The sequence below is a fragment of the Phaethon aethereus genome, assembly GCF_964289735.1.
Source record: "Phaethon aethereus genome assembly, chromosome: 1".
Taxonomy (NCBI): domain Eukaryota; kingdom Metazoa; phylum Chordata; class Aves; order Phaethontiformes; family Phaethontidae; genus Phaethon; species Phaethon aethereus.
This window is the reverse complement of record NC_138575.1, coordinates 126401129-126473217: the sequence shown is the minus strand read 5'-3', so window position 1 is coordinate 126473217 and position 72089 is coordinate 126401129. Positions and strand designations below refer to the sequence as shown.

Genomic DNA, 72089 nt, shown 5'->3' with positions numbered 1-72089 from the left:
TCACAGACTGATAAGTGACCTTCTGTGGGTGAAGTTAACCAACCAGAGATAAGCTGGCTCACCAGGGAGTTCAGTGAACCCACCAGCAAATGCAGTAGTCATCTTGTGTCTCCCAGGAGCCATTCCCATAGCAGGTGTAATTCTAAAATACAGAAATTAAAAGGGAAAAAAAAAAAGTGTTGAGGGTTTTTTTTTGCTTAATCAGTGATTTAAGAACAATGGCAATGCCTATTAGAGCTCATTCATCAGGAAAACAAGAGTCCTAAACATATTCCTCTTGTGTGTATTTTACCTTCTGAAGTATTGGAACTTCCTGCAATCTGTTTAGACAGCTTATTTCTGCAGTAATACCTTTTGTCCACCCGTATTGTTCAACCTCTAGAGTAAATGGGAACATGCATAGCACAGTTTCAGCTTGATGTTTGTTATGTGTACATGGGGATTCTCATGTACAGGGACGTGACTTCAAGCTTTTGGTCTTGCAGCATCATCAGAGTAATATAACAGCCAGTCCAGCTCTTCCACGCTTGACATGTCTTCAACTTCCCTGTTCTTTGCCACTGGTCCTCCAAAGTGCATGCTCTTTTCCCTTTGTGTTATAATTATCACTGTCATCGTCTTGTATTTTGATTTCCACGCTTTTTGTTTTGTCTCCTCATCAGCCTCTTATTTTTCTGGATTCCTGCACTACCCTGTCTGTTATTCTGTGTAAATTCTGCTTGGTTAGTGGTAATGAGGTCAGTATCGCCTGTGAACCTAAAGCTATTTGCCATCATGCTACATAGCATGGTTTGTCCCTTTCAGATCTGTTTGAAACTCATTCTTCCTTCCAGTATTGAATTGAACAGTTCTGAAAAGGGCGTGCATCCTTGCCTAGCCCTTTGTCAACCAGAGTCATGCTCCATCTTTCTTGAGTATTTCATGGCATTCATTAATTTCTCTGGATGTCTCCTTCTGGATGGTCAGATTCTTGCCAGTGTCTGGCATTCTCCAAAATTGTCATTTCACTGTTTGCCAAGAACGTAAGATCAGGAGAACTAAAGACAGTTGCAAAAACAAGACAAAGCCTCAAGGTTAGTGATGAAAGACATAAAGCTTTGGTGACTGTTTAGCACGGAACGTGTAGAAGTGTTGTTGAATGAAATGCAACATTGGAAACCCACATGGAATAGCCTAATGTGAGTCCTAGTTCTAGACATTCAGCTCTTTCTTTGGTTACAGTGTAACTGGGAAGAAGTTCGTAACTTGTTGCTGTATGAAATGCCCAGCCTGACTTTGTAACTGCCACTCCCAGAACACACGCTGAGGTCACTCTTGGACAAGGCGAAGCCCAAATGCCCTAAATGTTCAGCATCTCTCAGCGTCATCCGTTGCCTTCGAGCCAGCTATAACTTCGCTTCCAAGAGGTGGCTGACATCAGGCTCATGTCCCCTAACACACTGCGCAGCAGCTATCAGGACCTCTTCACTTAGGTAGTACCATCTGGAGAAGCACAAGGCCAGGAGGTACGAAAAATACCTGAGTTAGCATTAATTACAAAAACAGCAAGTTGGAGATGGGAGATGTGTGACTTGCCCCCTTACCCTTGAAAAAGGGCCTGTTCTCAGTGCAGTATGGAATGCAGAAGATCCGTTTCTGTTAAGAGCGATCTTTTTGTAAGTTTAAAGTTTTTGTGCCATGAACAGCAGTCAAGTTAACTTTATCAAGGGTTGCTTACAGTGATAAAATAATCTCAAAAGGCAGATTTCCTACCATTTAAAAATAAAATTATTCTGCTGAAAAAGGTACTTTTTCTTTTTTCTTGTAAATGAAAATTTGTAGCAGTGACTGCCATCTTTAAGAATAGAAGCTTTGGGTTTATGATTTTTTTTCAACTTGATGGTGTTTGCAGTGTTACTTCCCTAATGTTCATGGACTGCACTTTTGTAGGTGGTCCTACCACATACCTTAAGATGCTTCTACAGTTGCTTTTCCTCAACTCATTAAGCTCTGACCACAGAATACTTTTCTCATTGTTTGAACAACATACTTTTTGAGTACTTTTTGAGTATTAGTAGTTGGGTTTAAGTGTTGAAGTTGTATCTTAAGGCAAAAAAAAAAATGTATCTAGGTATATTGCCCTAAGTAACAAAATAAATGCCTTTATTTTTCAAGGGTTCTGATTATCAGTTTAGAAAACTATAGGATGTATAATAGATAACTTATGATTCTTCAGAGGAATGTAAGATTTCAACAATAGGTATCTGTGATGTAGCTCATCTAGAGCAGAATTCACACCCTTAGCAATTTCTGAAGTGGGAAAGACTTGAAGACTTGAAAAGACTTAAGACATAATAAAAAAAAAACCGCAACAAAGTAAAACAGTGCCACCTTGAATGACTTTGTGAGTGTGAACCTCTGATTTGTAAGAAAGTGCCGCCTTCTGGGAGCAGGCAGGAAGAAAAGAAATGCCACTTTTATGAGGACTGCTATGGGATTTGGGACCGTTCCAGGGGAAGATACTTTTGCCTTTTAAGTTTTCACTTCTTTGCCTGCTCAGGATTAGTGAAAGAAACAATGTCACCCTCCCACATTTCCCTTTGTGGTTGCTTCAAACCATCTTTCTCACAGACTTAAAAGTGATGTTTGAACTGAAGGTTTGGTGGCAGTACTGAGCTTTTGGGAAAGGAGCAGGACTGGACTACTGTATTGAAACAGAGTTAGCATGACCTGGTTTCTATCAATGGAGAAATGCCTCTTTTGAAGGCTTGGGTTTTTAAGACAAGTTTCACCTTAATACAGAATCCCTAAAATGAAATTGGGTAATAAGATCAATGCCTCAGCTTATTAAAGCAGAAGGCAAGCAGAGTTCCAGGATAGAAGCACCCTGTCCCTGGTAAGTAGAGTTTTTTTGTTTCTTCGAGAATATTCTTTTGCTTCATTAGCTGATGGAAGTTACTTGTTTCTTCACAGTTCTAGAGCCAGCTCAGAACTATAGGAAACATTTTGTGAAGAGACACAGGATATCAAGTGGTATTCTTGACTGCACTCACTTGCTCTTCTGCTTTCAGCCAATGTTTTTCTAAGACATAATGTTTAAAAATTCTCAGATCAAGTACAGTGCTATAAGAAAGATGTTTAAAAACACCTATTAAGAATTTAAGCGTTAAAATAAGCAAATAAATAACCATTTTCAGATAATATATGCACCGCCAAACTGGCATGTACAAAATTACCATAAAACGTGGCAAATGTTTTTCTGCTTACTGAGTGCCATTGGAAAATTAGATCTAAAAGATAAATTAATTCTTTTCCAAAGTAGTTCAGAGGTGTTTGAGGATCAGGATGGGAGAGAGGATACCTAAAATGATAGAGAAAATCCTGTTAGAAAGTTGTTAGAGAACCTAAAATACACTTGTTTCTTTCAAAGTCATGCTTTCGTTAGGAAAAAAGGCTGATAGCTGTAGCTATATAGCTATAGCAAAGCAAGGAATCCACTTCATTTGTAGGATGCTGATGCATAACCTAACTGAAGGCTGCAGAAAGCACTGGTTGCTAAGCATTGCAAAAGTGATTGACATAATCAAGAATTCCCAACTCCGATTATTTTACTGTATCTGATGCAATATAATGCCCTGTAGCATGACCAGTTAGCTTGGTTAGTTTCATTGAAACTCTGACTGAATCATTTTTACTGTGCTTAACTCATTTGCATTTGAAGTGTTCCTTGCATGGACAAAATGCTCAGATTGAAACTAGAAATATTGATTGGGGGTACATAAAACCAGTCCCCTAAAACAGCTATTCAGCATGCTGGTAACAATTGTGAAGAAAGTATGCAAACGCTTACAGAATCATGGGCAGTTAGCGCTGCTGAACATCAAGGTACTTCTCTATAAATGGTTATTCTATGCATCTGGGGTTCTTGCACGTCTGTACCTACTTAATGTAGCAAGACAAGACTCCCTCCTGCAGTGCTAGAAGGCTTTCCCCTACTGCTTCTGGAGGGGAAGCCAGGTAACAACTGGCCTCTGCCTTCACTTTCTGCAGAATGTAATGCCTTGAAGCCTTCACCCGAGGGATTCTGGGTAGGTGAGAGATACAGAAAGTTGATCTGAATTTAAAGGCATTTTTAAAAGGAGTGTTGTTTTTAAATGCATGATATAGATACATGTATAAGGAAAATAGCTTATAGGAAAACACAGTGTAGGCAGGTGAGCAAATACCTGTCTACACAGGCAGAAAACATGCAGATGGTTCTGGGTTTAAATTGCTTTGGCTTTCAATTTTGAGCTCCATCACAGAGCTCCTCTGTGAGCTCAGACAATTTGCTTTGACGTAGAACTTCGCAAGCACTGAGGTATCTGCACACCCAAGTAACTCCACCGTTTCAGTTTCTGTTCTGCAGTTGTTCGTCCATACAGAGGGGGAGAGGCACCCCTGGGCCTGTGGAGTACTGTGAGAGTCCGAGAGCAACTTGGATACCCTTAATGACTGAGCTGCATAATTACCAAAGACAGCACATGTATGAACAGCCCTGGGTGGGGGGAGGAGGGAGAGACATCTGTGACTGTTAAGTGCCTTTTTTATTTTCTAGCTACTTTGAAAAGTAACAAATGGGGACCAAATCAGCAGGCAGGCTTAGAGTAAGAACCCAGAATTGTATACAAGGAATGGCTTTTTTGGCATTACACCCTGCTGGGAATCCCCAGAGGTGCCATGAAGACACTACATCTGCACCAGTCTGATGCAATGTCTTTAACTTTTGCTAAGCTGAAGGTCCTGATTTGTTTTTTCTCTTTGTAGGTTTTTTTATGGTTCTTTCTCTCCTGTCAATTGTATATGGTGCCTTACGGTGCAACATCCTGGCTATTAAGATTAAGTATGATGATTATGATGTCAGCGTGAAGCCAGCCGCCTACCTCTGCATATTCATGTGGAGAAGCTTTGAGATTGCTACGCGAGTTACGGTGTTGGTTCTTTTCAGTTCAGTCCTTCAAATCTGGACTCTCCCCGTTGTGCTCATGAATTTCTTTGGTTTTTTCTTCTACCCGTGGATTCTCTTCTGGCAAAGCAAGTCCCCGTTTCCTGAGAACATAGAGAAGGCATTGAGCAGGGTTGGCACTACCATCGTCTTGTGCCTTCTCACCTTCCTATATGCTGGCATTAACATGTTCTGCTGGTCAGCAGTACAGGTGAAGCTCAATGATCCTGACTTAATTAACAAATCCCAAAATTGGTATCGACTGACTGTGTATTACATGCTGCGATTCATTGAGAATGCATTCCTCCTGCTGATGTGGTACATCTATAAAACCGATATCTACCTGTATGTCTGCGCCCCGTTGTTGGTCTTGCAGCTCCTGATAGGTTACTGCATGGCTGTCCTCTTCATGTTGGTGTTCTACCAGTTCTGCCACCCATGCAAAAAGCTTTTCTCATCCAGCATTTCTGAAGGTTTGCTGTCCTGTTTCAAGTTCCTCTGTTTTATTTGCAAGCCTCCCAAATCCACCATACTGATGGACAAAACAGAGGTGAAATCTGAAAATACTGATGAAGCATGGAGTAGTAGCAAGACAATAGATTCTCAAAAGGGGAATCCTCATCAAAGTGTTTCTTCCAATGCCTAGTACGACTGGAAGCAAGTAGGTGCCTTTGGAAGGTGGCAGATCACCTGCTGGGAACGTTGTGTATCTTGGACATTTTGTCTTGTGGATGGGATTTCTTTCTTGCGGGTGTAGCACTGCATGATGACTGACAAGCCTACCTTTGTGGAAAACTTAGTGTATGAGTATGTGTATCTGTGTGTGTTTGTGTATGGAGAGCAATCATTGTTTGTTGACTTCTATTTCAGAGGTTTTTGCACATAGGTTTATTATCACGTGCTTATTTTGAAATCATTATAGGAGAGATCCTTCAAAAACTGGCGTGATGCTCATCTTACTCAGGAAATCTGAGGATGGAAGGAAATGCTTTTATTTCAGATAGGATGTCATTATGGCATGCCACCCTAGCATGGAAACAGAGCATAGACCGTGACTATATATTGACTGTACCTGTGGTCTGCTTTGATTAAATCGCAGACTTTTTTGTACTCTAATCAGTGTAATAAGATAATACTTCTCTCTGTGGTATAAGAATTGGACTTCTACAATGCACTGTAGTCTAGGTTGCCAAGAAACAGCCAATTAGGCAGCACTAATACTGAACTGTGACTGTTACTGAGAATGGATGGAGGGGTTATTGGCTTTTCACTGTTTTACCATTCATATTTGCTGCTTGTTAATACGGGAATTAAATTTAACACATTAATTGTGATGTTCTGGAATAGCTAATTTTTCTGACATTATCATTTATCTAATACTTTGTTTGTGGTGTTCTGGTATTAGGGTGATGTTCACTTCATGTATCTTTAAATATGTAGAAGTTGGGCAGATAGAGTGAACTAGTCATGTAGGTGCTCTCCAGAGCACATTCCAAGGGAGTAATTCAACCCATCTTAAAGTGTCCTGCAAGGCAGGTGGTATGAATCATTCTCTGGAGACCTATTAGTGTTAACCAGATGTCTTGACAATTAGTTTTGATTATCCACCTCCCTTTTACATGGCTGAAGTTGAGAGATGAGCGCTACCCTGATTGTCGGGGGGTTGGTGGTACACCAAGCAGGCAACTCAGTCACTTGTTATGTGGAGTTAGAAGTCACTGAGTCCTTTTTGAGGCTGTGATATGTTCTGGTTAGTTTAATATTAGTTCAAAACCCTTTGACTTCTTTACCTCAGAAGTACCAAAGGCTTGAAATCTGAAAGAGGAAAAAGAAGTTGTTGACTTTTTCTTCTATGCACTGTATCACCACAAATAAAAGTGTTCCTGTATTTTGCAAGATGCTCAGAAAGCTTTAGCAGATGAACACACAAGAATTTAGTGGAAATACACAAAACCAACGAATTTTCAAAAATTAAGTGAAAGCTTTTTGCACTTTGTTTGCTTAGCACCTTGTATTTCTTTTGAATATTGCACATTATGGCTACAAATAATTCATGACCCAAAGCACCTCCTGGTGTCCCAAGCTCAGCATCCATCCTGTCACATGGAGGATGTGAAGTTCTGCAGCAGGGATCACATCAGCATCATTGTATTAGAAGTGTCTCAAGTTCGGGTCTGAGGTCATTGATAATTAAGTATGTCACATGCAATGCTGCGAAGAGCTAAGCTGTTTTTATTTTTTTCTTTACTGCACTGTAAATGAATGTCTTCAAACTTCAGTTTTATAATGGAGTTGTGTTTTATATTTCACTTAGTATGTGTCTGTGTGTGGTATGTGTGTGTAGATCTCATTAAATTATTGGTGGGTGTTAATGGGAATTTTTGGTCTAAGCTTGGCGTGGGAATGTACCTCACGTATCTGGGGAAGACACCAAACATCTCAGTTCTAATTTCTCTCTCTGAGGAGCATAGAATAGCGAAGTGACTCCTTAAAGATACTACACCATTTCTCTGTACTTCTCTGTGTAGTACAGTATAGTATTTCTCTGTACTTTCTAGATGTAGAAGAGTATTTCAGACTTTTTTTTTTTTTCAGCAGTGAGTTAAAGGAGCAAATGAGAACATAACCCTTGCTTCCAGACCTGCAGAGTCCAGCACACAGGGCCAAATTTTCTGTTGTTCTTAGCTAAAACTGAGTATCTGACTTTATAGTTGGATACGCATCAATAATTAAGGAATTATGGTTGTTGCCCATCAACGGATGTACCTAGGTCTGAAATGTTAGTCTGTGGGGAAAAAAAAAAAAAAGATGGCTTCATATGTAGAAGTATTTCATATCTAAAGAGAGCGCTCTCAAATCCTTAAAGCAGACTTTGGACACTGTAAGTGATGGTACAGTTGTGATTTTGCCATTTGGAAGCACCGGAAGCTTCACAAACCTCAGCCAGTTGCGCTACAGTGAAGTCAGCAGTTGGAGAGTTCCACAGCCAGGAGTCCGTTATGGATACATAGCGAGTACCGTTTACCTTCACATGCCAATGATGAAGACTACCATATATGCATCTTTTTAGAGAGTGTGCCATATTACTTCCTGGTTTTATACCAATGTCCTGAACTGCATGCATAGGGAACTGAATATTTAAATAACTGTTACGAGAGGGAGGGGAAAAAAAGATGATTTGTAGGATTATGTTACTGTGATATGGTTTTGCCTTAGTTGTGCAGACTAACCAAATACAGTTTAAACACTCCATCAACATAAGGGCCATTGCTTTTGCGGTGCCTCATGTCACCACAGCGTGGAGTGCAGATGAACTAACAGTGTTGCTGCTCCATGTATGTTTTGATCTAGCTGTGCTGCCGTTGCCGGTAGAAAGAAGGTATGAGAGGGATTCATAGAGACATAGACATTCTAAGACCAGTGTTTTAAAGGACAAGCTGATCTTTCTAAAGTGTACTATAATGCTAGGAGAGGCAGTTTTTCTCAGGATATTGGCAGTCTAGACAGTGTTGTTATCAGTACACCCAGTGGCTCCACTGAAAGGATAGTATTAGCTACAAGAGATGTATGTGTATGAATGACTGATCCCTTGCTGCAAGTTTACTGCTGTTTTACTCTCCTCTATGAATGTTACAGGTGTACATGTTCAATGGAAGGGTATCGGGCTGCTCTTAAAAACTGTACTCACTTGAGTGGTCCTGAGTCACACAAAGGATTGCTCAGTAAGGATTATTCACATGTATAAGAGTGTGCAAGATCTGATACGTAGATTTTCTTTTATACTTGTAAAACAAAACAAATTAAAATGTTGAAGCGCTCCCTTAAGTTGTGTTGGTATCAGTCCTTAGTCCTCGGCTTTCAGAAATCCAATGTAAAGCACACTCTCATCTGCTACGACGCAGTTGAAGAAATGTTTTCAAGCAGACAGAATAATAATCTGTGATTGATTTGGAAGTTCCTTACCTCCAACCAGTGGTGCTTCCAATGCTGTTTAGCTGGTTGGGGCCTCGGCAGAAAATTATGTAGGAGGTAGGCAGTTTAAGAGACCAGTGTTACACGGAACGAGATCAGTATACGTTATTTATTGTCAGGATGAGAATATTTAGTTGGTTTACATTGGGAATCAGAAAGGAATCATTACCTTGTAAAGGATCTTTTAACTTTTTTCTGCACGCTTGTTTCATGCTCATCTGGATTTACCATGTGGTTGTCTCTGACCTTGGGAATACTCAGTCCATGCTGAGCACTATTGTGGAGGCACATGAATGCATAAAAACTTTGTAACACATTTAAGTGTTTGTCAGTTTTTATATATATATATATATAAAAAAATTATATATGTGTGTTTTATAAATACAGGTGTAAATAGATACATTGTAACAAGTTGCTATGTGTGCATCTCACTTAAATGAGGAGCAGCGAGGAAGGATTTTGGAGGTCCTGGTGGCAATGGACACCACTATCTGCTAGTAAGAGCTGCGCTCCCTAAAACATAGAAAGTAATTAATCCTTTCTTACAGACATTATTTTTAGTCTGAAGGGATGATTTTTCAATGAGTGTCCAGCATATTTTTTTAATCAAATATAGATTAAAACCTCGATGAAAAAATTAATATTTAGGCACAATGTTGATAACTACTGTTTTCAACATGGTTTCTTAAAGAAAAGCTCATGTGACCACACTGTTTCTCTGTCAGCCCTGTTCTCCCCAGTACATATCAAACTCATTGGACACATTAAAACTAAATTTTTCTGAGGGCAGATATCTGAGGAAATAAAACAGGCTTATACAAGCTTTGTGAAGACTGTCAGCTTCCAGGAGGAAAAGATGGGAATTGATAAAATGATCCTACTGATAAGAAAGGTTTCAGCATGGGCTATCTGCTTTGACCTTCTTGCTGACCACTTCGCAAGCCAAGCAGTCAGCACACTTTAGGTGTTGTAAACCTGTGTGTCACTCAGCGATCCACAGAGCTGCTATCTCTTGCCCTTCGTGTGAGAGAGGACTGAAGAGATACAGAGGGAAAGAGGGGAGCATCATAAGGTCATGGGAGGTAATAGGAGTCACTTCAGTTTAAAGGATGCAGTGTGGACTCTACGGGACATTATACTTTCTGTGTTGTTCCACTGATTGCAGAACAACTTATTTAAAGTAAGTTTCTAACCATTCTAATAAAAGACAGGCTTTTGTTAGACTTGAAAAATGCATGACCACTAAAATGAACCCTTTTTTAAAAAGGTTGATTATTTGCAATCCAATCTGGTGACATTTGCAGCCTGGGTCAGAATTGGTGAATACATGGGGTTGGTAAATTGTAATTAATTTTTTAATTCTTTTTTAATAAAAATTGGGCGTTTTTTTTTAAATTCCCCAATAGTTCCTATATTTTTTTTCCCCGTAGCAGCTGATAATACCTAGTCTAAAACAGTAAACCATTTTCTATTACTTCCTGCCTATTTGAAGGGCTTTTGTACCAAAGAAAATGGGATTTGGAACTGAGATAGTTGCAAGCCAAACATCATAATGGATATTTATAATCCTGTATTTTAAAATGCAGTTGAGGTGACTGCCTCTAATCACTCAGGAGTCATGACAGAAACATGAATATATAGTAATTTGGCAGAGATGGTAAGTTTGATTCACTGGAGTCAGAAGACTTGAAAAGTAAGAGGTGTTAAGGATGATATAATTCTTACTGACCAAGGAAAATGATTGTAATAAAGCTGTTAGATCTCTTGGGATCACCCCAAAACTGAAGTCAAAATGAAAGGTAAGTGCTTCAGAATGATGATGTGACGTTTACTGAATCTCTGCCTTGAATGAAGGACAACTCCATACCCAGGAAAAGAAGAACAGTTTTATCCTTTTCTGGATTTCTCACAGTCATAAGGAAAATCTCTTGCCCCTGAAATAAAGTTTTACAGAAATAAGTGTCTGTATTCAGGTGTGAAAATTTTGCCATTCAGATGTGAATGCTGCTGTGTGTCAAGGCTTCTAATCACAGGCTAGCATTAATGGGTAAACACATCTAAGCAGGGGACAGATGCTAATTAGCTGGATGTTGCTTACCAAGATTCTTCTGGAATAACATCATAGTTGTAAGATTTTGGCCCTGAAGGTGAAAGCTGATGTAATGAACCAGAAACAGCCTCTTAAACGCATGTTCTGTGCCTTCACATTTGTAATTGTTTAAGTTCCTATTTTGACAGAGTAAACAAAGTGACAGGGAATAAATAAATGTTACAGATACTAACTTCTGAAAATTCTTTCATCAGGTATTCTTTTAATCTCATTAATGTGCCCTGTCAGTACGGAGCTTTAATCACCAACAGCTACTTTCAGGAAAATGATCAGGGTTGGATTCAGATGGAGAGCAATGCCGGAGGGAGACAAAGTGAAGATTAATTCATATCTGCCTTGTAGAGCGGGAGGTAAATACCAAAACAGCAGCACAGCACCTTACAGGCAAGGTACCAGCATTGCATTTTATTGTGTTTGTGTGGTTTTGCAGTTCTTGTAAATCTGTGTTGTAGTAAGATGTGTGCTAAACACAGCAGCTAGCAGAAGAGAGAGGTGCTTGCCATTGCGTTAGTTTTGCAGTTGGTGGCCCTCATAACACCAGTTATGTTCTTTAGAATACATGTCCTAGCTACTCCTCTTTCCTCACTGCTGCTTCATGGTGGTCGTTTTAAATAGAAATGGAGAAACGAGGCACAGTGAAACATTCAGCGGCATTTTCCGGTAGGGCTGTTCTTTAGAGCCAAAGCTGCACGGTCTGAAGAGGGCTGAACTCATGGAGCACGTCAACTCTTCATTGCCACATTGCAATTTTTATTAATAGTGGGCAGTAGAGTAACTCAAAAGCATGCAGGTGTCATTAAAAAAAAAAAAAAGATTTTCAAAAAGGAGTAGCATTGTCTTTGGACCTGCAAGGAAAGCAAGGGAGCCTTACAACCACAGAGTAATTAGGTGTTTCTTAAAATTTTTTTTTCCATTGTGTTTGTGGATTATTGTGGGCTTCCCCTTCTCCCCTTTCTTCTTATTTTTTAAGCAACAAGGAGAAAAAGACCAAATATGAGAAAAATAAATATTTTATGAAAATAATAAAATGCCCTTGCAAACCTACAGAAATGTGTGGGACAATTCAGAAACATGTGCACCTAGATTTATGCACTGGTGTTCTCTAAGGTGCATGGTGCAAGCCCCAGTAAGGAGTACAGGTACAGCCAGGCAGCCTCAGAAACTGAGAGGGTCTCCCTGATCTAGACATAGCCTAATTTTTTAAAAATTTATCTCTCTGTTGTTTTTCTGTTTTAATACCAGCATAGTCCTAATTCTTTACATTATGTTGCAGTACACACATTAGTTTTGATTCTGCATCTCAGCACAAATAGGTAATTTCCATGCTAATGGTCAGAACAGAAATATGACCACTGACATGCATTTTTCTTAGCTGATTCCACCTTCCATATGCGTGTAAAGAAAAACAATGACCTGTGCAATATATCAGAGAGTTTGTAACACCATGTGGTAGTTGGATGGTTCCTGCTTGGATCATGTTTTCTTCATCAGCTGACAAGATGTGACGCCCTGAAAAATCAGTGTCTCTTCTTTACAAAAAGATAAAATATAATTGATTGGAGAAATATGCTAAGTCTTATTCATGGTGATTTGGCTGTGTCGATCAGAAATGAACCAAGCTACTTTAGAGGAAAGTGAAAACATTGCAGGGGACACAGGTTATCAGGTGGGAACAGGCAAGGAATGTAGTAAGTGAAAAATTACTTCTGCCTCGCCGTGAAATATGAACCTCAGTAATGATGTTGATGTTGTGCCGTAAAGACTGACGGTAAAGAAAATTTAGGGAAGGCTAAAGAGTGCGGTACCATTAACTTATCAAATGACTCAACTGCCAATTACACCTGACTCTTCAGCATAATTCACCATTGGTACAAAATGAAATTGAAGTCCCCAAGGGCCCCAAGCAGGAATTCATTAGTGAACACCTATAAATCACTCATCCTATAGCAATCAAGGGCTTATGTGTTTGAGCTGCTATCTTAATAAACCATACATCAGTGTTCTTTCCAGGGTATAACAGCAAATGAGCAGTTGTCTCTTCAAGCAAGAAAAGAAAAAAAAAATTGGCAAGGGAAAGGGAAGATTTACTAACAGGACATCTAAAATGAGATCACAAACTGTTCATGGTGTTAAGTATACCACTCATTCACAAGAAATTCCTGTATGCTAGAAAACTAAATGCATTTTTAGCATGTGTAAGAGCATATTAGTATGGAAAAAAATATCCGCAAAGGATTGGAATATGATTTGGGAGACCCTCCCTGCCAGGTAGCAAAAGTCTCAGTGAGGTGGGGTTGTGTCCCAGAATACAAAAGTGTCGTAGGTCACTGTAATTAGCAGTCAAAAGCTCTCATGTTGATCAAGGTGGACACAGCTCCTTTAGCTTTGGCAGAAAACTATGCGAGAGAAGGGTGTCTAAACCCAACTGAGAAAGAACTGCGACATTTCCAGCCTATTGCTACTCCCGTGAAAGCCTGAGCAAACGGCAACAGCAGAATATCATTAAACCATCACAACTTATAGTAAAAGGTCATAAAACCAAGAAAGATAATGAATAAATAATAGTGTGGAAATTGTATTTCCCAATCTAATCCACTCATTTTAATTTTTTTTTAATGGTGGTTTCTCTGAAAGTGCTAAAAATGTATGACAAGAGGGAGAGATGTGTATATATAAAGTGCTGTAAACAGTCTTGCAACAGGAGGCTTCAGTAGCTATTAATCCAGTGGTAATTTAGCCTCGAAGAAAGTCATCCCAGTTCAAAGCCCAGGTTGTACATCATTTGTGTCTTCATTAAGTTTTCCAAAGAGATGGATGGATGCCTCCAAGCTTCTCTTGAGAGTACTTAAACCAGGTAGGGCTTTGCAAGCTACTTTCAGACAAGTGTCCAAGTTATCACAGCAAATCCAGAAGTAAAAAAACTTTACCATGACAAATGAGTGAAGGGAAATATATAAATGCGGTGATTATTTGGCTGGGGCAGTGTAATTCTATATTAAGAGGCAGTTTAGGTATGATTTAGCAGCATATAGGCTTCCTGCTGAGTCTTGGCACAGGGATGAACCACATTTTAGTAATCTAGCTGGAGAATATTTTTTAAGCAAAAGCTTTAAGCAGAAGCCTGTTCCTTGGTGCCACAGTTCATTGTGTCATGTTACCATAATTAGGCATGTGCATTAAGCATGACATCATTCCCCACTGATATTACTGAAAATAAAAATCCTCGGTATAAACAGGACTGAGCCAGAGGCTGTATCTGTCAGGTGTCTGGTCATGGACAGGCATCTGCTATCTGAATTGGGTCACCATGTCACCCCCATGCTGAGGACTGGGAGAGAGAAAAATCAGCAAAAAGCTTTCAAAGCACTCATCTGTATTTTATAAGATGAACTGCAGCAATGTAAAGTAATATAGACCTGTGTGGTTAGGGTGTAGGAACTATAGCATTCACACCTGGGTAGCTGTTCCTGTGCGTGATCAGGGATACTGGAATACCCTTCTGGCTGTGTAGTTATATTGATGCCATTTCTTCCACTGCTGTAACACAGACACTAAGACACACAGCCAGCCAACAGATAAAACTGTATCAGGGCATGGTGCAGGTTTAGCTTAGACCTAGGATTACAGACACTTCTGTGAAGTGATGGCTTTTTTGTGCATGTACATGCTCTCAGGCTGCCTCCCTGTATAATAATATCATAATATGCAGGCAGTCAAGTCATGGATCCGACTCTAGCCACTGTGCAAATGCAGTAAAAAGACAGACTCATTTTCAAAAATTGTTTTTCAAAGTCAAAGATGAGAGACAGGTGATGGATGTGGAGCCACAGGGAAATCCTAGCACAAAGCAGCTCGCCTCTAACACCAGAAGGCTTGTGATGAGTCAAGTCTGATAGATTTTCAGATCCATCAGGGAGCACATAGCTGCAAAAGTTCAGCAGTGGGCCATGTAAGTGGGAGCTGAGATCCTGAGGGAAACAGCAAAAAAGTGGTATTTTTAGTTAAAAGAAAAAAAAGCCATTGTCTGGAGACAGTAGGCCATGGTGGCCAGTGAATCAATGCTCTGCTGATACTTTGCCTAAGTTTCACACCAGTGACTTTCATGCTTGTTTCTGACTTATTATCACCTGAAATATTTCCCCATGGAAGTGCTAATCCCTGAACAGTAAATTAACATTTAATACAAAGTGTAAACTTGCATTTTCTGACAGTGGGCTTGCTTTCTTCCTCAGCTTTTATGGGTCTTTTAGAAAAATTTCATGGACTCCTCAGTGTCTTTAGAAGTACTGCATGTAGTAGCCTAATGAATGAAAATGTGCCCCAACAGACACCTCAGGAAAACCTGCCCCATCTCTTACCATTGCCCACCACCCTGCATTCTACGCCAGCATCCCTTGGGGAGCAGAAGGACAAGGTCTCTCCCCAGACAAAAGCATGGGGCGATTCACTGCCAGAACCAGTCCAGGGACCGCCGCAAAAGGCAATACGTGCAGACCCACACAGATCTTGCTCCCCAACGCCTGGCCCAGCCCACTAACCCCATCTGAGCAGATCTCTCCTCTCATGCGTTTTTAAAAGGAGTCCCTCTTCGCGCAGCACACGCTTGGTCATGAGCTACTGAAGCACGGCTACAGCGGGCACTGAGGCACCTCATTTATTTCTGTGATGTAAACGTGTGACAGGAGCGATACAGTTCTAGTGGCTCCTATCTGGAAGCGCGGAGGTGGGCTGACTGATCTCTGGAGGTCCCGTCCCAGACTGCGTCCGTGAGCTGCTCGTTAGAAATGGGATTTGACATCCCAGCACTGGAAGAGAGATGACAGGCAGGGGGGAGAAGCAGGAAAACAGACTCGGAACAGGGATGCGATAGAAAAGGGGACACGAGGGCAGGTGCATCGGCTGGGAGGGGAACGGGCACGTCTCCTCCGGCGGCCGCCCCGTGCCCCGGGAGCGCGGCGGGCCCGGCGCGGCGCCCAGCGGGGGGCACTGCCGAGCCGCGCTGCCCGCCGGGCCGCCCGGCCCGGGGCACGCCGCCGCTCCCCGGGCCTTTCCGTTTGTCGCGGCGGGCTGAAGGTTTTCTAGGCGATGCAGGATTAAGAGCGTAGGGAGAAAACTGCCCTCCCGCTCACATCCTTCGAGATGTTTTCTGGAGCGGAAAATTAGCAGAGAAGAGTTACAGAGGGCTGTCGCGGGCGTCTGTAACGGTGGCGGAGCTGAAGCCGTGGGAAGAGAAGCCCAGCTACACGGGGCGAAGCAAAGCAAATAGGTGACAGTTGTGTTCCAGCCCCAGAGCCAGACCATAAAGCCTGGTAGCCTGCCGAAAGGCTACAAGCTGGGCTCCTCTCCCTCAGTCCCCCACAAAGCCAGGCTATTTTGGCCTCTGCCTTTATGTGTGGGAGGTTATGCTATCCTCACCTTACTCCAGCTCTACCTGGAAACTACCACCAGCTTAATATAATATGATGTCTATCTGTACTCAAACAGGGTCCATGGCTGGTGGTGGCTCTTCCTTCCAATAACATAGCAGTGCGCAGCCATTCTGGCCTGTTTCATGCTAGTGCTGTTTGACTTTGAGCCAAGACTGATAGCATGAGAGTATGCTCCAGTAGCATGTGGATCATACATGGATTTTTTTGACTATAGCACGTAGGCCTCTCATGGTCATTGCAAAAGGCAGTGTGAGGAAGAACCGGAGCAGGGAGCTACATTGCAGGTTCATAGTGTAAAACAAAAACGTAGAAAGATCTGCCAGTCCTCACTGGAGTCTCACTGGCATTTTTTTTCCTGGCTCACATCTATATGCTATTCTGTCCTCATTTCAGCATGGAATCATTTATCCTGTATACAAAACAGAAAGAGCAGGAGTGTCATTCCCTTGAGTGAAGGCAAGTGGATACAGTGACAGCTTCAGGCTGCGTGGGACGTCAGTCCCTTCAGGAAAGATGCTTGACAAGTCTCTTGTCCTCTTCTTCCTCTTTGGTATAGAATCTAAGGAAGGCTGATAAACAAGGATTGCACAGCATTCAAAATAAAGATTTCAGCCTACAAAATAAAAGAGGCTAATCAAGGTCTCTCCTTGGCTTTCCTCCTGCTACGTGGGAAGGAGCTCAGCAACCTCAGCTCAGCAACATCCCCAGCGATGCAGCAGCTGGGTCTCTTTCACTCTGTTCTTCTTATCACTCTCTCTTTTGGGCTTTATACATACAGAATTTTACATTGTCCCTTTTAGGAGGCAGGTGTGAAACACCTGGGCCTATTGCAACTGTCTGGCATTAAATTTGTGCAGGAATACACAGAACACTATTGCATAGAGCAGGAGAGGAATGAAAGTAATTCCTAAGCAAGAGGGTAAAATTACTGCAAGGAAATGCAGAACCCCCGAGACATGCAAACTGTCATGCTGCAAAAGGATCACTGTTCACTGAATTTTTCAGCGCAAAGAAGGATGATAAATGCTGTGTAATCAGATAGCTTGAAAGAAATTTTAGAAACAGAATGAGATAGTGTTTAATTTTTTCCATATTCCAGTTTTACATACTCCTACGTAATTAATATACAGCTGCCAATGTTGCTTTTTCTTGTACAGGATGCATTTTTTAAATTAGACCAAAGCACAAAACATGCAAGTCTTTGTAACGTTACAACAATGACGTTTCCCTCATTCAGAAGGTGCAAGCACCAAAATTAAATCAGGGGTGATGCGTGGGTGGTTTCGGTACCAGTTCTACTCACACCTGTCACTTGCAGCAACCAGTCAAAGTTTGCTGTGCCTTGTCCCGTAACTTTTGCAATTAACGGGAAAACTCAAAAACATCAGGGAGCACCAGAACTGACCAGCTGTGGAAGGGCCCAGCACCTCTGCCCTTTCTTTTGAGTTCAGGCAGTGGGATCAGCTATGTGCATTTGATAATTGCTAGGCTGGGAGCAGCTGAAAAGTATTCTGTTTCATGGCCTGTATTCAGGCTGTTAAGAGGACGTCAGACTTTGCGACTGCTGTGACTGATCTAAGATCAGCCCCTGCTGGGTTTGTGGCCTGCCAGGAATCTCCTGAGCCAGTAAATTCATGTTTCCGTGGCTCTGGTGCCTGAGCAGCTTCCAGGCAGGGCAGGGCTGCCAAAGCTGGGAGCATCCTGGATGCCCACACTTGACAAACACTGAGAAGTCGTAAGTAACTTGGCCTGAACGAAGGGGAAGAAACGGGCAGCGAGAGCACCGCCATTTCTGGGCAGGGAGAAGGGGCTAGTCTTCACAGTAAGAATGGACATCCACAAATGCCCATTTGTCCACAAATGTCCACTGCCCCCTCCTTTCCTTCCCCAACCACTCTAGCTGGTTAGCCCCCAAAGGCTACTTCCATAAAATATGGGGGACCGGCCCCTCTGCTGACATCCATTTGGGACAGTCATCAAAGCGACTGACACCACTTGAGAGCCTGGCCCACCACAGAGCCTGTCAGATGAGGTTGCTGCAAACCCCATTGAACAGGTTTTGAAGACTTCACTTAGGCTTTCAGCTACTGAAGCTTGGGAGGCTTCTGTGAAGGAAGGTGGTTAAAGCACTGCCAGTCCTGCCTATGTGAGGAGGGGAAGGACTGCTCTTCGCCCCCGGGCTACGCTTGAGCTGTGACTTCTGTACGTCTCAAGGAGGAATAACAATGCAGAAGTCACCTGTACCATTCAGACGATAGCTGTGTTTGTCTGTTTGTTTTAGAAAAATGTCAAAATGTATGAGTTCGTTTCTGCAGCGGATCTTTGTTCAAGGCCCAGTTGTGACACCTTGTGGAGGCCATGTTCCAGGAGAAATTTAATGAAGGTGGTCGTATGTTGGAAGCAGCAGCAGGAAGAGAGCTGCTGGCCAGAACACAGGTATTCGCTCTGGCTCCCCTCATCCTCATTTTTACGTGGTGACCAAATGTCTCGCCACTGCCAGAATCAGGCCCTAAGGAAGCTTATTTCTAAGTGAGTCCAAAGTCAGGTAGACTTACCAAAAGCTACCATTTTGCACTCTTTATTGCAGGTTTGTGAATTGTGATACCACAGAGACAAAACATTCAGAAATCATTAAACTCCCTTAATTTTTATTTTTTTTTTAAACAAATACACTTGGAATAAATATCCTCTGGCCTGTAAGGTCTAAAATACCTTTGGGCAATTTCCCATATTTTTCTCTCTACAAAAGCAAAATGCTTACTTTGATTTTTTTCTTATCCAGTGACATCGTTCCTGGGGCTGGGGACTCTGTGAGAGTGCAAAACATGAAAAATAGCCTATTCAGTGACACATGTCCTCAGATTTGGCCTGAACAGAGAGGAATTAGCAAGGCTTGCATGTCCTCCAGACAAGACGAGTGTTAGATTAGATTTGGAAACTTCTGTGGACATTGAATTACTGGAAGAGAATTAATTCTAGTGATTATTTATCAAAAAGAGGATCAGCAGGAACGGCAACTCAGACCTGAGGTGATAAAAAGGGAAAAGGCTGGGAAGAGATAACTCTTCTGTGCATTCTGTATTGCATTTCAGCATTGAAAATTACATAAAGTGGCATTTTTTTAGCAGAAATCCTGACCAGTTATGTTGGTTATTTTATCCTCTGTATCACAATGAAAAAAATAGCCTGTTTCAACAGTTTATATACATTTGAATTATGAACAGTTATATGTAAAGATGGTAGAAACATGCTCAAAACAGAACTATGGACATGATTCAATGGTTAACTTATTTCCTAAATGAATGAGAAAGGAAACATGTTGCTGCAAGTTTCTGCTCTCACTTCCTTATGAGAGAAGAGGAGACATAGAGGCTGTCCCAGAAAGAACGGGGCCGTTGTGCACACTCGTCTCAGGCAATCATGGGTAACTGGGTGGAGAATGAAGGTCTGTCCATCTTTGTTGTTGTAAGTACAATTTTTATTGTGATTTGTGTCTAGTAAGAAGCTCTACAGAAAGCTGTACTGAGCAGATCTCACTGTGCCAGTGAAAGATGCATCTGGTTATTCAGAAACTAGGGCAGCAAGTGCAGTGAAATGCTTCAAGAGAATGATTTTTAAGGAGCTCTGACTGGTATCCCGATTGCTGTAAGCCTTTATTGTCAACTGAGAAATGATTGTGTGTTAACTTTTGTTTGCTTTGTTAGAAATATTTAAGTATCTGGGTATTTTGGATGCAACAGTGACTTAAAGAAAACAAATAACATTACATCTCACTTAACCATGCGCACTTCAACAGAGAGAGCAATTATAGCCACAAGCCTTTCTTGCATTTTTATGAACAAAAGTAGGTGTAAGTGAAAGCACAGTGTCTTGATGGTATAAAATTTGTATTTAGAGTCAGATTCCAGAATTTAGAGCAGAGATTCATGAATCCTTCATTCAGACAACTAGTATTTGAACTGAGTTGGTAGACAACTTGCATAGAATAGCTGTGGAAGTAGGTTAAATTCATTCTGAGCAAGATTTAAAAGTACTGAAAATCGTAGTCACATTTAAAAGTGATAAAGAGTAAGGCAGGGCAGTCCTCCTTGGAGAAAACTTAGGCAGACATTAGTATTTCAGTGTTTTCTTTTTTCACTTCACAGGGTGATACAAGAGCTATAGATATACAATTTTATATAGATATATATAAATACAAACATATACAGCACCAGAATGTAATACTAGTTAAGGGATTGTTGTCAAACATGGTTAGTATATATAAGTAGTGACAGGAAGAAAAAGAAGAGATTGAACTTCTGTATTTGTGGTGACTGAAATGTGAACATCTTTATTGAGAAAAGTATTTCTGCTGCTATGAAAAATCAATACTTACCTTTACATTGTAGATGTGTAGCTCTAGTTTAGGAACATAATCGTGGCACTTTAGTGCTTTGAAAAGGAGCAACTGTGTTTGCTCTCACCTTCAGTGAATTGAGGAAGTTGAAACTGCCAAGAGGTGAATTCTGGCATATTTTTTCCACCAGTACTGAAATATAGAAAGAATTAAGTAAGAGGCCCTTATTTTGTTCAAATCAGGGATTCGTTTCTAGAGTCTCAAAGCTATAACAAGGTCAGCTAATAGGGAAGGAAACTAAAAAAGTCACTGATAAAGAAACCAGCTAAAAGGACAGTTCACTTGAAGCCTTACCAAAGTGTTCTGCATCGTCCTCTACAGCTTTACTGCACAGGGACTAAGTGCAGGGTTATCCAGTGCTTGACAGAAACAGGACAGACACAATTTCTGTTGTTTTACGCCAACAAAACAGAAACATGGCAGTCTTGGCCACAGCCAATGCTGCCTTCACTGGCCCCAGCTAAAGAGCATGGATGGCTGCTAAATCTGCAACTCAACCCAGGCTGCTGGAGGGTGTCACAGTGTTTTTCAAAAGGTCCATGTTCCATATGGGTCAACACCAAGAAGAACTGTGAAAGACCATCAAGAATCATGCTAAAATTCTCGGTCTTCTGGGCATGCTGTCAGGCTACTGTACATGGGAGTGGCACACTCTCACTTTAAATATGTATCCTAAGCATTTAATCCTGAGATGACCATAGTTTTTTAATAAGGTTTTGGGGATTTCCTATATACTGTCTTACCATGATGGAAATCCCTTAATTTCCTTGTATTTATGCCACAAGGGTAAGACATTTTCAAGATCTAAACTAATCCCAAGTTTCTTACAGTGTCAGCTGGGCCAAAGAACTAGCAAAACATATGGGTTAGGAAGGGTGAGGGACTGTAATGTCACGGTTTCTGGCATGCTTAACCAGAGACTGGGTTTTCTCCCAGTTCTCAGACTTTCCTCTGTTTTCATGCACCACCTAGTAAATCTACTTAGACTGAGGGTGCACTGATACAGATTTGTTTCACTGTGGGATGTGAAATCAGCCAGCCAGCTCCAGAAGGGCAAATGGCCAGATTCACTATGATCTCTGTGGCCGGACAGGCTTGTAGCTGCCTTAGATTGCTTTGAGGGCTAGTAACTTCTCTCTCCCTAAAGCAACCTGCACAGTAGGTTATGCATGTGTGAGAGAATGCTGCAGTACACGTACTACGACACTCAGTTTTGGATAGTCTAAAGACTACCAAAGTGCCTGTGTTGAATATTTCCTGCTGGCTGATTTCAGACCTTCAGAGTCTCCTGCTCAATAGAAAACATTAGGTCTTAGGTGTACTTTAGGCCATCTATATTTAGAGCTCAAGCTTCCTTGTCCTTTGGCATGGCTTCTAAGTCTTCCTCTTACATAGGTTAATACGTCTGAGGAACCACCATTTGGAAGAGGCCCTAATCTTTGATGATGTTTGGAGATTCAGCTAGACTCACGGACTTAGATAAACACCTGTAATATGACAGTCCTAATAGAATCATAGAATCATTTAGGTTGGAAAAGGCCTTTAAGATCATCGAGTCTAACCATAAACCTAACACTGCCAAGTCCACCACTAAACCATGTCCCACATGTGCCACATCTACACATCTAAACCCTTTGAGCTTTGCAAAAGTTTCAGCTACCCATTGCTGCATTTTGGTTTACTGCCACTCCTGTACTCCTGTGTGCACACATCAGAGCCCATTTCCACCAGAAAAATTTCTATTGCCCGTGCTGAACCCTTCATACCCTGCAGTATGCCTCTGTGCAAACAGGAGCACAATGAACTAACTGACCGTTATCTGAACTGTGTAAATTCAGATATACAATCTCTCACAACAAACTGTAAAGTTTCTTGTTCATTTCTCTTTCAGCTTGTGTGGCTGGGGTTAAATGTCTTCCTCTTTTGGTGGTACTATCTTGCATACGATATTCCACCAAAATTCTTCTATACCAGAGTACTCCTTGGCGTAAGTACAAAACAAGTATTATCTTGGCATAGACTGAGCATATAGCATTTCCCCCCTAGTTTTATTTGACTGAAAAAGGATCAAGTGGCTGGAGCAGCAGGTTCATGTCAGGGTTAAAAGTCACCTGCAAATAGATAACTGAATGCAGGCAAATGTCCAGTGCTTCTGAATAGAAAGCTGGTAAGCAAAACAGAGAGATCCCATTCTAAAGATGTTTTCAGGTAACTTTTATGCTCCTGGTAATTAAAATGAATGTGCATTGTGGCTTAAGCAAAAGATGAATAAAATATTGCCATTGAAGTGTTGCGCAATCATTTCCCCATGCAATTCTTTTTCATAGCATGAATAGTTTACAAATCTATTAGCTTTGAAAAGCAATCATCATTCATATATTCATCAGACATGTGAATAGACAAGTAGTGAAGTGATCCTGGACCCTGGGCTATTCAATATAACCCAACTGGTTAATGCAGCGTTATGTGTCCTACCACAAACCTTCCAAAGCTACCATGGGTCATGACCAACTGACAGAGAAAATTTATTTGTTCACATATTTTAAAAGCCTGATCACAGATATAAGAATCAGTCTAAGCTTCAAATTACAGAACATGGTACTTTGTAAAAGCCATGGTTACTTCAGCAAAGCATGAAATCCCATTCTGCATATGGCTTCAGATCTATGGATGAAATTCTGTCCTTTGGAATCATGGTGCAGTTGCCTTTGAAATCACAGAGACCTGTGCTTGGATAACTAGATCTCAGTGTAACCTCAAGTCAGTTACTGTGATTTGAAACCTGAAAGGGTCCCAATCAATGCAAGGAGAGCAAACATTATCTTTGCCTTCCCTTCAGTGTATATGGATTAATACGGTCATTATTCCCTCCTTTCAAACAGTCTTTGTCAAAATCTGAAATCCTTCAGGATGTGAAGAGCAACGTTAAGGGAACATATTCCTAAAAGATGAGGCAACTAATTTCCCTAGACTGCCTTTACTGACAATAGAGAACATAAAACCACTTCCCTCATAAGCTGTCCTGTCTACCATAACCTTCTGGCCAACTCAAACCACAGCAGTGAGACTTTATAGCTTAGGGGCAGTAAACTACTAAACGGCTTAGACTTGCATCTGTGCTGGGCCATTGATTGCCAGACATCTGCCTGATTGCCAGGAAGTTTTGTGCAACCTTATTATTCAAAACTGGCAATAGAAGGTGTCTATCTGGAGGAATGTGTTCTGTCTGCATACGTGCCTCTGACTTGGCCAGAGCACAACTACTCTAAAATGTGAACATTGTTAATTAACTCTAGATCTCACACTCATGAAAAGTTGTGATATAATACATAAAGTAAATCTGTGCCTATTTTTGTCCTGGATAATGTCATAGGTAATTCATTTAATAATGGCATCTCTCCAATTATAGCATGCTTTGGCTCTGGCAAGGGCCCCTGCAGCTTGTCTGAATTTCAACTGTATGCTGATTCTTCTGCCAGTATGTCGAAACTTGCTCTCCTTCCTCAGAGGATCAAGTGCGGTAAGATGAGGAAAGAATTTCAAAATTTATGAAAGACAATAACCCAAGCAGCCTTGCAGATATACCAAGCAACTTTGTCCAAGTTCCCCAAATATACTGTACTTTGGGGATGTTCTCTTTTAAGAAGTAGATAAGCTTGGAGTTTTGCTATGAGCAAGACTGAGGTCAATACGCCAATGGTGTATCTAGAGCTCTGCTGAGAGGTTTAGCCCTGAATAAGCCTCCTTTGAGTCTTCCCTTTTTTCTTGCCTCCTGGACATCACGATGCCCTGGATGAAAAGTCCCTCTTCCGGCTGGCAGCAGCTGTAGGTGGTGCTTACACACATTTCCCTTGTTTGTCATTGATACAACACCCATTTATAGCAGGAGATATTAGCCCATGTCTTCTGTCTTTCCATGTTCAGTTCTTAAAGTAAATTATAGTCTTTCACAGGCTTTCAGAATGGGACTTTTTTCAGCTGGTTCATAAATTGCATTCTTTCTTGTCCAAGTTGCATTTCCATCTCAGGATGAAATAGTTCGCAGGCCTTTTGACCATTTCTAGATCCCAAATGCAAATGTTACGTACAGCACTGAGGAACCACCACTGAGAAAAGGACAATCGATTCTAGGTGGCAGCTGGGGAGGCTTCCTATGATAGCACTGACTGTATCACACTGCTGAAGTCTAGACCTCTGGCTGTTACAGCAGAAATAATGCAGACAACGTATGCCATGGTGCAGTGAAAAAGCAATATTCTCCTCAAGCTTGTGAACTGTCCTTCCAAATATAAAATGACTCCTCCTTTCTTTTTAGGCTCCTTAAGATACACATGGTCAATAACACTCGTTCACAGAAGTTGGTTTTCATCTGTAAATCTAGTATAAATTCTTCCACACAAATAAGACAGCCTGTGGGGGCTGAAAGAGCAGAGCAAAAGAGGAAACAATAAAATAGATCCAGTGTTTCAAGAGTCCTTCATGGGGAAAAAGAGTGGGATACAAAGTAATACGAAAATAATCAGAGACAACCCAGGCTGCACATCCATCTAGTAAAAATATTCTGACAATCAATGTGGCTGATTGTCACACACAAACGAGATGTGTCTGCTACATTAAGCTCCTAAATTGCCCATTTAAGGTATAAGCATTAGAAATATAAAGTTGGAATGACACAGACCAGGCTTTCAGTCCTGTGCTGTACCCCTTCAGATTCTGGGATGCTACAAAAGCAGACAGCCATACCCCCCAGGTATGTAAAAGGAAAAAGAATAGTAAGTAAAACTGTAGGGTTAATGTTGTTCTTCCCCTGCCCTGAGAAAGATCAGCTAGTATCTGCCAAAAGTTAAAGCTGACTGCCCAGGCTGCAGAATTCAATAATGAACATAAATTTAGTACGAATTAATGCTGCTATTGGGATGAATGCAAATGGAAAATACTGATATGAGCTCTTGGTTATACAAGGCCTTCATGAGGTCTGACATAGATTCCACGGGGGTCAAGCTGAAAGCAGATTGGGCAGAGGTCTTCTGAGGTCAAAGCAATGAAGGAGCTGAAGACACTTTTGGCGATGTTACTGGAAGGCTAAAAACTGATTCCAGGGGTTGAGCATTGTACTCCAGCCAGGACTTTGTGCTACTCGTCCTGAATTGCTCATCTCCTAACATCTATAGCTTAACTTTTCTAACCAGGATCTCGACGAAGCTGTCCCTCTTATCTCAGTATTCAAGCTACTGAGTAAGTCCTCCTGCCTTGGACACTGTGGTAGAGTCACTCAGGCTACTCCCAGTTCACAAGGGAGAACCATGCAGAGAGCTACAGCTCGCCTGCCCGCAGCTCGCTATCTTGCTGCCGGTGCTAGGCTGTGTCAGGAAGACAAGGGCTCCGAGGATGAGCAAGGAGGGGAGCGAGGGGCATAAAATAGGACTGTTAGACAGTTGGTGTTCGTTTAACTTCAGTTGCTTTTTGCAATAAAGCTATACCTCAGGAAGGAGGTAATTTTATATCTTAAGCAAAACACGCCCAGCCCAGTGTGCCAGTGGTAGTGTCAGCACCCGGACGGCCTTAGTGCGGGGGTACGGCTGCTTATGCTTGTTCTGCTGTTGTCTCCAATTAGCTATGCTCTGCAAGTAACACCTGTGAGGATCTCTTATGAAAAATCAGGATTTTAAAATGTCAAATAACTTATTGAAAGGGCAGTGACCTTTCCAACAGCAACGTCATTGGGGTTAAGGAGAGGGGAGAATTGTTCAAAGCCACTGTTCAATGGGAATGTGAGGGAAACTCTTGTCCTTTACACCCTGCCACCCAGAAATCATACGCTACGAAGTTATTTGTTATTAATTGAAAAAGCAGCTGTGTTGTCTTTGCATGCCCTTTATTGCTGTATTCATCGCTGTTGTTAATGAGCCTCACTACTGAGCCTAGCTACAGCACTTTGCCATTGCCTGGCCCTTCTGCTTCTTAAACAGAAAGATCAAGTGGTTTTTGCAAGGCAGTCAAGCAGTGTTGGCACTGCCTCACTATGCCACCCTTTATTCTACAATCTTTTTAATTGTGTCTCAAGATACATGACACAGAGAAGGCCAAATTTCTCCCGGCTGTTAGAGTCTACTGAAGTCATTGCAATAGCCCCAGAGGGTTAGAGTTTGCCCTTTCATCAATGTCACAGCTGGAGAATAACCAAAGGAGAGAATGTTTCCTGCTCATCTGTTTCTTTGTACAGTTAATACTCATGGGATATTTAGAAATGGACTGGTGTGGAAGAGTAAGGCCACTGCTGGTATATCTCCACTAAGTAAAGAACAAATCAGAAATTAAATTGTTTTCGTGTTTCATCATCCCTTCTTCTGTTTCACTCCTGGATGGTTGGGATGATCAGCTCCACCCCACTAGCTGGGAAGATACGTTACCTTACCTTGCCAACTACCAAGTTAATGCCCGGTAAACACTTGGGAGAATATTTTGGTCTCTCATAATTTGTTGTGTGAAACATTTACATGTTTCTTGTGAGGAAATGTTTGTGTTAGTTTGCATAGTGTTTTCTTCCCTTGCCAGTCAGCCAAAGCCATATAAAGATACAATACAGGATAACTATGCTTTCTGCTGTGTAGAGAGAGCAAATGCTAGCTTTACAGGAACTTGAAGTTATAGGAAAACTGCCATTGACTACAGCACAATTTAGATGGGGCCTGTTAGGAACCTGTCATCATTCTTAATGAAAATATCATTCTGTTTTTCTTAAGAGCAAACTTCTTCAGTTTCTATCAGCAGAGATTTTTTTCTTTCTGTTTCTCTTTTGGGTAACTCCAGCAACAAGTTGTAAGTGAATGCCTGGCAAGTACACCCCGTATTTTGGGGAAGGAATCGCTTCATATTACTGACCATAAGTGACTAGCAAATTTGGGGTGGGAGGTCCCTGGGACAGTTATACCCAAACTTTACAGTCCATTTCTACAGTGTCAGCCACAACAGGATCCTGATGCTATGTGGCAGCTTGAGACACTACCAAGGCAGTGACCCTGCCTTGGCAGACTGTGATCCCTTCTTCTGTTTATAACATGTAATTTAACATAGATAAGATATATACTTTTGTCACACTGGATGACATTTTCTCATTATCAAATACTTCGTTTCAATGGGACATGTTAAAACATAATCTGTTATTCCTGTATTCTGAAGTATGGGGGGAAATATTTTTGTCTATATTTAGGGATTCTAGATTTTTACTAGCAATGCCACCAATGGTTGTGCTCAGGGCCTCTGTTTTTATCACTGCATTTAAGTATGCATAGACATCACAAATATTCTTCAAATACTTTTTTTTCTCCAAATCCAAAGTGCTGCTCTACCCGTATCAGACGACAGCTGGACAGGAACCTCACCTTTCACAAAATGGTGGCATGGATGATCGCCCTTCATACTGGTTGGTACTCAAGTGTTTCTTTGTTACTGATTTCTTGTGCATTTTACACAGAATCCAGGTGGGATTCAAGTTCTTAAGGATATTGGCAGAGACCTGATTTCATTAAACTAAAGGAGTCAGTGTGTGCTAAGGCTTAAATAACTTTCCAAATATTCTGCAACTGGCAGAGAACAAAAGATAAATATGAAAGAATACTTTTTTCTTGAACTGTTGGCACCCTTTATGACACTGGCTAATAAAGGGTGTTTAGCAATGCCCTGAGAACCAGACACCCTGGCTTTAATTCTTGTTTAGACTTATCCCTTAGCTGTCATGTCTGAAACAAATACTAGCAATTATGAAAGAAAAGGGTATAAAAAGCTTGGACAGACCATGGAAAAGTTTTCATATTTTATCTCTCATTTCCTAAACTAAGTTTTATTTTCATCAAATTTGTCACTTCTCAGTGCAAGTACCTTACATATCATATATAGAATCATAGAATCATAGAATAGTTTGGGTTGGAAGGGACCTTTAAAGGCCATCTAGTCCAACACCCCTGCAATGAACAGGGACATCTTCAACCAGATCAGGTTGCTCAGAGCCCCGTCCAACCTGACCTGGAATGTTGCCAGGGATGGGGCATCTACAACCCCTCTGGGCAACCTATGCCAGGCTTTCACCACCCTTGTTGTGAAAAATTTCTTCCTTAGATCTAGGCAAAATCTCCCCTCTTTTAGTTTAAAACCATGACCCCTTCTCCTATCACAACAGGCCCTGCTAAAAAGTCTGTCCCCGTCTTTCTTATGAGCCCCCTTTAAGTACTGGAAGGCTGCCATAAGGTCTCCCTGGAGCCTTCTCTTCTCCAGGCTGAACAACCCCAACTCTTTCAGCCTGTCCTCAGAGGAGAGGTGTTCCATCTCTCTGATCATTTTTGTGGCCCTCCTCTGGACGTGCTCCAACAGGTCCATGTCTTACCTGTGCTGAGGGCTCCAGAGTTGGATGCAGGACGCCAGGTGGGGTCTCACCAGAGCGGAGTAGAGGGGCAGAATCACCTCCCTTGACGTACTGGACACGCTGCTTTGGATGCAGCCCAGGATACAGTTGGCCTTCTGGGCTGCGAGTGCACATTGCCGGCTCATGTCCAGCTTTTCACCCACCAGAAACCCCAAGTCCTTCTCAGCAGGGCTGGTCTCCATCCCTTCATCCCCCAGCCTGTATTGATACCGGGGGTTGCCCCAACCCCGGTGCAGGACCCTGCACTTGGCCTTGTTGTACTTCATGAGGTTCACACTGGGCCACTTCTTGAGCTTGTAAACAAGCTAGAACAGTCTTCGTATCAGTAGATTACTTGAGCTGAGCAGGTTCCCTTTCTGAACCGTGGCTGAAATCTGACCACCACTTCATGGAAAAGGAGCAGGGTGATGCAGTTAATATAAAGCCACAGGGGAGGTCTGCAGCGGAGATGGATTTTTTGGGGTTGTTAGATCTGTACCCATCAGGCCCTGTTTGGAAGGTGAATAAGTATCTGGTGATACAAATGGGGAAACACTTTGAAAAGCGTTGCATGGTTTACCTCTGCAATGATGTGTAGTGGAAGTAATATGAAACACCTCAGCTGTACTAGGTGTATGGACATGTCCAGCTCAGCAAGAACATTATTAGTGATGATTATTAGCAATACAGCAGAACAAAGCAGCACTAGCAAATGTGACACCAAAGAAATCCAGATTTACTTCTTGGCTCTTCTACAGAAATCCTGGATGATCCTGTCAAATAATTTAAGCCATCCCGTGCTTCAGTTTCCCATGTATTAGGGTTCTACTACTGGAACTGTTGAAAGCCTTTGTTGAACAAAGATGTGCTGGAAACTTTCCTTTACTTCTTTCCTTCCCCCACCCAAAAAGATGTAAACTTCAGACAGTATAGCTTTAACAGTAAAACACGTCAATGATCTGAAATTGCGTTGAAGAGGGTGAGAGTGGCAAAGGTCTTAAACTGCAGTGGAAAAATGTTACAAACTTCCAGATGTTACCCAAAACCACTGAGTACTTGTGCTTAACTTTCATTTTTCTTTCCTGTCACTCCTAGCAATTCACACTATCGCACACTTATTCAACGTAGAGTGGAGTGTGCAAGCCCGTGTTGAAGAGAAAGGGACTCTGGCAGCTGTGCTTTCTAGCCTTGGTGATAATCCAAATGAAAGCTATATCAACTTTTTTAGAAAAACTATTGGGGTAAGTGACATCAGGCTGTGAAGAGTCATTTTTACATGTGTTTAGATGATCATATGACTACTTGAGCAGAGTGCCTATTTCTGAGGTGCACAATCTGTGTTTGGGCCATCTTTCAGCAAAACCTTGAATAATTTATTCTTCTATATTTGTCAGTAATATTGTTGCTGAATTTTGGTAGCACTTCAAAGTTTTTCACCCGAGGATTTAGAAGTACTTTTAGAACATTATGTAAAAACAAATACCCTGTAAAGCAGTCGTGTGACTAAGGTAGACATGGCACACAGAAAGGTACACAAAAATCAAGTCAAAAGTTTTGAACTTGGGCTGCTTAAGCTCTGGTTAAAAAAGAAAAGGGAACTTCTCCATTTCTCAGAAGCACCAAGCATCCAATTTCTGTATAAGTTACAAGACCCACATCTGCACAATGCCACAGAAAAGAAGAGCTTTCATTTAGCTTCATTTAGCTCCCTAAATATGGATGTAGGACTCCAGCTTTTAACAACAGAGCTGTACAAACATGTTCACCTTCCCCAAGCCTGTACTGCTGAGCAGTGCCAGAGTAAGAAACAATGTTCAGTGTGTGAATTGGTGGGAAATCCTTTCTCTCTACTTCCACTTACTTTAGTATAGGTAAATCTGCAGTGCAACAAAAATGGAGTGGGATTTTGGCATTGTTGGCATACAGATTCACAAAGGATAACTTAAAGCCTTACAATAAAGTAAAGGATTTGGCAAGTGAGACAGGCTGATGGTTCGGCTGGCTCTGCTTTGATGCAACCCCTTCCTCAGACCAATATGTGCAATTATTTCACAGAATCCTGTGGGGGGCCTATATGTGGCTTTCACGTACTTGGCTGGTCTCACTGGCGTTATCATCACACTGGCCCTCATACTAATCATCACATCATCCACCAAAACCATCCGAAGGTCATATTTCGAAGTATTTTGGTACACCCACCATCTCTTTGTCATCTTCTTTATTGGCCTTGTCATCCATGGCGCTGGGTGAGTATCTGCACTTATCACACAATATGTGATAACTACTGTATCTTAATGTAAAGCCCTCTACTCACATAAGTATAGGGACTTAAGTCACTAAGCAGCAGTTATTTTTGATGGTACTGATGAGCCAAAACAGGCTCTGAGGGCCAAGAGGCTCTCACTGATACATGCAACAAGCTATTCACATGCGTGAGGCTTTATGAGACTCTGGCATACTTAAGCTCACTGATACTCAACTTCTGATATTTAAATTGGAAAACTCTTTTCCAAGGTTCCTCTTTGTAATTGTTATTTACCTTTCTCTCCTAAAAGGAATTGCATCACACACATGCATGTAAGGAGACCTCAGCATAAAACTGTTATAAAGTCTAGGATTTTGTTGGGTAAATGAAAACTATAATAACACAGCTTTAACTTTCATTTATGAACTTTTAATATCAGATCAGCATCATTTCAGAATAGATTTTTAGCTGCTGCAGCCCAAATATAGGCAACAGTAAGTTTTTATAACTTCCAAATGCCACATATCTTTTTCCACTGTTGGCTCATTCCATACCTTCTTCTGAAATAGCTGAAAAGCCCAATGAAACAATTTTAGCACTATACAAACATAATTTTAGCACTTAGAAAAATGAACACATTTCATAGTTCATAATTATACTAGATTGTCCATTTTCAAGGAAATTCTAGGTGCACTAGAAAGTGTGCTTTAAAAATACCCAGCAAAAAATGACTATTCAAAAATCACTTCCTCTCAGTCCAGTAGTGCCAGGAAAAAGACAGAAATGAAAGTACAACAGGAAGAACAAAAATAGAAGGCAGATGAGAATCACCATCAGCATTTGTCCATTCCAACTTTCAAAACATGAAGGAGAAGTTTTGAGCAAAACCTGTTGAAGGAAAAGAACAAGTGGTTCATGTTTCCTACACCAAATATTGTACAGTTACTGACAAAATGTCCAGACTTGCCAGTAGTTACTACACAATGCTATCAGAAAGCAAGCATTGTGCTTTCTAGAGGTCAGTGAGGCGCATATATTTCATAAAAATTGACTTTTTATTTACTTGGATGTTCAGTATACTTCCACCATTTTAACTGCACTGTACTGAAAAGACAAGAGTTTGGGCAGCAGAGGGATTGAACGTGGTTGTCAGAGAAGTTCAGCTATCCTTTGGAAGGAGATAAACACAGGAATATTATTAGGTATAGAGGGAAGGATGCTTCCTGGCTGTGAACTCAGTGACCTCACTTATTTGGCCTGAAAGGCAAGAAGGACATTTTGAGTTCAGAGAAAGTACTAACACACTAAAAAATATTGGGCAGGCTTTTTACACTCAAGGAAGGCATCTAAGGTGTACAAAGATGGATGTTATGGCATAAGTATGATCTGACAGCCTCAAAGTAACATGTTAGAGAGAGGCATAGACGTCTGTTCATCTCAGGACACAGAAGAATGTGTGTCATACATACCTGTATAGACACACATACATAAATATATGTATATACAGAAAAGATAATTAACAGAATCAAAGGGGCAGATTCTTGTCCGTTACAAGCTGTTACAGCACTTTTGCAGCACTGATGCTTTTTTGTGCATCAGGTATGTGTCACAGACAAGCGTCCCAAACTTTCCATCATAGTAGATGTAAAGAGGAGAGAGGGCAGAGATTCAGACCACCCTGTCTTGGAAGCTAAAGTAAAACTTTAGCCAAAAAAGAAGGAATTAGAAAGCTAGACTACTGAAAGCTTAATTACCGTACTGGAAGAGCATCTACACTCAGTAATAAGGGAAAATAAGTCTTTTCTTTCTCTTGTACAGGGTACTGGCATTGTCAAACCATAGGGCAAGGCAAAAACCCTCAGGCCCACGGTCCCTTAAGCAATGGGGTGAAGAGTGGCAGGAAACGGGCTCCTCCTGTTCCCGTAACTCATCCAAGAGGGCGGCTCAGCTGAGCCCATTGTCACTAGTGGGGAAGTAAACTGCAGCTGGTGATGTTCCTGCAAACTGCAACTCGTGATGCTCCTGGGACAGTGTCATTCCTTCCCTTTATTTTTCCGGCAGAATGTTCATCAAACTTTTAATGAGGAAGAGATTCATTAGTAGTATTTATGAGCAGTGCAATCTTTCAACTTTGAAGGCAGTGCACAAGCTTTCTAATAATACTCTATAAATATGTCACTTAAGCTAGTCATGCATATGACTTAGATACCACGTTTTCTCAAAACATCAGAAACACAGTCTAGTTCATGGAAACCGAGCTAGAAAAGCAGAAAGAAAAGTCATGGGAAGAAGATATTGACAGAATCATATAGGCATAAAACTGAACAGCATGAACAGAACCAGACTGTTTCTAGGGAAATTCAGTAGATCTTAATCTGAATTTCTATACTATGACTCTCACCCTACTAATTACCATCATTTTATATATATGTGTGTATACATGTATTTAAAAAAATAGATATATATACCCCCATCATTTTGGGGACTCTTGCACACCCCTGCAGAACTCCAGTCAGAGGCAGGAAATACTGAACAAGGTCAGAATATATTTTTCTCCCTCAAACCTGAAACTGTCGTTCAGCACTCTCTCTGCCACTGGAAACAAAGCTGAACTGGAGCAGTCAGGCTTCTCTATAATAAACCAAACAACAACAAACCCTAACCAAGCATGAATATAGAGGCCAGATCATGAACTGACATAAACTGGTATAGTTGGCATAGCTGCTTTGCCTCAGAAGCATCTGTGTTCATTCACACCAACCAAACAGCTACTCCACAGCTTTAAAGGGTGAGGAAGGGTCAAAGAAAGAATGTATGTTGGAAAGGGCTTTCCAAATCCTAAGATGAAAAATAGAAATAATTTCTCTACTGCTCACTAGGATATTTATTACCTTGCCCACTCCAGGTTTTGTTTTTATTGAAAAAAAAGGTAGGATAACTCTGAAAACAATGAAGCTTTTCTACTGTGACCCCTTCCTGGAAATGGTAATGGACACATCTCAGTTCCTCACCTGATCTTGTAGTCAGTATTTTCCCCTACAAACATGCCTCCCCATTTTTATCATTTTAACAGCAATTTTGTGGGTTTATTAGAGTAGTAAAGCTGTACCAAAGCTATAGCACTGCAGAAGTCCACAACTCCACATAAATAGAGTAGTACATAAGTAGAATAACAATAAAGGACAGATACCTTCACTTTCATTTCATTGCCTTAATGATTTTTATTTTTTTCCAGGCGTATTGTACGGGGGCAGACAGCTGAGAGTCTGGCTGAACATAATCCGGAGATTTGCTACAAGAACTTCACTCACTGGGGAAAAAAGGGAGCTTGTCCAATCCCCCAGTTTTCCGGGAATCCTCCTATGGTAAGAACAGTTGTCTTAAGTGTAAATCCAATTTAAAATGTTTACAGTTTACGCTTTTTGTTAAATAAAAAAAACACTTTTCACTTGCTGTAGAAAAGCTGCTACGTAACCCCCAGCACTCTTCAATGGCAGCTTTCTTTACATAAAGCAATAGATTTCAACACAATGGATTATAAGCAGAAACAGACTACAGACAGACAGACAGCCCATTTCCAGAGTGCCGTAAAATGAGCACAATTAACGGGCAAAGCAAAAGAGCAAATCATATCTAAGAACTGTTTACCCAAAATGTATTTAGTGGCTTGTGGGGATTTCTAGAAAGTGCAATAATCTACATAATAAATAGTTTCACATTATTAATAGACTAGTGATCATTAACAGAAAATTAATGCCTCTGGAAAGGTGACATTGAAACTTCACCTTTTATTGACTAACCAGGCTGTTGTTCTTTCACATTTCAGGCTGATCTGTTAACAGAAACCACATCTTTTCCTGCAGTAATACAGACCTGAGTCAATAATACTTTCAGAGCTTTACTCCACATTTCACTTAGTTACCTTAATTTTTAGACAAAGACAAAATCACTCATAGGAAAATACCTTGCTGTAACTGCAGTAGCAACTAAAAAGCCAGCTGCAACTCTCAACAGAGGAAGAAATTCCCTCTCTGACCAGAAGTAATTTTGAAGGTGTCATATCTCTTAAGGGTTCCCTGGTCTGGCTGATAAAGAACCTACATTACTTGAATTTCATGTCTGCTCGTAGCATTTCCAGGGCTCAATTTAATCTAAGTTGACATCTTCATCATCTGACTTCTCATTTTATTCTGCTTACAGACATGGAAATGGGTAGTAGGTCCCATGTTTTTGTACCTGTGTGAGAGGTTGGTGCGGTTTTGGAGGTCACAGCAGAAGGTTGTTATCACAAAGGTATGTGTTGATGCTACACTTAACACCAGGCAAAACATTACCAATTTTTCCAAATGGTGCAGCAAAGCCAATGGCTCCTACATGACAGACGACGTTATCAGTGAAAGGCCTCTCAAGAATGCTCTGGCTGCTATCATGCAAAAATAATGCCAACCTCTAACATCTAAATGTAGCCTGTCTCTAAAAGAGAGCAAGGGGAGGAAGTTAGTTGAGGCACAGGACTGAAGCTTACGAAAGAGAAATTAGTCTTTGTTGCACTGAGTGAAAAAATCCACCATGTAGAAATTCCACAGCCTTAAGAGTATTTAAGATACCAAATCTTTGCTTTCAAAACTACCCAGATATTTAGAAATTCTGATTTTTCAGCATAACAAATGACTCCTGAAAAGGAGAGTTAGAGGGTGCCTATTTTATGCAGCCAAAGCTAATGTTGAGCTCCCATTCCCCATAGAGATATTAATGCTGGTTCTGAGGGTCTGGCAGCCAAATTAGCATGGCACTAACCTCAAACATATAAAAACTACCCTTACCTTTCCCAATGTAATTTCCTCACATGGCACTGTGCTGCATCTGGTGGACATAAGGTTGTAGCAGGATTTGGGGGATGACATTAGGTGTGTCTACTGAGCCCTGGCACGATGCTGACATGTTGGAAGGCTCCTATATACTAGTGTGCTTTTTGGTAATTTTACCAAAATACCTCTGAGCCATTTCTACTCCATATGTCTATGGTGTCTGCTTAATTCCCTGTTGGCAGAAAATATCTTCCACAATCCTAAGCACTACTATTAATACCTACACTAACAGATAGAGACTTGATTCTCCTTCTTGCAAATCTCTTCTGAAAATTGAAAATAACCTTGGCAGACAACTTCAGGATTAAAAAATCATAGTGACAGAAATGCTAGCCTTGCCTGTAGAATATTGCTCCTATTTCTTCTTGGCTAAAGATAGGCAGAATGCAAATGCCCATATTATAGGTCCCACACAGCTCTAATACGAAAACATCAGTTTCCAGTGGTACTATCTACCCAATTCCCTATCTGTATGATAGCCCTATGGTTTTGCCCCTATATATACAGTCAAATTCATTAACACTTTGCTCTGTGCCACTGTGTAAGTGGAACGTGCATCTGGAATTAACAATGTGCATACATAGATCTGGTGATGTGTTACAAGATGTGCCTGTCTGACCTGTCCCTTTTGGAGTAACTGCAAGCCTGGTGTGAAAAAATACTTCAACCAAAAATTCAGCATCTTCTGCAGTCTTTCATCTGGCTGTCAGGTGCTGTTCCTCACTCCCAGTTCTGCTGGGAACAAAGTTTTACTTGTTTTCCTTGCTCACATAGCAGAGGATGACATTAGTGATGTAGATATATCCAATTAACAGTGAAAACAGACTTTTTCTTTTCCCTTTTCTCCCCTTGTCCCTCTCATTGTAGGTTGTCATTCATCCCTTCAAGACAATTGAGCTCCAGATGATGAAGAAGGGCTTCAGGATGGAGGTCGGGCAATACATTTTTGTCAAATGTCCAGCAGTATCTAAACTGGAATGGCATCCATTTACACTAACCTCTGCTCCAGAAGAGGATTACTTCAGCATTCATGTCCGTATTGTAGGGGACTGGACAGAGGGCTTGTTCAACGCCTGTGGATGTGATAAGCAAGAATTCCAGGAGGCATGGAAGTTGCCCAAGTATGTACAAAGAGTTTCCATGATAAAGTCAACCAACACCTATGACAGTTTAATTTTTGCTCAACCAGTTTGGTGTCACCTGTGATGCAATCTTTAACTGCTTCCATCATAGATGTGGGACCTTAGATGGCTCTTTCCAGTTTCATCCTATCAACCCCACCTCCTCTTTTGCTGACTAGTATTCAACCCAAATGTGCATTGTAGCAGAAAAATACCTTACCTTTTTACTGTTATTTTTAATGGTGCTAGTAAATATTCACTATTGATTTATTAAGTGTACTTTCAATTTCAGGATAGCTGTGGACGGCCCCTTTGGAACAGCAAGTGAGGATGTATTCAGTTACGAAACTGTTATGCTTGTTGGAGCTGGAATAGGGGTCACACCCTTTGCATCTGTACTCAAGTCTGTCTGGTATAAATACTGCCATGATGCAACCAACCTAAAACTCAAAAAGGTGTGTGTCCTCTTTCCCATAACAAATGTAATTGTTCAAGGGCCAACAGCCCAAATCAAAACAAAGGTGGTCTGGCTCCAGACATGCGTAAGTCCTAAGAGAAGAGTGCAGTTATCTCACAAGACTAGCAGGCAGGGAAGCAGAAGGGTCAAAAGCAAAAACATAATGAAAGGAGAAATAGCCTACGAGGAAAACACACACGCAAATCCTGACTGTGGCCCTGGGGATTTCCACTTGCAGTGGAGATGCTGTTCAATCTGCATGAGAAACACAAAGTCCACGGTACTAATACAGCCTGTGCAAATATTGCATTCCTTCCCCAACCACAAAGAGAACAACTTTATGTCAGTGGAAGAGCACTGCTACCATCCTCCTCTCACCTCCCGCCCCTGGAAATTCCCTGTGCAGAGATGTGGGGTCACACTCTGTAGTCATGGTCATATTCAGAGAACAGAACTGGTTTTGTCACCTGCTTTAATTTACCTTGCCCGCCAGCAGACAGGGAGATACAGTCTATCTCTAAATCATTAATTTATGTCCTAACAAACTGTTTCACAAGGATATATGTGGGGAAATTTCATGAACTAAAAATGTAACCCGCTAGTGGAAGAGAAATAAAAAGATATTTCCTCGTTCTTGCAGTCATTCATTCTGCTTCACAACCCTCCCAGCATCAAAACTCCTGAATAGCTCCTACACCAGCCTACCCATCTACTGAAGTGGTCAGGGCAAGTTTTACAAGAACTCTACAATCCTCATTCTATCAGCAGACGTTAAAAACAGAAACCATAAATGCCTATGTCTCCTGACAGCTCACTCTTGTCTCTTCCAGATCTATTTTTACTGGCTTTGCAGAGACACTCATGCCTTTGAATGGTTTGCTGACCTCTTGCAATCTCTGGAGGCTCAAATGCAGGAGAGGAATAATGCAGAGTTTCTCAGCTATAACATCTACCTTACAGGCTGGGATGAATCTCAGGTAACAACATGGTGGAAAATATCGCTTCCATGTGCACGGAGGTTGATGTCAGCATGTTATGTTTTGATAAGTGTTCAAATGGTGCTTATCCCGGGCCTCCACCTGGCTCTCAGAGGTTCTAAATGAAGACAGATATTATCCATCAGAAGTTACGTAGGATCAGCTGCTAACGAGCACTCTGGCTTCCTTTTGGGTTTACTCTGGCTGTGCACTCTGGGAAGCAGTCCTTCCTCACAGCAGCAACCTCAGCTGACCATGCAAGTATGTCCAACAGCATTTGGGACTGAAGAAGCTAATGCACAAGGTTTGAGTGATGGCAGCACATTTGTTTCAGGACTCTCATGAGTTCCCTATCTGATCCCATGCGTGTAGGTCACCTTAGGGATAAAAGGGGCAGTTCTTCCATGAGCCACTTGATAATATTTGATTGAGTCAGGAAAGGTGCTCACTCTATTACTTTCAGTGATGTTTTATTTTACTTGTATCTCACCATTGCAAGATTCACCATGTGCCTGAAGTGCTGTAGCTCAGCTAAACAGACACGGAGGGGTAGGGGTAAGGTAGGAAGTTATCACACAGGCAATGGAAAAACGGGAAGGAAAGAAGAAAAGTCACACAATTCTGGCTTGGGGAGAAAGTTGCCTGTAACTTTTTTGGCATATATAAAAGTGCTGCAGAACTCCAAAAGGCTTGAACTTATGCCCTTAATTCCATCTTCTCCTCTTCCTGGCTCTATTTAGCTTAGCTGGTCTAAGTGAAAGTTACACAGGGAGGGCAGACAAGACCTCTTCATATGGATCAAATGTTCCAGAGTTCAAACTGGCAGGACTTCGTTAAGGCCAAGGGAGTTGTATTATTGTACCTGAAGGGAAAGGTTTGTTTTAATTTACAACTTTATTTTACAGTACTTAGACTAAACTAGTTCATACCAAAAGAAACGTAACTAATTGCTGTGTTCAATGCTTCATTGCTTTAACTCTTGAGATTGCCCAGTCTGGGGAAAAGGGTAAGATAGACACTGATAGTCAGGACTTACACCAATGTTAGCTTTCCTTGCTGAACACCATAAATTCCACATTCTCGGTTTGGAAATAATTCAGTGTGTATTGACTTTTTTTTAACAGGACATAATGCTGCCATACCTAAGTCTGACTTTTCGCTGTGCTATGTGTTTCATTTCCCACAGGCCACTCATTTCGTAGTGCATCATGAACAAGAGAAAGATGTGATTACGGGCCTTAAGCAGAAAACCTTGTATGGAAGACCCAACTGGGAAAACGAGTTCAAAACTATTGCAGGGCAGCATCCTGGGTAAACCTGTACAAATTGGACTTCCTCTATCTAAATGACATAATAGCGTAATCTTGTTCTTTTGGCTGATAAAGTTTGACAACCACATTTTTCTAATAATCTCCAGGTATTTTCTATTCTTGTTTCAGCGATGGGCATGACCTATGGTCTTCACCAAATTGTTTTAACCTACAATTTTAAAAATAATCATCCCTTTTGGTGAGGTGCTTCATGGAGTGTCTAATTACTAGCAGAAGTTTTAGAAAAAATATACCCCATCATTCCAGCTGAAATAGATAGGAATACCAGGTGATATCTAAATACCTCTAAAAGTACTTTATCTCAAAAAATAAAACCTGAATATGGATGACCTTGAGCTGAGCACCCAAAATTAGTAGGAAAAAACCAGAACAGCTCCTTTCAAGAATTTGTGCTGTAAGCTCTTTGAAGCTCTATTTCCTTGACTCCACTGAGGTCAACAAACCTGCCTTCACTGACTTCTGCTGAGCTGAGATTTAGCTCACCATTTGTTTTAGAAGCAGCAGCAAGTGCCTTGCAAATTTTAAGGGGTTATAAGTTTTAAGGGGTAGACATCCAGTTCTGCTTTAGTTCCTGTAATTGAGAAAAAAACCCATGCACCTACAGAACATAAGATTGATTTACATGAAGAACATCCAGCTGCACCATACCAAGTTCCTGATCATATTTTCATTTTCTTAACAGCTCCAGAATAGGTGTTTTTCTCTGTGGACCTGAGGGCCTAGCTGACACACTCAACAAGCAGAGCATCAGCAACTCAGAAGCTGACCCACGAGGAGTACACTTCATTTTTAACAAGGAAAATTTCTAACTCCCAAGCACATGGGAGTCATTCAATACAAAGTCTAAAGACTGGATCTCTTTTTCCATTTGGAGTCTGGGAAGGACAGCCCAGCTTCTAATCTCAGCTACACTAACACAAATCCCTTTGCTTCTTGAGAATTATTTTGGCGCTGTGGTAGAGTAAGAGAGTCAAGTTTTACCTTAGGGAAGTGTGCACTGCCCTCCGCATGCTGGCAACTTAGCAGAAATCCGTTTTCTTTGTCTGTGTGAGGGGATTTCCCTTCAATTAACTGCCTTTATCCCTTATATGCCTGTTGTTGCCTTATGCCTGTTATTCACAATGACTGCTGAAGGGTCTAGGCAGCCATATGCGTTTGGGAGCCAATTCACACTGATAAAGCTTAATGCTATTAAACAATAAAGCATTATAGCATAATGCTTGCTATTAGGAGACAGCTTATACTGGCTACAGCCAGTCCCTGGAACGAGGCAGGGTTAGGGAAGGGTGGCTGGGAAAGATTGCTCCTTACAAGAGGAAATCTCCTTTGTGCACCAGCATCTTTCAGGCTTCTGAACACAAGCATAAACGTCTTGTCCAAGAGATAGTGCAGGCAGATGAAAAGCAGCTGTTCCTATTTAGGAAAGCAGAGAACTGGAAAGGAACCACCTGGATTTCTGAATGCCACCCCCATCCCAGCTGCGGGGGGGTGACAAGGACAGTGTCAAACGAAGTCCCGCAGCTGGCACATGAGCCATCGCTTGGCTGCTTCAAACACTCTCAGTTTCACGTCTTCAAATTCATGGTGCAGGGATCCAAACAAGAAAAGGTTTTGTGTTTTCAAGACTGCCATTCCTGATTTTCAAGGCTGAAAAAAACTTGTTGCTAAATGATTTAACAGGTATTTTCTAGAAGCATTCTTAAATACATACAGTGCTTTTGGCCCTACTGTTCAGCTGTTCCTCTTCGATGGTGAAACAGGTTTGAGAAAGCAAAGATCATGTGGGCAATATCTGGGACAGCTATGAATAAAGCTTCTGATGCGTACAAGACACCCATACACAGCACAGTACTTCTGTCTGTACATTACAGGTAACAGGGTCTTAAAAGAAAAAAAGGAACCAAAATTTTTAATACCAGCAGCAGAGAAAGAAACAAAGCATTAAAACCATCAGCACAGACAAAAAAAATGAAAAAGCAAGTGCAAAAAGCCTTGAAAAAGCCATAGTTTAGTATGGGTCTCCTGTTCAGCCCAGTCACCTTCTTACTGCCTTTTAAACTCTGCAACCAAGCCCTGTGAGAGCTCCTACACAGCACAAGACCTTGCTGACAGGTTCTTATAGTCACAGAAGAAAGTGGTGGCCTCCTCCTGCAATTTCAGACAAGTTTGTGTAGCCATCTGGTTGCATGTAGTATATTTTACACCTCAACTTGTCAGACAGGACGTGCTCTCCCTTTACATGATTTTTAAATGTTATCCAAGCACTCCATGCTACTTCAGAAGGACAGCTTACCAGTTCATATTTATTAATATCAGTTTCTGTCACCTGTTAAACGACACAATGAATTATGTCAACATCTGAAGGGGAGGAAGCCACAGTTGGTGAATGCTAGCAAAGAACGACTCTTGGTGGGGAATTTTTCAGTTCTTTCCCTCAGAAGGGCCATATTTAAATCCACATAATTCTCTCTGAAACACATGTATTAAATCAGAACAGAGCTTAAGGAGAAATAAAGAAACTTTTTCTGTGGAATAAAAAAAATGCTACTGAAACATAATAAGGCTCTCATCCTGTGCAGAGAGCATTGAAATATTTGGCTTTGATTTTAATGGAAATATGATCAGATTTCTATGCTGTTAGGAAGTGGACAAAGAGGAATTGCAAGAGGTCTAATAGAGACAGCATATTTATCATGTGAAGAGTCTTGGAGGGTGTGTATTTTAATTCAGCCATTAATTTTCTAAACATTGCCATGTTTGTTCTTACAACTCCAGGGATCTTTCCTTACTCAGCCAGTTGTAATGACACTCCCTGACCTGCTGCACGCTTGTACCAGGGGTTGTTTGTCACCTCTCAGAAAAAGGAATTCTGTACCACAATTACTAAACCACTGCCTTCCTAATACATATAAAAGAATCAGCAGATGAGAACTTCTCAGTTTCTTTCAAAGATTTGTTGTAGTAAATCCTGCTACAATAGCAAGCCATGAATTATCAGTCATGGTCTGAATAAGAAGTTTTTTTACAATCTAGGATACATGAATGAAACTGTGATAAATGATTTAGTCCCAAACAGGATTCCAATTTAAGTTTACAATTTATTAAACGAATAGAGGCAAGCAAACAGCGCTGGGTACACCAGGAGTCTCTGCTCCACCAAGACGCACCCCTTCACTTCTTACAATTCCTTCCTTTATACTTTTCTAGGCTTCATTTCTTGCCTTTCTCCGCCTTTTTCTTGGAAGATGACTCTTTCTCTAAGTACGTCACCACTTCCCCAGTCTGCGCATGCTTCATCTTTTTCTAGGTGGTCGTCCGGTGGTCGTTGGGAGGAAGATGCTCCTCTTCGTCAGTGCACTCTACATGACCTCTCTGTTTGCGCATGCGCTCCGTTATTCTACTTATATTATGCTACCTTATTTGGCTGTACATTTTCTCGACATTTCTGCGGTTATTTACAACACTGGTTTGCACTAGTATATCAGGAACTAACATACACATATCAGGAGGCTACATAAGCTACACATATCAAGGGAGTTACCCAAGCTATACTTATCAGGAAGTTACATAAAGACTACCACTCCCCTGTTTATGGTCATGCCCTACATATATTCCTTTATTTCAATATAAATGACATTTGCTTCAAGCTTATATTCACTAGATATTCCTTACACGAATCACTCATTCCTCACAAAACGGATAGCATTGAAATACAACCACAAGAAACAAACTAGCTTGAGTCCTCTCTACTCTTCAGCAAAGCACAGAGGGATGTCAGTGGTACTGTTTTAAGTCAATGCTGCTGTCGTCTTGGGTGGTAAAGGAGTAAAGCCCTTCCTCCAAATGCTTGCCTGGTCTATAGAAGTTCCTCAAACCAATGGTAACTGTTGAGCCACCTTAGACACAGACCTTTTCTTAATAAAACTTCTTTTACAATACCTCCATTAGATATAAAGCCCATGCATGTGTTAAATTCCTAGACAACTGTGGCTGCGACCCACAACTTCCCAGGCAGGACATACAGTGCTCCTCATTCACCCAGAGGAGAAGGCTAGGGAAGCAGGTGAGCTTAAAGGACAGTCCTGTTTTGTGGCCAAATGCCACCACTTGCAATCTGACCATTGCTATCAGCTGGGCCTCTCCCTGAAAATTTCTTCCTTCTGTGTGTTTGGAGATTTTCTCTCTTGAGGGCAGGGATCACTTTCACAATAAACTGATTCTTTTGTTGTCAAATTGGTGGCTCCAAAGTGCTTGCCCTGGAAACAAAGGGTGGCTTCTCTGTTTGAGAAACTGCACATGGTACTCAGCAGTTTAAGCAGCAACGCTATCTGGCACCACCATGACCCTGCTGCAGTAGCGCCAGCAGGGTTTTCTGAAAGGCAGGGACTTCTCAAGGTTGCTGCTGCAGACAGCGGGGGGAAGCAGCCTGAGGGGTGTGGCAGTGAATGGTCGAAGGCAGGACTTGAGGGAGCTCCATGTTTCACTGATGAGGGTCAATTGCCACCACAACACTCTTCCTCCCATCTTTACTAACCTCCTGATTTGCTGGATGCCAAAGTAAATGAGCTATTGTGCTTGCTCTGGCAGAGCTCTGCCACTGCTCACGCTTGCTGCAGTCTCCGGGCACCCTCCAGAATCGTCCCCTCTTCCACTGGGAACTGAACACTACGAGCGGCTCCCCCATGAAGGCTGTCTTCTAACAGTAACCTTTGGTCCTAGCTCTACCTCATCTGCAGAGATGACTCTAAAAGAGGTAAGAACCTCTTAGCACTCCTGACACCATCAGTAGAGACAGGAGCGTAGTCTGTGAGACATGCACTGTTGAACTCATGCTGTACCTGAATTTACAAAGTGGACTGATGTCTGATCTGTCCTTCCATGCAGTTCCACGAATTCCCTATTCAAATGAAAAATGCTCTGCTGTTGTCAAGAAAAGCCAGTTGCTGGATTATTAAAATAACTGTTTCAACTAATGGAAGCAATTAGGAGTTCAATTCAAAGTGACTGACGAGAAAAGGTGGTCCCAACAGCCTCAGATCAGCATGTTTTCTTTCCCTTCTTACATAATATTTTCTCTGTCTTCCCATATGTAGTCATCTGAAATAAGCAGTTAATTAATTCACCAATATCCTCGATCTCCAGTTCACTGTTGTTAGTCTTACAGTTAAAGATCCTGACCCTCCAGGGTGCTGGGCAGCTCTGGTTTCCATTGGCCTCAATTTGATTTTGGAAACTGGAAGGGGGCTTTGAATGAGGCGTGGCACCTGGCCATATTCAGATAATATATTAAAGTGAGACCTCGATACATACTGGGTCTCATCTAATCTTCCTTCCTTCCCTGGTACATATGGGTAAATTAAATCCAAATTTTCGTAAGTTTTAACTTACAATAAAAATGCTACTCTGCCTGTTGACCATCACGGATGTCCCAGGGGGAAACCACCCTGGTAGCTAAATAGGTCTTCCTCTTTTCAGTCTTGTAAGACTTTCTCTGCTGGGTGGGGACTTTCTGCCTCTCAGTCCTCAAATGGTGGGTTAAACCAAATTAGAAACAGAAAAACAAACAAAAAGCTGCCTGTGAAACACCAGGTACTTTTAAACAAAAAAGAAATAATGTTAGGGTCTCATTACAGCCTTTTTTCTCAGGATCCTGCTCTATTCTGCAGTGTTCTTAGAAAATTAATGTTGACTGGTTTTATGTTTTCATCTTTCAAGGAGTTCTTTGTAGAATTCATAGCCAGGCGTAAGCCCTGACACCTCAAACACATAGGTATGTGGAAGGAAGAATGTATGCTCAAAGGAAGTAAGGAGCATACATTAAGATGCTAATGGTTATAAACATTGGCAGGATCAAGATCCTCATGCCTGACTGTGTACAACAGTGTCAGCTCCACAGACACAAGCCAGAGTAGTTATTTGTCATGAACCACACGTTTGCTTTTGCATTTCATATAGACCTTAGCAACCCGCTGGTCTCATTTACATTCACCACACACAAACCAGCCCAGAGTAGCAGCAAAATTAATTGGAGTGGAAAAGTGTTAAGATGGTTGCTGAAAGCTTAGAAACGCTTTCCAGCCCTGTTCTGCACCTCTGCTAACCCCACTCCCTCCCTTTCCACTGGTCCTCTTCTGCCTGGCTACCTGGTGTATTTCTGCCCACCTGGCTACCACTCATTTCTCTCCATTCATCATCTGCTGCCAACAGCTGCTGTCACCCTTTCACTCACCCACTCCTTCCTGCTCCCCAGCTCTGCAAGCTTCCAGAAAATCTTCAGCTCCCACAATCTTTTTGCGAGTGCTTGTGCCCATCGCAAGTGCCGTGAGAGGCAGGAGAGCTTCGCTCCGAGCTCCAAGCAGCGCAGTGCGTGTTTCGCATGACAAGATTCAGCTGCAACCTCCCTGTTGCAAATAGACCAGGACTGCAGCCACCTCTGCATTGTCCAAACAAACTATTTTGGTCCCCTCCCATAATACTCTCTCCCCCTGCTTAATGTTTTTTATTTTAAATTCTACAGTGATGGAAGTTTATGAGCTGTTCTTTTCTAGTATTTCAGTATCTGTGGGTCAAATCATGTACTTTTATTCTGTAAAACACACCTGCATTTGACCCTACATTCCCTTTGTATTGATCAGAAATGAGGGAAATGGCCAAAAAAACTCACTCCTCCTCAAACACCCACCCACCCAGCTGAGCATTATCATAGAGGATGGAAGGGAGGAAGGGAGCAAAAGGCCAGCCAAAGGTGAGCCACATCTTCTCTCTCCCTTGTAACTGATGCTTTATAATTCTGGCAACAGTTTACAAAGTGAAGTGCCCTGCAAATAACTCTTTCATTGATTTTGTTTTGTGCTTGTAGGTCAACTGGTGTTAAGACTAGAAAATATTCAAATACTGTTCACCATGAGTTTCATGGCCTTCAAGACAAATGGCTTGCAGAGACACCTTTGGTCAAGTCACCTTTGAAGTAAAGCATAGAAGCTTCTTATGCTGGTTTTGTCTTTTTACACTCCTGTGAGTTAGAATGGACCATGCAAAAGTCCAGGTTCTGCACTGTGGTTCTGTAAGGTTTCTCTTTGAAAGATGGAGATCACTGAGAAAATTCAGGTGGAATTTTCCTGGGTGCAGAAATGGCACAGGGAAGAAATATCACAGGGCAATTGCCATCATCTCTTTGCAGTTAACAGGCCAAAAAGTAGTTGTCAATACCAGTGTTAAGAGTAGGGCATTTTGGCACAGCAAGAGCCCAGTTTCATATCACAGACTCTCCACCCTTCTAAACCAAAGAGATTTCTACCCTGCAATCCCATGCAGCCAGGGCATAAGTGAATATCGCTGCAAGATGACCCAAGGCTGGGCAAGTTCCCATGAACGGCTAATGAAGACAGCTGCTGCTGTGGCTTTATCATCCTCTCTGCCTTTCTCTCATACTTCCCTTTCATCTGTGACAACCAATGTTAGCTCAAGCCTATTTTCAGGTGGTGAATTCACACAAGCCCTCTGGGATCTGAACCTTGCTCAGACAGCAGCAAGGAAATAATCAGCAGACTGACAAACCAACTGTGAGAAAAACTTTCTAGAGCCAATCCCCCTGAGGAGACAGAAAAAGTGCCTGTAGACCGTCAGCAGCTACCTTCTGCCTCAAAATTATGAAAGTTCCTCTCATCTGTTAACAATTCATGAAATACTCTCACTGTAATAGGGCTGCAAATGGTTAGGTCAATATGTGGATCATTGTCCATCACTGTCGTCCATCTCACATGCATAAATTAAGCCCTCAACAGCAAAGACCTAATGCTGCAAGGCAAAACAAATAATGATAAAAACAGTGTGTAAAGGATAGCAACACAGGTTGCAATGAAATACTTCTTACAGAGGACTAACTGATGCTCAGTTACCCAACTTTACAGGAAATCTCCAAAGATTATAGTCTCTGCCACAGTTATTGCTGTAGTTGGAAGCAAATCCTTTCCCTGCCATTTCACACCCTCTGAAGCAGGCAGCAAAGCCCGTGTTTGCAAACATAGCTGGGGAATCCTGCCTCAAGTTAGTCGTTGCTGCTGGTAAGTTAATTAATGACCCAATGCCTTTATTTGCATTAATCTGTCAAACGTTCAGCTGGTACCACTATAAAAGCCATCATAATGAATGAAGTGACCATTTGGGGACTGCAGGTTTCTATGCTGTGTGCCCTCACATCACTGTCTGGGGCACATCAGCAGCTTTTCCCCAAACAACCACTCTGAATAACAGCTCTCCTCCAGGATAACCAGAGTGATACGAGTGCTGGTCTGAGCTTTGCATTACGGGGCCAATACATTACTATATTTAGAGCATTCTCCAGTTCCTTGTTGATAGCCTGCAAGACAATATCCTATTTAAGCCCTTTATGCACTGACTCCTTCTCTGTAGGAACTGGTACGCCCTAAATCCTTCCAGGGTGGTGGTTACCTGTATCCTGCTAACTTATAGTTATCGGTGACAGATTAGAGAGAAGATCTCTGTAGCAACATTTGGGGAGGGGATCTTGAGGCCAACAGAAAGGGAACAGCAGTAATCGGGGAGGGAGATGAGGAAAGCCACTACATGAGTCTTGGTTTGTGAGGCTGGATAGGAAAACCAGCATTCCCCCAATGGTTACGCTCAAAACAAATGCGCATTTCTCAGACTTAGTCAGGGGGTGATAGATACACACAACTTACTATTAAGAAAACTTAACAGGTACACTTACATTTATGTAAGCAACAGAAACTAGCCCCAAACTCAATAAAATTATGAAAGTCCTCATGTTACTTTCAAGTCATTTGCAAAAACTAAGCTGTAACCCATTCATATGGCCACTTCCCCTTTAGAAGTAACAGATGTTCCCTGCTTATTTAGCTATTATCCAGCCATATAATTTGTTTAAAGATGCTGGGCCTTCCTTCTCCCCCTACCAATGGCTAAAAACACTGTTAATCGCCAGCTAATGGGGACAGCTTTTGCATTTTGTAACCACACAAGGAAGCTGTATGAGCAGCGAAAATATTGCTGGAGCGCGCTAGCAAACCACCGCCTTACGTGCTGAGTAGTTATTTACTCCTGCCAAGGAAAGTGTCAGTGGGAAAGGCTGCCCAGGACTGGCCTTTGCATATCTTGTAATGGACACACAAGCTGCAAAGAGAAACTCTCATCTTGTTTGTCTTGTTCTCCACCCAACTCAAGAATACTTTCCTCTTTAAAAAAAATAATCAAAACCATTTATTGCTAATATAACTATCAATCAGCCCTTCTTCTCTCCCATCTTTTACTGAGAAAGTGTTTTATATGATTGCTGATGCTCCCATTTTCCACTTAAACCTTCTCCTGGCTGAGTTCTAACTCAGTGCAACACTCAAAATGTTGTGACTAAAGTTTCTAAGTAGGCAGACCCCTAACCCTCTGTTGTTGTTGTCCTTGACCTATCAGTCAGCATCAACATGATGAGCCATGAGCTTCCTCAGAGATCTTCATCTCTATCCTGATCTTAAGACAACTGTTGGACTCAAATTCCTCTCCAGGACCACTAGGTTCAGGGTGGCTGATATCGCTTCTTTGCATTCCTAGGACTGCCTGCCTCCACCCATTGCAGTCTTCTCTTTGCAGTCAAATCGAACAGTTTTCAGAGAGTAGCTAGGCTTTTGGTTTATGTTTGAGTAACATCCAGCATAGTGGGGCATTGTTCCCAACTTAGTGCTTCTAGGTGATCCAGTGATAATATCATTAAAATAACACCACCACTACTATTACTATTATTATGGAGAACCAGGATCACATATTTCCACTGCTACTGTTTGAGCAATTCTTAAACTAGGTTTCCAAGCTAGGTTTATTTGTTTAATCTGTTTTCCTAAAGAAATGAGGTAGGAGCTGAAGGAAGGAATAGATATTGAAAAAGGGAGAGACAGAAACCAGGTTTCATAAACTCAGCTGCATTTCAAGGTTGGTCGTATGATTTGGAGTTTTCCCATCATTTAAATCACCAACCTATGCAGAAAAGGTAAATGAATCTGGAGATCCGTATTCTTTCTTAAGTTTCTGTTTCAGCTGTTGGTGTTTTCCCTGCCCCTTCACACTGCCTCTCTTTGCTTTTCTGCATTTTAAGTTTGGCTTATAAAAGAGAAAACAGCATGCAAATTTTTATGAGATTGTACAGTCCCTCGACCAGCACCAGTGGGTGAATGAAGGAGGTTAGCAAGACATAACACCAATTCTATTTTTAATTCCCCAACATCTGTTCAGTATCAATAGAGATCACTACTGTTGCAGTCCAATATGTGAATGGCAGTCCCGTGTCTCTTCTCAAGAGAAAGTATTTTTAATAGTAGCAACACTGAAATCAAAAGTATGCCATATATACCGTTAAGCATGCGTACAAAAAGCTTACTTTTACGAGGCCCAGCAGCTAATACCAAAACAGCCGAAGTCAGAAGACGGGCGGGTGGTTGCCGCGCACACAGCTCACAGCTGCTGCCGCAACTCCGCAATTCCCAGCAGGGAAGTAAGAGGAGTAGCTGTGGGGTATCTGTCTGCGAGCAATGATGGACAGTTTGCAGTCTCATGTTTCCTGAAGGCTACGACAGTTTCACAGAAAACATCGGTTTCAAGAGGAATGGCATAACCATAACTGTCCCGTGCTGTTTTGTAAGAAAGTTGCTGTTAACGTGATATTACTAACGCTTTTAAGGCTCCAGTCGGGGTATTTCCACCTCGGCCGTTTCCCTTGACTGTGCTCCCACAATCTCTCCTTTTCACGATTCCTCGCTGCCCGCTGTGGCACCGAGCCCGGGGTCTCCCGTCAGGCCAGCCCCCTTGGCAGCAGCTGCCAACGAGCCCCCCGGGCAGGGAAGCACCGGGCTCTCGCAACGGGCGCTGTGAAACGCACCCCGAGAGCGGTGCCTGCCCGTGGCCAGGCCGCCCTCTCCTTCCTCCCCAACCGGCCGGCCAGGGGAGCCGGGGGAGCTTCGGGCGCTCGGCCCCGGCCCTGCCAGCACTCCCGCCTGAGCCACAGCCGGGCCCGGCCGCTGGTGGGCTTGCCGTCGGCTGCGGGCGTGCTGCCCCGCCGCCACGCGCCGCAGCGTTACAGGCCCCCGCGCGCCGGGGGACGCCTGTCCTCGAGCCCGGCGGCTGCGCCTTGCCACAGGGCGGCGGGGGCACAGCCCGTCCCCTCACGGGAGCGGGAGCGCTGCAGGGAGCTCCGCTCCTTCCTCCCGCGGCGCCACCTGCCGCCGGCCCGGCCCAGCCCAGCGGCGCCCGGAGGCCTGAGAGGGCCGCGCCTCCCCGGCTCCCTCACAGCATGGCAGAACGCCGAACGGCAGCGGCTGGGGCGGGGCGGGGCTGGGCCTGCCTTGAAACCCGGAGGTGCAGGCGGCCGGCAAGCGCTCAGCCTCTATGGGATTTAGTGCCGCGAAGCTGCCGTAACTGGGAAGTCGGTTTGGGATGGCAGCTTGGGGCGAGCGCCCACGGCGGGCACGTCCAGTCTCACCTAAAGCCCAATTTGCCAAGGCCGCACCGCCCGGTGCGCTAAAGGCAACGCAAGCCCTTGCTCTCTCGCCCCCCAGCGGCAGCAGAGCTGCTTGTTCTGGGAGGTTTGTGTTTGCTTCATACGGAGCAATTCATGAAGCCCAAGCTGGGAAGCATGTATTTACCAGCTGCCACCCAAATAAAGCCAAATTTTTTTTTGGGGGGGGGGAATTGAGGCAAATGCGTAAGTTTGCTTAAGACGTCCGAGCAATGGTACAAAGAGCTGAGCTTGGAAGATTTCAGCACTGATCCCTAAGCCTCAGCTGATCCAGATCTAAACCTTAATTTAAAGTGACTCAGTTTCTTCCCTTGCAAAGCTGTTCCCTACAAACAATAATTTCAATTATCATTCAGGGGACCTATAATGAGTGCCACAAAACAGGCAACTACAATTTGATCACAAAATTAGCAGACCATCTAGCTACAACTGCGGTCACAGCTATGTCTAAGATTCATTTTCTAAAAATGTTCAACTCGGGCATGAACACTGTTGTAACTGTTACAGCACTGGTCTGTGAGGTCTGTACATATTTTTGAAGACATTTCAAACCAACAAATGCCATCACTCAAAACCCTGCAATAGATTCTTGTGTGATTTGGTCAGACCAGTTTCAACAGCCATTGTAGAAGCCCACACAGAAAACAAGTTATTGCCTGAGACTGGATAAAGTAGTGCCTGCCTCAAGCAGCGTGCTGTGAGTACCAGTAAAGGCAGTTGTACCCTTGCTGTTACCTAGCCCTCCCACTTCTGCTGGCTAATATCTAAATGCTAAATTGTGTTATCTCTGGCCAGGATATTTGTTTGTACAAACGCTGTTAGAGCCTTTGTTTTGATACCTAGCCATTGCTGGAGTGGAAATATGCAACAAGAGGTAAAACGCTAAATGAACAAAATTATCTATGTCTGACTTAAAATTGTGAGGGAAGTGGATAAATAGAAGGTATGAACATACCTATAAATACATGTATAATATATGTGTGTGTGACAGGGTATATACAGAAAGATCACCCTTGTTTTTGTCAAACAAGTACTTCATTTCATTCATTCCCCTCTTCCCAACCTCTAATTTTACCCAGGTGGTCATGAACAAGTACTGAGTAAGGGCTGCCTCAAAAACTTCAGTAAACTCTACAAAAACAGCAGAGAAGGTTTAATTTCTTCCTAAGGTGTTTACAGATATGGTGACGGAGGGGTTACAGATATGATGATGTTCCTGATTTAGGGGGTGCTGTTCAGAAATTATTCTAATTATATGCAATATAGGCCTATGAGATGGAGAACCTGCTGACTAGAAATAAGTTTGAGGTTCTTGTAGCCGAGCCAGCTAGTCCATCTCACCGCCTTCTCCTGTGGATGGGGGATTTTAATGGCTTTGATTCTGAGCTCTCTGTGGTCTCTACACTGTGAAGCTACAAAAGCATAGATTACAAGCTCTGTAATTAACTCAGAGATATGGTAAAACCATCTATTTAAAATGGTAGTGTCACTACAAAACTTGCCTGTCTCTTTTCCTTCATGCACTTGTGCTAAGTGGCCCGGGTAGCTGCTTTGCATCTGAGAGTAACCGTAAGCACCTGACACAAACCATAATGACCAGTGAGGTGTGTTTCTGTAACCCTGATCCTCCTTTTTCAAGTCATTTTAGGCCAGACGGTGGGATGGGAGTTACAGGAGTGTTTGTAGCTCTCACTCTAGCACTACTCTGTTCCTTTTTAGAAAACTTTTACATAACAAATAAGCCTGCTGTCACAGTATGTTTCCTGTGTTTAAAAACAGATGCTTGCTTTGAACATACGAGCTAAAACCTCCAGTTACTCCATAGCAATTTAGACCCATCGGAGTAGAAGAACCTCTCTTGGTGGGCATGTGGTGTTTGGCTGCAGCCTTCTTTCCATTGTGGGGGGAAGAAAGAAACCGTTCCACCTACAAGCCATTGACCACAGACCCCTTACCTGGCACAGACCCAATGGGCTAGAGCAGCTCACGTGCAACACAACGTAAGCATGACTGCGTAGCTTTGGAGCCACTTTGCAACTGGGTTTATTGCTGCATTTACAGAATACCGCATCTGAGCTCAGGTACTCCCCAAGAGACTGGTGCTGGCTTTGAGCCGGGAATGTCCTGCAGACATGCAGGCAGAACTTCCCGGCTCAGATATTCTGATGGGGGTTCGCTCTGGCTCTGTGCTTGTGTGACACTGTGCCTGCGCTAAAAAAGCTCCCTCTGAATTAAATGGGAACAAAACGACCTGGTCATATCGTACAGGAGGCAGCAAGGTGCATCCCAATAATCAAGAAAGAATTGTTCATTACAGGATCTGCTGCCCATATTAGAACAAAACCCCATTTTCTCTATATGGCAGCTACTGTACTAATGCATATAGGCTACCAGTTGTCAATGTTCTCCTGTTATGTTGTATTTAAAATATCAGTGCTCTGACATTCATGTCTAAATAGGCTAGCTACGAGCTGGGATTTCAGTGGCTTCTGTGAAGTGCTTTAGATTGCATCAATCTAAACTGAACATACCCAGATTTCCTTCATCAAGTTGAATATAATGGGAAGACCATCATCAGAAGAGTGACAGTTACTGACAGACATCTGGCAGGCAATGAAAAGGAAAGTAATGAATCTGCTCCCTTACTTTCCCTTTCACACTGTCCCATTTAGATGACAAAACTCTTATACACTTCTCTGCACAGGAGGAATAGCAGGTTTTTGGTCATGAAATCCTACATAGGAACATATAGCTCCATATACATAGGCTATGCCTTAATGCAAACTCTTCTGTCCCATTAAGACCCCCATTGTTAACATAACTCAGCCCCTGATTGTAACTAAGACAACATTAAATTGATAGAAAATGGTACTGAAATGTTGTGCATCCTCATACTCTGCAATCCATAGTTTTATCCTTGAAAAGAAACTACTTGTAAAAGCCAGAGGTGGTGTTCAGCATTCATTCTGAGAGTTATATTGAATACAAGTAGCTGTTTGTACCCACAATCAATGGGGAATGGAAAGATGGGAAAGACATTAAATTCACTGGGATATGATGTGGAATGAAAGTATTTTTCGAAGTGTTTCATAATAATCTTTCTGCAGAAACAGGAAAGTTTAATTTGCATCACCCAGACAAGCTGTTAGAGGAAGAGGTCTGAGCAGACAAGAGGTGTAAGAAATTAGGCCAAGTCCGGGAACTAGCATTTGATGAGGTCTTGTCTCTAAAAGACACGCACAACTGTAATAAATTTCTGAAGCTCCCACTACTGTATACAAGTGAAGGAAAGCAAGAGAAATATTGTTCTCAGTTCCTGTTTATAGGATCTTATAGGATCAAGAACACATGAGGCAAAAACACAACTAAGGCAAAACTTTATTTTTTTTTTTGGTAGAAAGGAAAATGAAGCAGTCTTATAATTAAGCAGTGTTTTCTGGGTTTCTTCTGCAGCAGAACCTTCACCAAACCTCATTAAGCTGACAGTCTTACTCAGTGCATCTTGTTTTCAAGTAAAGCAAAAATACCAAATGAGATTACAAATGGCTATTTGGACTATTTCTTCTGACCATGGCACCCAAATGCCCATTAAAGGAGGATAACAGCCACCACTATTTTTAATCAACCACTTCTTACGCTCCATTAATAGTACCAATCCTTTTTCCAGTTGCTACCCCACTTATTTTTTCACTTTGCACAATCCCAAACATCAGGGAAACTACTGCATTTTTGTCAGTTCCACAACTCAGCTCTTAGATGCTGGCATCTAGTTCAGAAATCGCTGTCATAACCCAAATAATGTTAAATTATTATTACACATTTGAAGGTCAGTACAACACACACAGATATCTTCACGCTACACTTGCCTGTTAGGCAAATGCAGTATTACAGTATTAATTTTACTTGCACTTAGGTAAAAGCGGAACTCTATCAGAGCAAGAGATTTTGAACAGTATTGTGAATTACATGTACACGCGTTCCTTCTGTAGTCTCATACTAGCTATATGTATACACAGTTTAAGCAATGAAATGGTTTTTAACTTGTTCTTTGTACAGGACACTTGCTCCAGGCCCTAACAGTTAGTTGTCTGGAAAAAAACAGAACAAAACAAAACAAAACTGCATAATAGTGCCTTTAATATTCATTTGTTAAAATCCAAAACAGCCTTACGGTAGCTGTTAGGTAGTTACCTGTCTCTCCCAAAGACATGCAGTAACAAAGAAAAAATTCTATCCTTAAGCAGCATCTGAGAAAACAACTTAATGTAGCTACCACTTAGTGGCAGCAATCATTTAGGCATTTTTGGTATTCATACATCTCTTTATCATATAATTTGTGCATTAATCAAAAAAAAAAATGTAGGCCCCAATCCAGCAAATACTTGTGTGTGTGCAAATGCTTTTCTTCCTTGTGGAATATTTCAAGATTCATCAGATGAGCAAAGTTAAGAACTTGCATAAATCTTACAGGAGGGGAATTCTTAGTGCTTAAAACTTAACTGTATTATTTCATAGGACTAAGATTCAATTCCAGACTTACAGAGAACGTAGAACACACTCCTATAAAGAACAGATATGTTGCTTTAAGATAAATGCTTTCAAAGCTAACAAGAGCCTCTAAAAACATGTGTGCCTTCTTTCCGAACACTTTAATCCTACTTGGAGTAATGTAGGTCCAGTCTTCTTGCCCTAGCTCCTGCATGAGGAATCAATAAAGTGCTTGTCACAAATTCCGCAGTTGTGGAATAGAAGAAAATTTAAGTACCTTCAGAACGTTTTCAGATTTATAAACTGAATTGAGGGCTGATGTCTGATCCCTAGCATGTTTCCCTGAATTGATAATAAATATTATGTTCTTCAATCTGAAGGTAAATTAGAATTCTGCTAGGACTAAGTATATTTAACCTTTGTCCCAGTGAAGTCATCCTCTGCTTCCAGGGGAAAAGCTTAACTGGATTTAATTTCAATGTAAATGTTCACGCTTGACCAAAATGTGATGCTCATGCAATTTCACAAGCACCAACATTCAATGTGACAGTTAGCTTTGTTTAATCAAACATGAAGCACCAGTATTGTTTACAGTATATCCACTCTGAATTGTGTTCATAATTTGTTCCCAAATGCACCATAATCCTGAGAGGTCTTGCTTGCCCTTCAACCTTTCCTTTGATTTGATGTTTTGTTCTTCTTGAAAAAAGTATCTTTGATATTAGCTTTTATATAAATTGTATTGATCTTTGTGGCATCTTCTCATTAACATACTTCTGAATATTTAAATTAATAACACTTTCTCTTTAGATAGATACATATATATTTTTTAAATTTTTTGCTAGCTTTCAGATAATTAATCTATGAGAACTGGCTTAGACTGTATGCTCTCTGTAGAGGACTTCTGTATGCTCCTCATACAAAAAGAAATAATGGTTTGAAATATTTAGCCATGTGTTTGGATGATTAATTATTTTTTTTAAAGGCTTCGGTGTTGCTTATATTTATCTTCCAGTCAGCTACAGGATAATAGCAACAGCAAACACATTGACAATGCAGTTCATTGTTCGGTTTTCCCATCTCACTGTGCAGGTTCCTAGAAAAGATTATTAGAAACTAAAAATAGAATTCCAGTGTCTTTATTACACTCACTTTATCGCAGTGTGATTTATGTCAAATTACTATGAATAATTCAGATGTGATTTAAGGTAAGTACTATTATGTCATCTTGGCTATAAATAGACTACATTCCTCAAAACATTGTCATTAACCTATACATTGCTTACTACCTAACATGAGCCTTGTATGCTTAAGACAGTTTCCAGGAAAACACAATTTCAGTACCTCTCTTTAAAAGCTGGACTTGCAAAAATCCTTGAAAATCTCATACTGAAATTGGCAAGATAATCAGACAAGAAATCAGAAAAAAGACTGGATCAAATATATTCTAGTGTATTTACTTTCTGTAATTTTTCCTCTTCTATTGTATCAATGCCTTACAAGCCAAGGAAACATGAAGATTAAACTGTACTTGTTTACATAAGTTCATGTTTATGATTTTTTTTTTATGATTTATGATTCATGTTTATGATTTTTTTTTAACCTTGGCTGACTTTCTAATGCCATCTCGATTTTAAAGTTAAATCTTGGTCCTCTCTTCTAAAAAGACCCTTCTGAGTCTGAGACAGACATAAGATTATTTTGATCCTGTTTCCCCATGATACTCTGAACCTCGGAAAAAATGCATTTAGAACTAATTTAGAAGTAATAAAAACACATCTAAAGCCTGGCTGATAGCTAAGAAATTGAAACACATACTGTTAGTCAAACTATTTCTATTCTCTAACAAGTTCCATTCTCCAAAGTAGCACTGTCCCCTTACAGCAGACAGGTGGATATGTTTAAGACTACCCGCTTGCATTTACTACAAGCAACATTTTACTGGCACTTCAACTGATCTATAGCTACTGATGAGGAGTAAATGTTTTGATTCTTGTTTCACAGTGAAGGCATTGCGACTCTTGCTTCTCATAATTTACAAAGCAGTCACTCAATGCAGGTACCAACTGCTAACAAAATATTTCTGCTGGGATTATAAACAAGTCTAATCCTGGAAGCTACTGCTTCTACAGTCATTCTTGAAAATGTTCAACCTAACTATTACAACTGAGCAGTAAGTAACATTTCTTTCACTAGAAATTTTAATTTGAGTAGGGAAACTCACCATCAGTTGTGGTATCCCAGAAGCATGAGCTTGCTGTGTGAAGACCAGCTCCACTCCTTTGCATCACCGCACAGGTTACTGCAAGATACAGTCATAAAATCAAGGAATTCATTATTAAAACAAAAGAGGTGAATCATTCAGTACTTCTGAACTCAAGCCTCCATTATATTTTCAAATGGCTGGCAGGTGTCATTCAGCCACGTCAAAACCTTTTTTCACACCCCTCTTGCCCCCAGTATTTTCCTCAAGAAATTGTTATTCATTTCATGATTATTTTTACCCGCATAAAGACAACGGCTTTACCAAAATGCTTGCTAATAGGATTATGGTTTTTATCTTTTAAACTACTTAGATATGGCTTGTGTCATGTGCACCTCAGAACAGGATTGCAGGTGCTGTCCTCACAGGTACAGCAGAAGTCCCCCTTGATGACAGTTGTTTCCCACAAGTACTGGTTGACTGCTCTCTGAAACCACACTCTAGTAACATGCAACACTTATAGACTGACCTGCAATGGTCACAAAACCAGTGACAATCTGAATCCAAGACTTTCAAAACAGAACAGAGAGCAAACACTTGCTATTACATCAATACTCCACCAAAGGACTGAAGTGGATTAAATTTCTACTTATTTCCATTTCCCTTCCACAGATATGCATATAAATATAACGGGGCACGACTTCGCATACAGGACTAAAGTCTTTCAAATGTCTTTTATTTATAGGAAGCTTAATCCTACTGAAAATTTTATTTAAGATCAGCAATTATTTCCTGAACTGATACCAAAAGGTTGATATAATTGTTTTGGGGTTGCCTAACAGTCAGGAAAGACTGTGTAACATGTCATCTTCTGGGCTAAGTGTTGCTAGCATGCTTAGCCCAAATGAAACTGCCATGGTTTTACCACAGGTATTATAAAAAAATCTATATAATGGAAGAGTTCAGGTATCTGCTCTGCTTTGTTACAGCTTAAAACTTCCTATTGAATATATCACTGCATTCAAATGAACATTTCAGCAATTATTTATTGTGATTGTATGTGGTAGAAGTATGAATACTTGTACTTACCAATGTACTTATATGTTTTTCCAAGTTTTACCAGATGCGTCAGTGACTGTTCTACTATAGCAGCAGTCCACTGGTTGACTTTGTTTTGATTATAATCTGCCTTGCCTAAAACACTTTCTATGCACTAAAATAGAGAAAAAAAATAGTTACAGTAACCATACTTCAAAATGTGAAGGTTTAATCTCGCATAATCTGAGGAATTTTGGCTGGCAACAGGACTACATTAAATCACTTGAGCCATCAGGTATCAATTGTTGAATGGGAAGCAAAATGAGCCTTCTTGGAAACTGCCTGAGAATTGCATATTCTCCCACAACTACAGACTGGCCAACCCTTGCTTAAACTTAAAAGGACTGAACAACAGAAAGCCTTCTCTCTAATTGTAACTCTTAAATTGCATTATCTACTCCTAAGAAATTCAGAATTACATGCTGACTGATATTTCTTGAAATGGAGAAATTAAGAAATGCACACCTGAAAAAGGTTAAGTAAAATAAAAGTATGTTCTTCTCTGATTCAGTAAGACGAATCCTGTGCACTAACCACCCACTAAACAGGCTGTTTTATGCCCCATATCTTAAAAAGCTCCAATTAGTTCTGATCACAGCATATAAAACTGGGCAAAGGAATCAATGGAAACAAACATTCACAAAACAGAATAGAAGATAGCAGAGGGGCAAGATTCCGCAGGGATTTTGGTCCTTCCAGAAATGTACCCAGTGCTAGAACTCCTTGGCTCTGGTTAAGCTTTCAATCAGAGGTAGAAACACTTGGCTTCACTCCCAGCGTCTGGTGTGAAAGTAAGGAGACTGTGTCATACCGTAGTCGGCCTTTATATGAAAGGTTGAATTGTTGTTTATCTGAAATCCAAGAGCTTGCTGTTGTGTACAGGAGCACTTCTAAAAGTGCATCCCTCTCCCAGGGGCACATGGGAAAGGACCTGCAGAGCCCCTCCAGGAATTCCTTTCTAAAAATGGTATTTCCCTGCAAAACCTGACAGCATCTGTACGCCACAGGCTCTTCATTAATCACTTTCCAGTTACCGGGTATTTAATTCAGACCATCAGGCTACTCACTTTCAGCCTGCTCTTTTTTGTGTCAAAATTTTTTTTCAAAAGCATTGCTAGAATAGCGAGCTCATGTAGCACAACCTCCTGCTCAAGCCAAGGCTAACTTCCAAGTTTGATCATGTTGTGCAAGGCCTTGTCATAGAATCATAGAATCTTTTAGGTTGGAAGGCCTTTAAGATCATTGAGTCCAACTGCAAACCTAACACAGCCAAGTCCATCAACTTGACTTGTCAAGATTTAAAAATTTCTGAGGATGGAGACTTCACAAGCTCTCCCTGCGACCTCTCCAGTGATTAACTACTATCTAGCTGCATAAAGGGGGGAAAAAAAAAATACGGAGTGAATTCCCCTTGCAACTTGTGACTGCTGCCCCTCGTCTTTCCACTGTAATGCAAATTCTGTCTCTCTCTTCTCTCATCTACCTTCTCCTCTTTAGGTAGCTGAAGACAGCAACTACATGAAGCTTAAAGCAGCTCCAAATGAAACTCCATCTTCATTTAAGTAATAGTTTCGTGTAAGTTTGAATTTATGCGGAATGGCCAATGAACGTAACCGCTTTCACTATAGTGCAAGGTAAGGTAAAGAATTTCTTTGAAATACAGCTGTTAGCTAAGACCTACCTCCTTAACTATGCTGTGGGCCTCATCAGCATTGAAGATCATCTGTAATAAAAATGATTATTATTTCTAATAGAAAAGTAAACAAATGATGCCATTTTACTCTAAGTAACACACAATGATCAGGCTCCGTGTCTGGTTATTTGCATCGTGTAGTCTGTTAGTATAATTCTAAAATATTACTTTTTTCCCCACACCATACATACGTTATTTAGTATTGTTTTGCTAGCCACATTTGAGTGGGCCCAAAAAGCTCAGGCCCCAATGAGATTGGAAACAGATTCAATTTACACTTTCTGCAAAGATTAAATTCCACCACTGCCTCTGCTTGTCATGATACTCTTGCAAGACAAAAAGTTAAATGGCAAGTCTTTTCCTCTGGGTCTTAATCCCAGATTTTACCAGAGTCACGGACTTCCTAACCCGTGGGTTACAGCTCACTGTCAAATGGTAACATGAGGTTTCGCAACCCTAGTATCAAAAAGACTGGTTTCCATAGTCATTAGCTTACCCAAGTAACTTGCTCAGGGCAAGTTGTAACGCCTCCTATTTTCTGCTCATTCCTACTCAGCAGCGTCTAGCTTGGCTTCCAAAGGAAACACAGCACGTGCCATTGTGCCATCTGCCTCTTCGTATCCATCAATTTCAAACACTTGGGCACGGACAAAAACCCCAAGGAATGTTTCTACTGGGTTTTTTAATGAAAACTGTTGGCTGGAGACACGACGTAGGAGCCCCTGGGGAGGGAAAGGCTCCTCAGTGCTGGCTGGCGGGGCTCAGCCTGCAGCGTCGGACGGGCCCCGCACTTGTTGGTATGGTTGTTTTTCCCCCAGGGGCGACAGAGGAAAGATGGTCGCAGACTGGCAGCACCGCAGCGGGCGGCAGCGCCCCCGGACACCCCTGCCCCTTTCCCTTGCCCGAACGTCCAGCCGGCCGAGCTGAAACAGGCCGCTAAGGGCCGGAGCGCCCCGGGCAGGCAGTGGGCAGCGCCCAGCCGGCACCAGGAAGCCCCGCTCCGCCCCGAGGCGGGCCGCCGGGTGCTGCAGGGGCCCCAGGGCTGCCCGGAGGACGGGGAACGGCCGGGTCGCCGCGCACGGCCCACCTGTGCCCACCTACAACCTTCCGCCGGCCAGGACAGGGGCAGCGGCCCCGGCAGCACTGCCCGCCCCCGCCGGGCTCTCGGCTGGCTCCCTCCGGCGCGACGGAGGCAGCGCGAGGCCCGGGGGCTGGCTGGCGGAAGACCCCGCGGCCCCCCGCCCCGCCGGAGGGCGGCGGCCCCTACCTCGTCGTTGTGGGGGTGAAACTCCTCCATTGCCCCAACGCGGGCGGCGGCTGTTCCGGCGGCGGCTGCAAGCCCTGCGCGGCTCCGCCTCCGTCGGGCCCTGGCGGGCGGGGCCTCCTGCGGCAGCGGCCGGCAGGCAGTGGCGGCGCCCGGACAACGCTGTCGGCGCCCGCCCCAGGGTGAAGGGAACGGAAGGGAAGGCCGGGTCAACCCGGGCCGGCGGGTGTCTGGAGCCGGGCCGAGGCGAGCCGGGAAGGAGTGGCTGCCTGCCCTCAGAGCCCAGCCAGGCTGGCACTAACCATCCCCAGGCCCTCGAGCTGGCGGGGCACAGCTGTCGCGCCGCGCTGGGGCCACCCCGCCGCCGCCCGGTGGCCTCCGCCCGCTGCCGGCAGCGCCGAGGCAGCCCTGCGCCAGGTGCCGCGGCTGGCTGGTGCCCGCGGCCCCGCAGGAAAGCGGTGAAGTACTTGTTTGTAGCTTTATTGCTATGTATCTGCCCTGCGCTGGACGGACAGAATTCACACAGGAGCGGCTCCTCCAGAGGAGCAGCAATGCCCCTGCCGCCAACCCCCCGCCCCCCCCGGCTTTCTTCCCCTCTGTTCCTTAATGAGTCTGTGTCAATTATCTGACACAAAGTTGCCATTAGATTTTAATAATGGCAAATTGCAATCTCAGTTTCTTTTAATGCCACTTTATTATAAGGAATTGGTCCTGAGTTTTATTTGACCCAATACCTATATATGAATACATCAGGTCTTTCCTCGCTCTCTGAAGTTGCCCGGGAAACAGGAAAGGCACCTAGTACAAAACAGTGCAGAATTTTCAAATGCTGGTTGGTTTTTTTTTATTACTAATGTTTTGAGGGAAGGTCTTGTGTAGATTTACCCCCTGTGGTATCTGGTCTTTCTAAACCAGACTGAACATGAGAGGACCAAGGCTGCCTCCAGCTCTAATTTCTTTTTTTGTGGCATATGCTTGGGACAGATACATGCTTACCTTAAAAAAGGGTCTCTTGCTCAGTGTTAATTGTACACTCATTAGGAAAAACTCTCTTTGAAAAACAAAAGTACAGGGGGAAGCAAAGGTACACATGTGTATGTTGCCTTGCTCTCCAGCTAGCTTTCATGTTTAATATTTGCCAATGGCTATAGTAGGAGGAGAAGCCTGAACATGGAGGCTAAATCTTTCTGAGGAGATCTTTATGAGCAAGCTCAGCAAGCACAGATGGATGTAGTCACAGGGAAACACGTGAAAAAAAATCTCCATCAGTAGAAAGTTTTTTGTGTTGTGACCTCTGCAGCATTTTCATGGGCTAAGCTAGGGATAAAATTGCATGTTTATTTTGTTTTAAAAGCTAGTGGAAGTGTGTGTTGTATATGCATTGACATCCTGTAGACAAAGCTAACAGTGCTGAAGTAATTTACCCTTTGATCCTGTGCATTTTTTACTCTGTGTTTTCAGAAATAATGCATCTTTCCATCTGTACCTTTGGATGCTCTATACTATCAAATGAAAACAGTTTCTAGACTATTTTCCAGTTCTGCTTAGAAATAGTCCAAGAAATACATTCTTTGAAATATTTATTAGCAACAATTATCTCAGTGAATTCAAGATCAGGCACTGAATGTAACTCTCAGCCCAGTGTGGGGGCAGGACAGAGACAGAAAAGTAATTCTTCCTGAAGGCAGCAAGACCAAAAGGAAGATTAGAAGATGTCATTTGTGGTGGAACTGCATTTGCTTTATATCCCTTGCCCGGTCTTCCTTGTAGATGTCTCTGAATGTGTAGCGATTTACTGAAAAAGGTGATTAACGGGCCAATGTATGATGAAAGGTAGGACAAGAAATAATGACTTTAATTTGAACTCAGGGAGATTTATGTTAAATATTAGGGGGAAAAAAATCCAAGTGTAAGAGTAATAAAGCACTGAAGCAGACCTAGGTTTGGAATCACTTTCGCTGGATCAATAATACATTAGATAACATCTGCCAGGCATCCAGCTAGCCTTTAGAGAGGAGGACGTATTAAATCGTCTTTTGAGATAGTTTTAGACATACATTTATTCAACTTTCACAACTATTGAGTGGTTATTTTCCTTTTTTTTCCTGACAGATTCACTTTTCATCTAGTTTCAATAACCAAAATCACCAATATTTTTCCTTTTTTTCCCTGAGAATGACTAATGCTATGACTGATTTCACAAGGGCAATGCTAAATTGTAACAAGAAACCAGTATGCTTCTTTTCAAGGGGAATTACATGATAACATTGCTTAATTCTTTATTATACTACTGTGAATTGTAAACTGCAAATGCAGTTTGTGAATTGAAAATGCAAATGGATTGGCAGTATAATTAGTTCTGTGAATTGTAGTAGGAAATGCGAAAAGTGCTGAAAGAGGTGGCTTGGAAATACAACCCTAAATTTGAAAGTGCTGTAGGCTTTCATCTTTCAAATGCAGAACAGGAGCTCTTAAAAAGACAGGGAAAAAACAGAGCAGCTCAACTCATTTGTTGATTAAAAAGCAAATATTTGAAGAGGAGTTGGCATACTATAAAAGGTGGCAGTCTGTACAGGCTGTGCAGATCCTCCACTGCTTGAGCAGAGGCAGTAAAAAACGTGAGTACCAATGCAGCTAAAATAGTATGCCTCCTCTCTCACTTTTTCCTTCAAACTGTTGTAAACATGTTAAACCTTCACCATCTACCATAAACTGTTGAATGCAAAATCACTAGAACTCTGGTATTTAATTTTGCAGACTTAGTTCCTATGCTGCATGCGGCTGGTTATGCTGGAGGAAGGATCAATATGTGCTGCTCTTGTTCTTGCTCTCTTCTGATGCGCTCCCTGCTCGCTACCACAGGGAGCGGAGCAGTGGATTAGACGAACTCTTGGGCTAATCAACATGGCAGCTGTTGCGCTGGCCAGATCAGGGATGCTTGGCCTTAGCAGAGGTTTTCACAATTGCTTTTATGATTTTTTTTTTTCCTGAGAGGTGTTTTACTACTACCTGCGGTGATTTGCTAGAGCAACTTTGAAGAGCTGAATGCCCACTCAAAAATTGTTTAAAAAATTCTTAGTGAATTTTCAGAGACATCACGATTTCCATAGCTACAAATGGTCTGTGAAAGCGGATTCTGTATTTTTGGAATTGTCACGGTACTGGAAAATCACATTCCAATCATGAGGGAGAACAGGAGTCCAGCACCAAGCCTGTGCAAGTGGCTTAGCTTGTCCCCATGGAACAAAGTGTGGAGCTGGAATTGCTGCTACCGCATCTGCGTGGTGCTGCCTTCAGTCCGTTCGGCTGCTGAGAGCAGGGCGTTTGCGCGTCCTGGACTGGAGTGGCTGTATTGCAAGTCCATGCTTCCTTAGAGGCTGATTTGATTATCAGATGAGCTTTGTGATATGACAATGTACACAGTCGATTTTAGTGTTCACCTTGGCCTGCTGACACTGTTAAAAACCCTAAATATTTATGGTCTGTGGTCAGTGCTTAAGATGTACATCAAGGTAGAATAATTTTCCAGAGCTAGTAAGTTTGCATAGCACCCACTGTAGTGGCTTACCCACTTAAGTGATCCAAAACAGTAACATTAATGTTATGTCCTCTGATAAATGAAAAAATAGGAAGTTTTAATTCTGTTTCACAATTAATATTACTTGGATTTTTATGTTATTTTCTATAAGCATATGTTACACGATGTGTTTGAGATGAGAAAGAAGCAACAATATATTACTCAAATATCTCTTCTAACTACACAGAAATTTCTGATGCTACACATTTTTTAAACATGCAGTAAGCCCATAATTGGTAAAAGCAAATGATCAGCCACCTAATGACGTTTCTTCAAAGGAACAAACTGAAAGCACATGCTTACTTGCATCATCCACTAAGTGGTGCTTTTTTTAATGTGCTGTTTGTCTTTGAATGTATGGTACTATGAGCTTTCGAAGGAATAAGAATGAATTTCTTTCTTACTGTGTTGATATCCAAAATGTGGATTTTTTATATATATATATATATATATATATATATATAATTTGGTAGTACTGCTGCTAGCTGTTTAGGAGTTTCAATTCTAAGAATCCATTCAGTTATTTAGAATGCTTCAAAACTTCAGCTATTTGGTCAAAAACTGCATAATTTGCTACTCCACGTTGAATACTTTTGGAAGATTAGTGCTAAACTAATTTCCTAAAATGAAGCTAAGGAAAAACATTTTATTTTCATCACAATAAAAATACTGGCAATTTTAAATTTAGAAAGTCTAGCACCTAGACTATACTCTAGAAGAAAAAAAAGAAAGAGATTTTCAAGGAGATCATCCTAACAGCAAATACTAGGAGAGTTTTATGAAAACACACCCAAACAGATCTAATTATAAATCTCTGGAAAACTATTTGTACATTTTTAGAGCGGGTTTGTTAGAGTCTACCATCATTATTTAATTAGTAATTCAGTTTGCACTGAGCATGCTGCCAGTCTATGCCCTACCCGTTAGCTACACAAACACAACAGGGCTTCGCATTCAGCTGCTGCTTCTGAAGGCCATCAGGGCTATGTCTGTTATGGGAATGCTTTCTGCTTCCCAGATATTGGTGTGTAGTTGGGTGGCATCCTTATTTCACCTCAGGAGTAAGTATGCTAAGTAAATTCCTTCCCTTTCCCATGCTCAGATTCCCTGCCTTCCAGCCCCCTGAGCCCGCTGCCCAGGCAAAACTGTGGCGTTCGTAAAGAGGGCAGTGGTCTGCACGGTTGGTGGACCAGGGCTCCTGTAGTGTCCTGCAACACATCAACAGGCAGCTCCAGATGAATCTGTGGCACTTAGTACTGAAAGAAAGCACTTGGAGCTCTTCTTGTCTCAAGCACTCCTGAAAACTCTCCTAAGTTCAGGTGACCAGAGGGCAACTGGGGGAGTAACCTGACTGGCTTAAAAAGAAAAGCCGTCATCAGAGAAACAGAATTGATGGACAGTGTTACATCTGAAGATAGTATGGACAGGATAGGCCTCAGACAGACAGACAGGAAGGGAGAAGAAGCATGGCAGGGCGCGGACAAGAAGTTGATAGCCAGCATGGAGCATTTTGGAACACGAAGCCCAGTGTACCTGAATTTCAAAACGCCTCTGCTGGTCAACAAATAGCTGTGAATCCCACTGGCAAAATGGAAGATACTCTAGCATAGAAAAAAAAGTCACGCTCCTTCTTGCAACCTGAAGATTGAGTTTCTTGTAAAGTCTTGTCACAAACTAATGCTGCAGCCTTTCTAATACGGAAAGTCAGAAGCACTGTTCCTATGCAACATGGAAACCACTGAGCTGGAAGGGGAGGAGAGCACTTGCCTCCTTGACTTCCTAAGCTTTGAAAATTATTCTAGCATGAAGCAGACGGAACAGTGTCATGTCCTGGTGCCCAGGCAACTATACATGCATATTTCACTCGGTATAAAAGCTGATTAACATTTTGAATTTCTATTCCATGGGAAATGCTGACATTTCAGACCTTACAGTTTTGGCAGAAATTCAGACATCAAAATGAGATGTAATTTGTGGGAACTGGTCATCTGCTCACTGAAGGCAATGTGTTTGTTGATGCTTTCATGGCAGGACAAAACAACCTGTGATCAAACCACCTTGCACTGTTCCATATCTACTGTCCATATGTCAGTGCTCAGTGCTGCACACACACGCTGGAGCTAGCAGCCAGCTACTACCACCGAGCATATCTGGCAATAAAGAAGAAAGTGTTTGATGAACATGGGATGAGGCACTAACAAAATGTAGAATGAGGCTGTCTGAAGAAATGAATGATGCTGTGCATGGCAGTAATTCATCAGTGCAATGAACTACTTCAGGAGAAGCTGTTACCTGCACTTAAAGCTGCTTGCAGTATTTTTGTGTTTATAAAATCTTCTACCCTCTTCAAAATTAAAGCTGAGAAGAAAATGTGGGAGAGTGGGATATGAAGAAGAGCTTTCCTGGAACCAGCTCTTTAATACTTTCCTTGGCACCAAACTTAAGAAAAGTTCGTGACACATCTAATTAATCTCTCAAGGTTTTAAATATAAATGTTAGCTCAAAGGAAGAGATAAAGGGTTTCAGGCTTGTGGATGAAATCAATAGGTGGTCCTTGAGAACAGTTCTCCCTCTGATGCTTTTAGGAAATAGGCAAACTCTTACCTCGGGCGAGAACAACACGCTCGCAGCTTAACACAGCTGACTTCCCATTTTCTTTCCTCCTATGCTGGCACAGAAATCCCAAGTAATGCCGCAGCCCTTCTGTGCTGGGTTTATGTGGCAAGGTGCTGTCAGAGTCTGGGGGGCTGCAGGGGTGGCGTCTGAGAAGACACCAGGAGCTGCCCCCCTGCGAGACACCGCTGGTTCCAGCTTGCTCTAAAACAGACCCGCCGCTGCCCAAAGCTAGGCCCATCAGCCAAGCTGGTGGTGCCTCTGTGATAACGTCTTTAAGAAAAGGTAAAAACCCCTGTGCAGCAGCTGTGAGAGAGAGGAGGGAGAGTATGTGAGCAGCAGCTCTGCAGACACCAAGGTTGGTGAGGGAGGAGGGGCAGGAGGGGCTCCAGGCACCGGGGCGGAGGTGCCCCTGCAGCCCGTGGAAGAGACCACGGTGAGGCCGGATGTGCCCCTGCAACCTGTGGAGGTCCATTCCAAAGCAGATATCCACCAGCATCCCGGGGAGGACCCCACGCCGGAGCAGGTGGGCATGCCCTGCTGGAAGCTGCAGCCCATGGAGAACCGGTGCACAAGCAGGCTCCCGGCAGGAGCTGTGGCCTGTGGGGAGGAGCCCACACAGTCTGTTCCTGAAGGGCTGCACCCCTGGGAAAAGGACTCATGTTGGAGAAGTTTGAGAAGGACTGTATCCCATGGGAGAGACCCCACGCTGGAGCAGGGGAAGAGAGCGAGGAGGAAGGAACGGCAGAGAGGAGCTGGTAGGGACTGACCGCAGCCCCCGTTCCTCATCCCCTGCGCCGCTCGGTCCGGAGGAGGTAGAAGAGTCAGGAACGAAGGAGTAAAGTTGGGCCTGGGAAGAAGAGAGTGTTGAAGGGAAGGTGGTCTTAGTTTTGTCCTTGTTTCTCAAACTTTGTCCTTGTTTCTCACCATCCTACTCTATTTTTAACTGGCAATAGATTAAATTAATTTTCCCCAAGTCAAGTCTGTTTTGCAGGAGTTGGTGAGTGATCGCCCCATCTTTATCGTGACCCACGAGCTTTTCCATCCTGTTTTCTCCCCCTGCCCTGAGGAGGGGGAGCGATGGAGCGGCTGGGTGGGGGGTCTGGCAGCCGGCCAGGGTGGGGCCAGCACACCTACTGCCACCAGATGACAGCTCCTGCGTACACCTGGAGGCAACGTGTTTCTCCAAACCCTCAGCTGCACTCTGTCAGTGCTACAGAATCGCTGTCAGCACGGTTTCGTACACTAATACTCAGCTATTAGAGACACAAAAAAAGGCAGGAGGGTGGAAGGTGTTATCTGAAGGCCTTTGAATATCAACTTTCTTAGAGCATGAGGGGAAGATGCATGGATTGTTTATCATTCATTCCACTTCACTGATTTTTCTCATGATTTGATAAATACAAACCAGGAAGAGCAGGAACAGCTGAAGGAAAAACCTAGCACAGATGATATGACTAGGTATTCTCCATCCTATGGCTTGTTTTTCTTCTTCTGAAAGTGATGCCTTTGTTCCAGTAAGGTAAGGAAATGAGAATCTATTTAACCAGTCAAAGGCAAGGGACACTGTATTTAGGACATATTACTAGCTTTTTACATATATTATAAAGCATTATTCTGTATTAACATCCTTTGGACCAATTATAGCTGTGCGGTGGGTTGACCTTGGCTGAACACCAGGTGCCCACCGAAGCTGCTCTATCGCTCCTCCTCCTCGTCTGGGCAGGGGGAGAAAAAATATGACGAAAGGCTCATGGGTCAAGATAAGGACAGGGAGATCACTCAGCAGTTACCATCACAGGCAAAACAGACTTGACTTGGGGAAATTAATTTCATTTATTACCAATCAAATCAGAGTAGGGTAATGAGAAATAAAACCAAATGTTAAAATACTTCCCCCCCACCCCTCCCTTCTTCCTGGGCTCAACTTCATTCCCAATTTTCTCTACCTCCTCTCCCTGTGTGGCGCCGGGAGATGGGGAATGGGAGTTGTGATCTGTTCATCACACGTTGTCTCTGCTGCTCCTTCCTCCTCAGGTGGAGGACTTCTCACACTCTTCCCCTGCTACAGCGTGGGGTCCCTCCCACAGGATACAGTTCTCCACGAACTTCTCTAATGTGGGTCCTTCCACCGGGCTGCAGTTCTTCATGAACTGCTCCAGCCTGGGTCCCCCCACGGGTGCTGTCCTTCAGGAACAGGCTGCTCCAGCATGGGTCCCCTGTGGGGTCACAAGTCCTGCCAGCAAACCTGCTCCAGCCTGAGCCCCTCTCTCCATGGGTCCACAGGTCCTGTGGACCACCCCTGCTTCAGTGTGGGGTCCTCCCCAGGCTGCAGGTGGAGATCTGCTCCAGCATGGAGCTCCATGGCTGCAGGGGCACAGCCGGCCTCACCACGGTCTTCACCAGGGGCTGCCAGGGAATCTCTGCTCTGGTGCCTGGAACCCCTCCTGCCCCTCCTTCTGCCCTGGCCTTGACCTTGGTGTCTGCAGAGCTGTTTTCTCATTCTCACTCCTCTCTCCAGCTGCAAATGCTGTGTGCCATTTTTTTCCCCTTCTTAAATCTGTTACCCCAGATGCACTATCACTGTCATTGATGGGCTCAGCCTTGGCCAGCGGTGGGTCCATCTTAGAGCCGGCTGGCACTTGCTCTGTTGGACACAGGGGAAGCATCTAGCAGCTTCTCGCAGAAGCCACCCCTGCAACCCCCACAGCTACCAAAACCTTGCCACGCAAACCCAATACAAACTGTAACTCTGGATTTAGAAAGTCAATATATAATTGTGTGTGTGAGTGGAAGAGACTTGATTTCCCAAGTAGATCAAATTACAGAATATATTTTACTTTTCAAAAAATGTTATCAAAACAATGTGCAAGTCAATTTAGTGGGAATTGCTAAGTGATCAAAATTTAAAAATAAATACCTTAAAGCAAAGAAATTGCATGAGTTTATATACTTTCTTTTTTAAACAGAACTTGGCTGGATTAAATTTAGAATAGTTCCAGATCTATTTGTTCAAAATTGATTGAATGACTTCCTCCTACAGATCAAAATTCACCACAGATGGTTCATGAACAATATGTGATCCCTATATTGAAATTCTCAATTGCTATTTCATTTACTTAGGTACATGGGTAACCTGCAAAGTCACAGAAATAAATAAAGTTTTAGTGAGCCTCTTCATAGGATGATGAAGCCTGATAAATTTGATTGAATTCTGAAACAACTGTTTTATTTGTCAAGATTTCTGAAAATGGTAACATGTGGTAAAGAAAATGACCTTCAGTGAGCTTATTGGGTAAACATCAGTGTGTACCAAGGCTGCCTGTCACATGTTTCTAAGTCTTCAT

General features: G+C 42.3%; 3 protein-coding genes across 4 annotated transcripts in view; 2 read left to right on the top strand and 1 right to left on the bottom strand.

Moving 5' to 3' along the window:
- The window catches only part of XK (X-linked Kx blood group antigen, Kell and VPS13A binding protein), a gene marked incomplete at its 5' end in the record, with an annotated part of 16682 nt that extends 11010 nt beyond the window's left edge, over positions 1 to 5672 (top strand). The window contains one exon of the mRNA XM_082006531.1: positions 4786 to 5672. Coding sequence (XP_081862657.1) covers positions 4786 to 5609 — 824 coding nt within the window. The 3' untranslated portion in view covers positions 5610 to 5672. The remainder of the gene's footprint in view (positions 1 to 4785) is intronic.
- Positions 5673 to 19894: 14222 nt separating this feature from the next.
- On the top strand, positions 19895 to 41122 carry CYBB (cytochrome b-245 beta chain; the record flags this gene model as incomplete). Its single annotated transcript, XM_082000096.1, has 13 exons — positions 19895 to 19939; positions 22762 to 22857; positions 24280 to 24390; positions 28209 to 28293; positions 30364 to 30509; positions 31324 to 31514; positions 34749 to 34878; positions 35714 to 35806; positions 37249 to 37502; positions 37795 to 37957; positions 38790 to 38936; positions 40123 to 40247; positions 40950 to 41122. 13 exons carry the CDS (start codon positions 19895 to 19897, stop codon positions 41074 to 41076), a joined length of 1713 nt encoding a protein of 570 aa, XP_081856222.1. The 3' UTR covers positions 41077 to 41122.
- A 16191-nt stretch (positions 41123 to 57313) lies between these two features.
- DYNLT3 (dynein light chain Tctex-type 3) lies at positions 57314 to 62585 on the bottom strand (the record flags this gene model as incomplete). Of its 2 annotated transcripts, none has more annotated exons than XM_082002640.1 (5): positions 57314 to 57390; positions 58519 to 58596; positions 59587 to 59710; positions 61277 to 61318; positions 62538 to 62585. In XM_082002640.1, the coding sequence occupies 5 exons, from the start codon at positions 62583 to 62585 to the stop codon at positions 57314 to 57316; spliced, it is 369 nt and encodes a 122-aa protein (XP_081858766.1). The 2 variants fall into 2 exon arrangements, with proteins under 2 accessions (XP_081858766.1, XP_081858767.1); XM_082002641.1 differs by having other exon boundaries at positions 62556 to 62585.
- Between the last annotated feature and the right edge of the window lie 9504 nt (positions 62586 to 72089).